This window comes from Coregonus clupeaformis, unplaced genomic scaffold (assembly GCF_020615455.1).
Source record: "Coregonus clupeaformis isolate EN_2021a unplaced genomic scaffold, ASM2061545v1 scaf0135, whole genome shotgun sequence".
NCBI classification, from domain to species: domain Eukaryota; kingdom Metazoa; phylum Chordata; class Actinopteri; order Salmoniformes; family Salmonidae; genus Coregonus; species Coregonus clupeaformis.
This window is the reverse complement of record NW_025533590.1, coordinates 432,886-504,974: the sequence shown is the minus strand read 5'-3', so window position 1 is coordinate 504,974 and position 72,089 is coordinate 432,886. Positions and strand designations below refer to the sequence as shown.

Here is a 72,089-nt window from a genome sequence, read left to right as displayed (position 1 = left end):
CTGGCCTCAGCATGCCTATGACTCAATTGTTGTGACTGTGTGGACAAGCAACTCATTGGTTTCTCTCAAATCCATTCTGTGTGAGTGTGTGGAGGAGCAACCTTTTGTTTACATATGTCATTAATTAGAAGAATATAGTCTTCTGCCAGGCACAACACGACAGTGGAAAAGTCATCCGGTCATTACAGAAAAGGAGGGAGACTGTTGAACAGAAACAATTTATTAATGGAACGGAACAGTGCTCCAGACCGACCAGTACTGGGGGAGCACACTGTCCCTGTGTGTGTCTTGTCTCAGTCTTTGAAGAGGCAGAAAAAGAGAGAAAGCGAGAGAGAGTGTGTGTGTGTGCGTGTGTGCATGTGTGATGTATTATACTGTATCTGTATAGTCTCACATGCAATTGAGCCTTGGGAATCTGCATAAACACAAATACACAACATTACTAACATTGCCTGAATGTGCAACGTATGATGGCAATTTAATGTCAGAGTTAACTACACTACAAATCCTCATGCCATGGCTAATATGGTGTCATACGGAATGAGTGAAGCAGCAACGTTGGAGAAGACAGGTGTGTATTAGAATAATGAGGTAACAGCGGGAACACTATGTTGATTGTGAGGCTAAAGGCAGTGGTGTAAAGTACTTAAGTAAAAATACTTTTAAGTATTATTTAAGTAGCTTTTTGGGGTATCTGTACTTTACTTTACTATTTATATTTTTTGCAACTTTTACTTTTACTTCACTACATTCCTAAAGAAAATAATGTACTTTTTACTCCATGCATTTTCCCTAACAACCAAAAGTACTTGTTACATTTTGAATGCTTAGCAGGACAGGAAAATGGTCCCATTCATGCACTTGTCAAGACAACATGCCCGGTGAGCCCTACTGCCTCTGATCTGGCGGACTCACTAAACACAAATGCTACATTTGAAAATGATGTTTGAATGTTGGAGTGTGCCCCTGGCTGTCCGTAATTATGAATAAAAAACAAGACAATTGTGCCGTCTGTTTTGCTTCATATAAGCATTTTGAAATGATTTATACTTTTACTTTTGATACTTTTGATACTTAAGTATATTTTTGCAATTACATTTACTTTTGATACTTAAGTATATTTAAAACCAAATACTTTTAGACTTTTACTCAAGTAGTATTTTACTGGGTGACTCACTTTTACTTGAGTCATTTTCTATTAAGGCATCTTTACTTTTACTCAAGTATGACAATCAGGTACTTTTTCCACCACTGGCTAAAGGCTTAACACCCGGCTTTACAGCTTCTAACATACAGACAGCGCTTCTAACTAGTGGCATGTTTATGATGCCATTAGAGCAAGAGCTTGACAGTAGGATTGACTGACTGCCAGGGGGCTATACTGTACTGTACTGTACTGGCTCTCCTTGACCATTCTCTATAGTGCAGGGTTTTCTCCAATCCTGGTACTGCTGGGGAGAGGAGACCCACTGCAATCAAAATGGGGGAGAACTTTATTTATCGGTAAACTCTTTCCACTGGTATTTACCTAATAGTTATTTGGAAATAGTTTGCTATTAACAATGTATGAGCCCATATTCAATGAGCCCACCCTCTCCGTTTCTACCTCCACCAGCTGCCACTTGTTAGAGAGATCGCATTGAGCTATAGGGGAGTGTTGTCCATAGAAAGCACTTCTAACGCAGTGTTTATTGTGACTGGGGGACACTTCTAAGGCCTATGCTCTTCTAGTTTGAGAGAAGGAGTGATTGGTTGTGTGAATGTGAATGCAGGCTTTTTCCAGCTCTGGAAAGAGGAAGTACTGCGGTGCACAATGACAGGAAAGGGAAACATTAATGAGAATCAGGGTACAGCTGCTAATGTTGCTGGAAATAGTGACATTATTGAAAGAGCCAGTGATTGAAAGAGCCATTGATTGACCAATGCTATTGCTACTGAATCTCTCCCTGTCTCTATGTAGCTAGAACCTATTGACTTCTCCCCACCTCTAAAGAATCCCTCAGTCCCCGGCAACAGGTAGCAATAGCAATGGGACAGATGTCAAATGAGCAGACGATCTAGCTGCCACACAAACAGTCATTATGCTACCACTGGGTACAAGGGTCATAAACAAATATTGACATTATGATTCATGATTATCGTCATCGCTCATCACAGCTGTCTAGAAGCCATTGTACAGTACATCCAATTACAGGATAAGTGTTTCTCAGAGCCTTGTCTCTTGGCTGACAACAACAACAACAACAACAAAAACAACAACACGAACCTGTGTGAGCACCTCTGTTTTTAACTCCACTCTACCTTACCACCCAAACTAATCAGCCAGGTCACCCGTGATACAAGTCAGTATTTGATGTCCATTCATGTCTGAGGATGCCAGGAGATTATGTAAAAACCGGCCACTAGGGGCAACAGTGAGCGCTGTTTCCTTCAAGTAGGTTTCGATTTTGCAAGGGTGTTGTGGATGGGCGCCAGCATCTGCCTCTAATTCTTAAGGTTGCAAGTTCAAATCCAGCGATAGAAAGTTGTTTTTGAGATATTTGTTTTAAGCCTATCCCAAACCTTAACCTTAACCCTTACCTTAACCATTCGGAGTTAATGCCTAACTTTAAGATTTCGGAGTTAATGCCTAAACTTAACCCTAACCTTTAAAAATCTGAGTTAATGCCTAAACTTCACCTTCGAAATTTGACGTTTGCAAAAACTTCAAAATGCTATGTTTGAGAAACATGGATGAACGTGTCATGGCGGACTGAACACAGCGGTGCAGAATGCCTCAAGATAAAAACGTAGTATCTGTAAGTTTGACTAAATATTAGCACTTCATTCCACATACTCGTGAGAAATAACCTTCAATCTGGATAACAACACAAAACAAATCAATACGATTTAAACAGACGTTGAAGAACTAAAAAAGGAGACCATGTTTCTGAGAGAAGCCTTACTTGAAAAAAAGACTAGATCTATGATAGAAAATCTGGTACTTACTGGTATCAAAGAAAAAGAGGGTGAAGATCCTAAAAGAGTGGTGAAATAATTATTTCTTACAGCACTTCAGATCCCAGGCGATACTGTCGACAAAATCAAACTCGAAAGTGTACACCGTTTCGGACAGAGAACTGAGATATGAGCGCCCAATCGTTGCCAAATGTGCATCCTTTAAAGATAAAATAATGGTTAAAAGCCTGGGTGAAAGACTCGCTGACACTAAAATAGGCATAAATGATCAGTTCCCGAAGGAAATGGCAAGAGTTCTGTAACCACTCTTCAAGGTGAATAGATTAAAAGGGAAACTGTTACAGGAGTGGGTCGCAGTTCCGGAGCGATCCACTAGGTGTCATCCTCCGACAACCATAGGCACCTCCTCACTCACAGTCGGGACTAATTATCTGCCTATTGGTGTCACCTGTGTCTATCTGACTCAGCTGTGTATTTATTCCTTCACTTCCCTGTGTTCCCTTGCTCAGTTTTCTCTGCTAGTTCCTTGATGTCAAGCAGTACGTATCAGCGTCTGATCATGAGACGGTAGTACAGGTACTAAAGAAGTGTTCTCCCTGTGTCTTTGTGGTTTTCAGTCAGAGTTAGTATTTCGTATTGGTTGCTGTCAGCCTGTTTTGGGAGACCTATGTGCTCCTCATTTGTTTTTGTGAATAGTCCGTTGTTTTGTATCCTGGCTTTTGGTAAAGATCCTTGTTTCACCATCCTTGCCTACTGCCTACTGTCTATCCTGCACCGCACCTGGGTCACACCTCATACCAACCCTTACAGGAAACGTGTAGCTATCGTAGTCGACAAACTGTATACTGATAACCAATTGTTCCGAGACACCAGGACTACTCCATGGCTATTCTAAATATTTCTAAGTTCCTATAGAGGAGTCAAATAATGGAACACCTAATACTATCCGTGGTAGGGCTTGTAATCATGTTTTTGGGGAAAACAATAAAATACAACAATTGATAAAGAAATAAACTACAAATACACTATACCATTCAAGATAGGGAATGTTGTAAAATAATTACTATTAGATTTTCTATTTATAGTATTTACAAATAGATAAAATACAGCATTAGAAGAAAGGATAATTATTGAAATAATACATCTATAATAAATCTATAATAATAATACAAGCTTGGCATGGTTGGACCTACAAAGCCAAAGACCCCGGGTGGGTGAGCATAACATATAAGGAATTTCTCAAAGCTGCTAATGAGAACGTTGTAGCTAGCAGATGGGGATTCCGGTGGGGTTCCTCCACCCAGATAGTGGCAGTGCTGGCAACACTAGCTGCAGTAACCCATGGGGAGGGGGTCACACTCAGACATTCAGAGAGGGGGCAAATTATTGTGGCCCTGGTGGCACAAAATAATCAAAGGTCTGACTGCACAGAGATGCTTGGGGAAATGTTCACCACAGGGGACCAGCGTTTGTGTGTTTCAGGGGAAGGGGGTGTATCGGAGCTCCATCAGCTAGGGCTTGACATTGGTTAATAAAATCTCCCCATTCTTGCTCAAATTTGCAAGCCTTCTCACACAGCTACAACAAAAGTCATTTCTTGAGTAGTGCTCGGGGATGGAACAACTGTTGAACTTCTGAGCTTGATGTTAGGGACAATATAGGATAAATCACAATAATTGTTTGCTAAAATAATAATTGCTTGCAAAAAATAATATATAAATGTATAAAGTATATATATTTTAAATAACTGTATATAATATAATCGAGGTGAGGGCGTTGGAAATGCTTTTGGCGGTTGATCTGCTTCTGTTCTGTGGGTGGCACTGTGTGCTCTTTTTGAAGGAAGGGTCCCGGTCTCTTGGGGGCCCTGGGATCCGGGGGGACGGGGGTGGTCTGCCGGTCACTGGGATCACAACCCAACTTGGGATGGGGAGGGGTTTTAGCAGTGAAATAGTGGAGAACAATTGGAGGTTTACTTAGTAGCTACGCAAATATCATAGCACAGCTACAGTGCATTCAGAAAGTATTTAGACCCCTTCCCCTTTGTTATGTTACAGCCTTACTCTAAAATCAATTACATTCATTTTTTCCCTCATCAATCTACACACAATACCCTTTAATGAGAAAGCGAAAACAGGTTTTTAGAAATGTTTTCCCCAAAAAATATAATAATAAAATAAATACCTTCATAATAATAATAATATATGTATTCAGACCCTTTGCTATGAGACTTGAAATTAAGCTCAGGTGCATCCTGTTTCCATTGATCATCCTTGAGATGTTTCTACAACTTGATTGGAGTCCACCTGCGGTAAATTCAATTGATTGGACATGATTTGGAAAGGCACACACCTGTCTATGTAAGGTCCCACAGTTGAAAGTGCATGTCAGAGCAAAAACCAAGCCATGAGGTCGAAGGAATTGTCCTTAGAGCTCAGAGACGGGATTGGGTCGAGGCACAGATCTGGGGAAGGGTACCAAAACATTTCTGCAGCATTGAAGGTCCCCAAGAACACAGTGGCCTCCATCATTCTAAAATGGAATAAGTTTAGAACCACCAAGACTCTTCATAGAGCTGGCCGCCGGCCAAACTGAGCAATTGGGGGAGAAGGGCCTTGGTCAGGGAGGTGACCAAGAACCCAATGGTCACTCTGAGAAAGCTCCAGAGTTCCTCTGTGGAGATGGGAGAACCTTCCAGAAGGACAACCATCTATGCAGCACTCCACCAATCAGGACTTTATGGTAAAAGGTACATGAAAGCCCGCTTGGAGTTTTCCAAAAGGCACCTAAAGTCAGACGATAAGAAACAAGATTTTCTGGTCTGATGAAACAAAGATATAACTCTTTGGCCTGAATGCAAAGCATCACGTCTGGAAGAAACCTGGCACCATCCCTATGGTGAAGCATGGTGGTGGCAGCATCATGCTGTGGGGATGTTTTTCAGCGGCAGGGACTGGGAGACTAGTCAGGATCGAGGGAAAGATTAACAGAGAAAAGTACAGAGAGATCCTTGAAGAGTGCTCAGGACCTCAGACTGGGGTGAAGGTTCATCTTCCAACAGGACAACGACCCTAAGTACACAGCCAAGACAATGCAGGAGTGGCTTCGGGACAAGTCTCTGAATGTCCTTGAGTGGCCCAGCCAGAGCCCGGACTTGAACCCGATCAGACATCTCTGTAGAGACGCGTAAATAGCTGTGCAGCGATGCTCCCATCCATCCTAACAGAGCTTGAGAGGATTTGCAAAGAAGAATGGGAGAAACTCCCCAAATACAGGTCTGCCAAGCTTATAGCGGCATACCCAAGAAGACTCGAGGCTGTAATCGCTGCCAAAGGTGCTTCAACAAAATACTGAGTAAAGGGTCTGAATACTTATGTAAATGTGATATTTCCGTTTTTCATTTGTAATACCTTTGCAAAAATTTCTAAAAACCAGTTTTTGCTTTGTCATTATGGAGTATTGTGTGTAGATTGATAAGGAAAAAAAACAATTGTATCAATTTTAGAATAAGGCTGTAACGTAACAAAATGTTGAAAAGTTCAAGGGGTCTGAATACTTTCTGAAGTAAATATACTTCTCCCATAGACAATGAAACTCAAAAGGGGTGATGATATTAATTAACAATAATTTTGATCAGATTGTGCAAATTTTCCAAACAGATCCACAAGGTAGATGGATTATTTGAAATATGTTATTGGAACATAAACAGATTTGGCTCATTAATCTATACGGTCCAAATAATGATGATCTACGCTTCTTTGTTAATATATATAATAATATATCAAACCTACAAGTATACAAGACTATTATTATGGTGGAAGATTATAGAACGGTTTTAAATACCTCAATGGACCGTAAAGGAAATCACAAATATCATGGGTATATTAGAACTAGTCGATATATTATCATGTTTCGGGAGAAGACCCAGATGCAGACAGTTTTGAAGTAACAAAAGTTTATTACAAAAACAGGGGTGCAGGCAAACGACAGGTCAAGGGCAGCCAGAGGTCAGTAATCCAGATCAGAGTCCAAAAGGTACAGAATGGCAGGCAGTCCTCGGGTCAGGGCAGGCAGAGGTCAATAATCCAGGGTGGTGTGACAAGGTACAGAACGGCAGGCAGGCTCAGGGGCAGGCAGAATGGTCAAAACCGGGAAAACTACAAAACAGGAACTTGAGAAAGACAGGAGCAAGGGAAAAAATGCTGTTAGGCTTGACGAAACAAAACAAACTGGCAACAGACAAACAGAGAACACAGGTATAAATACACTGGGGATATGGGGAAGATGGGCGACACCTGGAGGGGGGTGGAGACAATCACAAAGACAGGTGAAACAGATCAGGGTGTGACATCTATGGAGGGTTAAATATCCTGACCTAGTGAAGTATACATGGCAGAGGCTCAATCAAGCTAGTCGTCTTCACTTTTTATTATGTCATTCTCGCTGGCACCAAAAGTTTAATAAGTCTAGATAGGGGACAGAATGCGGTCGGACAATCAAATAATTGGCATACTGTATACATTACTCTTACAGAATGTCCACGTGGGGAGGATATTGGACATCTAATCAAAGCCTATTGGATGATAACTTGTTTTTAACTAGGACAGAATAATTTATAATTGACTTTTTCCGATATAACATAGGCATAGCAGATCCCCTTATTGTATGGGACACTTTTAAATGTACCTTTAGAGGCCATGCAATTCAATACTCATCTTTAAAACAAAGCAATGTAGGTCAAAAGAGTCCATATTAACAAAGGAAATAGAAGGACTAACAGTACAGATAGATAGCAATAAAATCTGTACCACAGAGGCACAGAATAAGTTAGAGGAAACGCAAAGAAATGAAGGAATTTATTCAAGAAACATCAAGTGTAACATATTATAAAAAATAAAGAGGAAAGAGGAAGTAAAGCACTTTAAACATATGTTTTCATTTCAGTCTCCTCCATCTACACGAACCAAAGTTAATTGTATGGATTTTTTTCTATTAATAATGTATAATTAACAGCTGTACAGAAAGACTCATGTGTAGGCCAAATTACAGAGGAGGAACTTCTTGATGCAATTAAAGCCTTTAAGTCCAGGAAAACTCCAGGGCATACCAGCTGAGGTTTACCAAACCTTTTTTGATGTACTCAGAAGACCGTTATTAGCATGTTTTAACCACTCATATAAAAATGGTAGATTATCAGATACTCAACAAGGTCTGATTTCATTATTACGGAAACAGGATCCAAATGGTAAATATAAATATCCTTACCCCTTACACTTCAGTGTTGTGATGCAAAAATTCTAGCAAAATGCATAGCACATAGATTAAAAAAGGTATTGTCGGATATTATTCATCCTAATCAGACAGGTTTTTTTACATGGACGATACATTGGAGATAATATAAGACAAGTACTGGAAACAATAGAACACTATGAAAAATCTGGGAAACCAGGCCTGGTATTCCTAGCTGACTTTGAAAAGGCTTTTGATGAAGTACAACTGGAATTTGTATATTACATTTTATATTACGTATTAGATCACAAAAAAATACAACTTTTACATGACCGTTTACCAATAAAATGGTCTGACGGTGATATGGACATACTCGGTATTCATATCCGTAATGAAATAAATTATCTCACTACAAATAATTCTTTCTTGAAAGTTAGCAAAAATAGATACGATCTTGATACCATGGAAAGGAATATACCTGTCTATTTGTGGAAAAATCACACTGATTAGCTCTTTTTTTTTTAAATGTTGGAACGTCAAGCCAGACAAAATTAAACGAGCCTATTTATATAATGAATATGAATTCGGAAGGCAGAAATGATTAAATATTAAAGCGTTAGACCTCAGTCATACAACAGTTATACAGTGGGGAAAAAAAGTATTTAGTCAGCCACCAATTGTGCAAGTTCTCCCACTTAAAAAGATGAGAGAGGCATGTAATTTTCATCATAGGTACACGTCAACTATGACAGACAAATTGAGAATTTTTTTCTCCAGAAAATCACATTGTAGGATTTTTAATGAATTTATTTGCAAATCATTGTGGAAAAAAAGTATTTGGTCACCTACAAACAAGCAAGATTTCTGGCTCTCACAGACCTGTAACTTATTCTTTAAGAGGCTCCTCTGTCCTCCACTCGTTACCTGTATTAATGGCACCTGTTTGAACTTGTTATCAGTATAAAAGACACCTGTCCACAACCTCAAACAGTCACACTCCAAACTCCACTATGGCCAAGACCAAAGAGCTGTCAAAGGACACCAGAAACAAAATTGTAGACCTGCACCAGGCTGGGAAGACTGAATCTGCAATAGGTAAGCAGCTTGGTTTGAAGAAATCAACTGTGGGAGCAATTATTAGGAGATGGAAGACATACAAGACCACTGATAATCTCCCTCGATCTGGGGCTCCACTCAAGATCTCACCCTGTGGGGTCAAAATGATCACAAGAATGGTGAGCAAAAATCCCAGAACCACATGGGGGGACCTAGTGAATGACCTGCAGAGAGCTGGGACCAAAGTAACAAAGCCTACCATCAGTAACACACTACGCCGCCAGGGACTCAAATCCTGCAGTGCCAGACGTGTCCCCTGCTTAAGCCAGTACATGTCCAGGCCCGTCTGAAGTTTGCAAGAGTGCATTTGGATGATCCAGAAGAGGATTGGGAGAATGTCATATGGTCAGATGAAACCAAAATAGAACTTTTTGGTAAAAACTCAACTCGTCGTGTTTGGAGGACAAAGAATGCTGAGTTGCATCCAAAGAACACCATACCTACTGTGAAGCATGGGGGTGGAAACATCATGCTTTGGGGCTGTTTTGCTGCAAAGGGACCAGGACGACTGATCCGTGTAAAGGAAAGAAAGAATGGGGCCATGTATCGTGAGATTTTGAGTGAAAACCTCCTTCCATCAGCAAGGGCATTGAAGATGAAACGTGGCTGGGTCTTTCAGCATGACAATGATCCCAAACACACCGCCCGGGCAATGAAGGAGTGGCTTCGTAAGAAGCATTTCAAGGTCCTGGAGTGGCCTAGCCAGTCTCCAGATCTCAACCCCATAGAACATCTTTGGAGGGAGTTGAATGTCTGTGTTGCCCAGCGACAGCCCTAAAACATCACTGCTCTAGAGGAGATCTGCATGGAGGAATAACCCAAATACCAGCAACAGTGTGTGAAAATCTTGTGAAGACTTACAGAAAACGTTTGACCTGTGTCATTGCCAACAAAGGGTATATAACAAAGTATTGAGAAACTTTTGTTATTGACCAAATACTTATTTTCCACCATAATTTGCAAATAAATTCATAAAAAATCCTACAATGTGATTTTCTGGAAAAAAAATTCTCATTTTGTCTGTCATAGTTGACGTGTACCTATGATGAAAATTACAGGCCTCTCTCATCTTTTTAAGTGGGAGAACTTGCACAATTGGTGGCTGACTAAATACTTTTTTTCCCCACTGTACTTAAATCCGAACAGGTTCTCTAGCAGATTAATAAGAATGTCTCACCCCATGTTCAAGAATGGCCTTTTTCCCTTAATTCAGATTACAACCTCTCACTTTCGGTTATTTCTTAAAACAAGCCATAGAAAGTTGGTTGCAATTTCAGTTGAATCCACCAGAAAAGACATAACAAATACTACAACAAATATTGTGGTTAAACTCAAATATACCAATTGATTAAGAAAAACATAATCTAAAAAAATACAACGTTTAAAAATGTATAATCTTTGTAAATGACAGTGTCACCAGCAAAGCACCCCCACACCATAACACCTCCTCCTCCATGCTTCACGGTGGGAAATACACATGCGGAGATCATCCGTTCACCTACACCGCGTCTCAAAAAGACACGGTGGATGGAACCAAAAATCTCCAATTTGGACTCCAGACCAAAGGACACATTTCCACCGGTCTAATATCCATTGCTCGTGTTTCTTGGCCCAAGCAAGTCTCTTCTTATTATTGGTGTCCTTTAGTAGTGGTTTCTTTGCAGAAATTCGACCATGAAGACCTGATTCACGCGGTCTCCTCTGAACAGTTGACGTTGAGATGTGTCTGTTACTTGAACAGGGCTGCAATTTCTTTTTTTGGGGGGCTGCAATTTCTGAGGCTAGTAACTCTAATGAACGTATCCTCTGCAGCAGAGGTAACTCTGGGTCTTCCATTTCTATGGCGGTCCTCATGAGAGCCAGTTTCATCATAGCGCTTGATGGTGTTTGTGACTGCACTTGAAGAAACTTTAAAAGTTCTTGAAATGTTCCGTATTGACTGACCTTCATGTCTTAAAGTAATGATGGACTGTAATTTCTCTTTGCTTATTTAAGCTGTTCTTGCCATAATATGGACTTGGTCTTTTACCAAATAGGGCTATCTTCTGTATACCCCACCTACTTGTCACAACACAACTGATTGGCTCAAACGCATTAAGAAGGAAAGAAATTCCACAATGAACTTTTAAGAAGGCACACCTGTTAATTGAAATGGATTCCAGGTGACTACCTCATGAAGCTGGCTGAGAGAATGCCAATAGTGTGCAAAGCTGACATCAAGGCAAAGGGTAGCTATTTGAAGAATCTCAAATATAAAATATATTTAGATTTGTTTAACACTTTTTTGGTTACTACATGATTCCCTATTTGTTATTTCGTAGTTTTGATGACTTCACTATTATTCTACAATATACAAAATAGTAAAAATTAAGAAAAACTCTTGAATGAGTTGGTGTGTCCAAACTTTTGACTGGTACTGTAAGTCAGTGTCACCCAAAACAATACTGTTATGAGGAAGGTCAGAGATCAGAGGTAGCCCTGGGGTGGAGTGGGGTAGGCTGGCGTGATGATGGTTCCATCAGTCAAGAGACGGAAAGGCTGCCTACCTGCCGGACGGAGGGTGGAGGCAGGTACAGTGAGTTTACTCTGTGTTAGGAATGAATGAGGCTTCTCTCCATGTTTTGGAGAATTACCTTTTTAACTCATGCTAAGAGTAGAGGTATCTCACTCTCCTGGTTGGGAGATAAAGGAAATGCAATTTGTGACTAGTTTCAGGAAACTAGGCGTATGTCACGGGTTATTACTTCACAGGAGAACCATAAATCAAAATGCGTTATTTGGCAGAAATGCCTTCTGGAACATGTGTTCTTTCATATACCTTAATAACGAACTTGTATGCCATCTGTAAATACGAATAAAATTGTTAAATTACGAGCCTAGTTGATTAAGCCACTTTCCCACTAGCCATGATTGGCTGAGATAATGAGTGGGCTGGACTTGCCGAGAGAGGAGTTCGGATTGGTCTGCCATATAGCACGCTTCTGTCTATTTGAGCTGGCCAGTATGTGTAGGTAACCCTGTCTAACGCGGCTTTAAAAAATATATATAATGTAGTGGAGCTGCATAAGTGTTGCTCTCCACTTTCTGGAGGATCGAGTTTTGAAATGAGTGGAATTAGAGTATGATAACTAACGAAATGGAGAAAGCACCTGTCTCTGGGTTACATCTTCAAACTAAGGGCAACCATGGCATCTGTGACAGGGAGATGCGTCCATCATGCGTGATGTATACGGATAAGATAGTCTAGCTAGCTACATTTTCAGATATTACACATTTCTAATTTGGAGAGAAAGTGGTTTCATTTCAAGTTAAAGTGTACTGCTCTTATTATTCGTATCTCAGAGCCATTTGCTTGCTAGCATTGAACCTGGTTGGTTAGCTACTTGCAGATTAATGCAGGGTAGTAGTCATGAGTTGGGATTATGGTTAATTGTTTAGCTAGCTAGATAACATTAGCTGGCTGGCTCACTAGCTAAAGTTATGTGTATGCTCTTATTATTTGTATCTCAGATCCATTTGCTTGCTAACATTTAAACTGGTTGGTTAGCTACCTGTAGATTCATGCAGGGTAGTAATGTCATGAGTTGGGATTATTGTTAATTGTTTAGCTAGCTAGCTAACGTTAGCTGGCTGGCTCGCTAGCTAATGTTATGTGTATGATTTGACACGTTGTTTACCTAGATAGGTTAATTGTTTACCTAGCTAGCTAGTTACATGTCTTAACGAAAGACTCCACTATGCACGTAACCATTTCGGGTGTGTTCGTAAATTCAGTCTGAGTATGCCAGAGCGCAGAATAACTGATGAATTTACGAACGCACAACACTCGTTGAATATGGCCTGTGTCAGTAAACGTTGGCAAAAAAGCGTAATTCAATTGTTGCCAGCAGCACAGTTAACATGAGGACAGCCTAACCAGCTCTGCTAGGGTGAGTAAAATGGTCAGTGGGGTGCTGGTTAGGCTATTTTCATGTTATCCAGAGATAAACAATGAACCATAATCCCAATTTTGTGTCTGGAAGTAGCTAGCAAGCTAGCCAATGTTAACCAGTTAGCTTGGGTGCTTGACTGCCGTTGTGAGGTCAGAACGCTCGGATCAACCCTACTCATAGGCCAGAGCGTCAAGTGTGCGCTCTGAACGCTCCGAGAGTGAAACGAGATGGGTGGGGCTAAAGCTTAAGAGGGTGTAAACGATGCTGAATGGGTGTAGACAAAGAGGAGCTCTTCAGTAGGTACCAAAACATTCAATGGCCATTTTCTCAAAAGCAGAATTACTTTCCCATTGTTCCCTTAAATGCAGTGTATGATATACCATTTTGTAGCTCTGTGTCTCTGCTTTTATCCAATGTAAAGAACACAATTTCAAATTTTGCTACATAAGACCGAATCAAGGCAGTCGGTCACATTTTTCTGGACTTTGTCCAATCCTAAAACACTTTTTGAGAGCTAAGTACCTGAATTACTGTTCAGTTATTCCTGGGCACATAAAGGATAAAAGTATGTTCCTTTTTACCAGATATGGGCATATAGTTACTACCAGGAAACTTTTTGATGACATAATTCATAAATACATGAATAGATGTCCTTAGTAGCCTATTATGAGGTAATCTCGGACACCCAGAACTAAAATCTTGCGTAATTGCATCAGACATTGATTAGGTTCTGGGGGGGAGACGTGTTAGAAAATGTACTAATAAGACTAGTGAAGTCTCCACCCCTCTAAACGGAAACTCTCAGCCAGTTTCGGGCAAGTCTATGGGGCAAATGTCCCCTCCGAAATTCGATAGATTCTAGCACCTGCAATCGTGATTTGTCCAAATAAATGTGACAAAAGAGCAAAGTTCCTCGTTAGTCGTCACATCCCACATTCAGATGCTACTACCATTTATGTTATGTGCGTCTGTCCAAAAGAGATGAATTATGAGGTAATAAGGCTAATTCCCTGGTAGTTACTCTGGTATATATCATACATTGGAGGCTCCTTGGAGGAGGAAGGGGAGGACCATTTAAAAAGTTAACCTTTTTAGATAAAACTATACTAAATATATTCACGTCACCAAATAACTGATTAAAACACACTGTTTTGCAATGAATGTCTACATTAGCCTCAACAGCACTCTGTAGGGTAGCACCATTGTATAGCCGGAGGACAGCTATTTTCCGTACTCCTCTGGGTACATTGACTTCAAAACAAAACCTAGGAGGCTCATGGTTGACACCCCCTTCCTGACACAGTAATTATGACAACTTCCGGAGGACGTCCTCCAACCTATCAAAGCATGAACTGACTTTTTGTCCATCCAATCAAAGGATCAGAAAATGAATCTAGTACTGAAAACATAAGCTACAGCTAGCTAGCTAGTACTGCAGTGCATAAATGTGGTAGTCGACTCAAAGAGAGAGAAGGACAATAGTTTAAGTTCTGAACAAATGTATTTCTTACAAAATTAAGGAGAAGCAGCGGAGAGAGAGAGAGAAGTAAATATATTTCGTAATATATTTTCTTTTTCACTTTCACTTATATAGGTAGCTAATTCAGCTAATTTAGCCTACTCAACAACCTGACTCAAACATAGAGGAATGCTAGTTGTGTTAGCTAGTTGGCTAAGGCTATCCAACACTCCAACTCGTCCAAGTCAAGGTAAGCTTTCGTTTTTTATTAATTTATTGCCACGTAACTGCTAAACTGCTTGCTGTTCACTGTACCGCGTGATTGTACAAATGGATTGGATTTGAACCTTTATGTGTGCGTTAGAGACCTCTCTAATGCCGAGAAAGCTCAGATTCAAACTCCCATTCACCAGCTCTGCAAGCCTTATAATGTAAAAATAAATTTGTTGATCACCAAATATTTGTAGGCTAGGTTGTTGCAACCGCATGATGGGTTGCTACAGCCTAAACCTATCGATGTTACATTGAGCTGGGTGAATGGAATATGAATGACAGTCATCCAATATGCTGTAATAGAAGAACGGTCATGCTCATTAAAGAAATTGTCCTCCCTAATCTTAAACGGCACCGACCACCACTGATATCATAAACCATAGAGATAAAACTGTGGGTTCTATATCTCTATGATATAAACTGACCCTCCACTGTACCTCATTAGACAGTATAGCATAAGCAGAACATGTTGTGTGGAATTCACTGAGTTGATGTGATGTATGGCAGACAGGCAGCTATTTTCCACTTTTCCACTGAGTCCTCACCAACAGGTGCTGCTGGCAGCAGTGGTAGGATTAGTTAGGGAAGGGATGTTTTCAACGGAGACGCCCCACAGACACAGAGACATGAAGTGCATGTTTTGTTACAACGCCAGCCAGGACTCAGTCTCAACAACACAGTCCTTTGGGAATTGGTATAATTGGACCCCCTACTGGCCTACGAGAGAGAGAGCGAGAGAGAGCGAGTGAGAGAGAAAGAAAAAGAGAGAGACTCCTAGATGCAATGGTTAGGTGTGGTCAGTATATCCTAGCCTAGGACTCCTAGGTTATCTATCTTCTCTATCCTGGATTCTATATAAATCATGTGAGGAATCTGGATGCCATATGATGTGAGAGCCTGAGTCACACACTGAAATGAACAGGTATCTCTGCCTGGCTGCCTCTGGACATCGGCCAGAGCCAAACCCTGGAACCAAACTTCCAAAGATAGGGTGCGAGAAAGGAAAGAGGGAGGGTAGAAAAAGAGAGGGAGAGAAAATATAAAAAAATGAGAAAGTAATTGGAGAAAAATATAGAAAGGAAGTTACTAACGGCTTCAAGTCATAATACTGATGTACACAAACCATCTTGTTATTGTGATGTAAAGTGGGGTGAAATGGGTATTCTTTGGGTGAGGGATCTACTTAAAAACAGGTTACTGTAGCTATCATGAATATCTTTAATGACAACCTATTCAACTGTCTGTCACTATTTGATCTATTGCTCTCTAAGGGGCTGCCTCACTCCCATACCCCACCTAAGCCCCCCATCCTTGGGTGTACAGGTTGCATGATGGTCTGTCACACTATTCCCTATGATTTGGTTTTGTTTTTCTTACCCTGATGTTTTTTACTACTACTATTTTAGGGGAAAATGTTCCCCACATCATGATGACTTGCATTTGAGCACAAAGCCAAAGAGGTCAAAGGCTAGCTTTAAACAGAGTACAGTACAGTAACATTACAGTAAATCATACAGTGACAGAGAGGTCACACAAGACATCCCGACTTCAGCATATCTGACAACCATTGAAGATAGCTTCAAATATTCACTTACTGTAGATAATCATTCCAGGCCTCTTCCTTCCATAAGAACATTCCTAAAAGGTGTCTCCTCTATCCTTTCTTTTCCTCTCCCCTCCCATCCACTCACCATCTCTCTCTTTCTCCATCTCTCTTTCGTTCCAGGGTGAAGGAATGCGTGTGGTGAGTGTTATCTGGGTTCCAGACAGCTGATATTTAGCCAGAGATGGCTGCTGCTGCTTCTCCTCAGGTAGTATCGGAGGTGTTTAGACCTTCACATACCTCTGGCTTTGACTTGGCACAGCTGGACCAGACCCCCATCTACCCTGCAGAGTTACGTTAAAGTGCCTACATTTCATCCCTCTCACACAACTGAAGCTGACAAGACAACAAGTACGGTATAACATCACAGGCCTTGTGTCCATTGGAATTTAGTGTCATAGCCAAAGCTAGCTAAATATACTTAAAAAGTGAGTGTACTGTGACCATACTGGTTAGTTAGAGCTAATGGACCAACACCATAGAATGTGAACGTGTGCCCTCTGCAGGAACTGAGCCAAACTGTCCTAAAGAACTTCACATGGGTTTCACTGGTTTGTTTTCATACTGATAACATGGATATGCCACCAACTGCCAACTTTCCCTCAAGAAGTCCTTTTCATATCCAAAAAGTTAATTTTGACAGTAGTGTATGGACGTAAAGTCACAGCAATGGTTTACCAAAGAATGTGCCTCACTTTCCTATTACAGAGCACATTGAGGTGTAGTCCATGGTATTTCCAGTTGGTCCTAGACTGTGGTTGATGGATCCCATGGGCGTATGCTGGTGAATAACATAGTGAATAATGTCAAAGCTAGTAGAATCTAGATACAATCTTAATATATACTATTATTTGGTTCTGAGCCTCTCTGATTGTTTCAATGCAAGACTTGTTCTTCATGTGAGGTTGACTCATAGCTAGTTTACGCAAGTCATATAGTTAATCCAGGGTGCATGGCTGGCTGTCACATACACTCATGTGCGAGATGATGATCTATGGTAGAGACTGGGTGACGAGCCAGCATTCTCAGCACAATCCAGAGATGTTGAAATGGAAATGTAAAGTAAATCCAATTCATGATTACATACATGTGAAGGCGGGATCATCCATCTCTCACAAGAGAGCACTGCAGGCATTGTGCCGTGCATCTGGCTCTCATTGTAGAGAGAACCCCCCCAGCTATGCACACACACAACCATCATTCTTCAGTGTTCCCCTGCTATTGGAAACACATAGACAGGGCTTGATGTGAGTGTAAAGGTCATGAGAGGGATGTGGGATACACCCTACCTACAGGTACTATAAGCCTGGTAGAGGTGAGCCTACAGTATGGGGATGGAAGCCGCTGCGTTGCTTTGGGCCGGCTGCCACTAAAGACAATGGGGCCGGAGAGAAATGGGGGCTTCCTTGAATTGTGCACCGCTTCCCCCGAGTGGGTTAAACACAACAAGGCTACTCTCTGAGCTCTTTTTTTTTCCAGGAGAGGGGGGTCCGTGTGAAATATAGTAGCGGCCACATTAGCCTGCTAGCGACACTGGGTGCGCTAGCTATGTTGGCAACTGAATCATACACAGATGCACACACACATGCGCTCACAAGCAGTGGCGGCTCCTGAAAAAATTCTCAGGAGGGGCAATTTTTCTGATGATTTAGGTGACCTACACACATTTTAAAAAAGATATGTCCAGCAACAACATGAAGACAGGGGCAGCATATAAGTCAATACCAGAAGCATTTATTGACTGATCTGGGGAGATGGATTCCAGTTTCTGTGACAGATTATAAATAATCTCTGATGCCTTTGTTATATTAGCTTTTGGTTGAATGTACTGTCGTAGTAAATATATAATGTTATAGCTTGGTCTGACTAAAATCTTGTGCATGACCCATTTTGTGTTGGGCGTTTGTTTTCAATCAATGCTGTTCCTATCCTATAACAATGGACAAAAGAGTCCTATCTTGTCAGCAGGTGGCCAAGGACAACACCCACGCCATAGGTCTCTCAGTTCTTCCAACTCACGAGTTCTTGCTCTGACACACACACACACACACACACACACACACACACATCATCACTGATAACACACACACACACACACATCATCACTGTTAAACACACACACACACACACCCAAAAATCCCCCTCTCTTTAGGCTGAACATTTGAAGACAGAGAACCCGACTCAGAGCCAATGCAACAGTGGAGGGGACCTCGCCCAACTCATCAGGACCAATCAGAAGATCAGAACTACTAGATTCAACCTACATCATTTATTGTATAAAATGTCTGCACACAATGTTTTCGGGGCTCTCTTCAGATAGCTCCCTAAGAGTTTGACGCAACGAGTCCGTGCACGCGATTCCAGATATCTTTACCTCTGAATAAACTGCCTTTATTATACCATATCCACCCTGTCCAAAGTCTCTACTTGGTCTCAGTTCTCCAGTAAACTTGTGATTATCAACAGTACACAACGGTAACAAACAATTGGGGGAACTCACGGGGCAGATAGTAAGGTCGCAGTGACACAGAAAGCAGTTCAATGTCGGGGGTACAGAGTCGCTCTCTTACCAGGATCGATTTTCCCTGTGACTGTCTCTGTCATCCAGCCAAGTCTCCCAGCTGTATTGGATTCCGCTGCCAGCAGCGTTTTCATTATTTAGTCCGTTCGTAGCGGGTATGTACACGATCAACAAGATCAGTCCAAAACCCACCACTGGAAATCCATGGTTGGCAGAATGTTTGTAAACTAAGTGTACAAATTAAAAACATAAAATAACGCCACTAAGTGTACAAATTAAAAACATAAGATAACGCCACACTGCAGGTCGCAACAGAGACGCTGCTAGCCGCTATTTTCTTAGTTACGTTCATGGTTACGTCACGTATGACGAAAGCGCGTAAGTGCAAGCCCTCAGAAACACATAGAGATTGTATTGAAAGCTTTGAAATTTGAAAAAAATAGATTTTACATCAGAGTCTATGACAGACTTCTGGGCGATTTTCAACTTGACTGAAATCGCCCCAAAAACGGGCGGGGCCATTTGAAGCACGACTTTAGCCTGATTTGACATTTAGTGGCAGTCAGATCAGATTAGAACACTGATAACTACTGTTGCCGTGATATAATTGATTAGAAAAAAAATCCCTTCCTTTTCCCGTTTGGCAGTGCGTCGCCCATATCGCCCTATTGAACACACCGCCCCTGCTCACAAGTACACACACACACACACATACACATGCACACAGGTTACGTTCTAAATGGTCTGTCGTTAACACCTGTGGGAGTGTTGACTGTTAAATGTCCTGTATGGCAGTATGAACCAAACGGGACTAATCATGGCAAAAACCTTTATTAGGTTGTAAGAGTGTGAGGAAAAAATATCATAAAGTGCTTTTCATTGAGCAAGAAACAAAGGAAAGCAAATGGCACTTATTGTGAAGACCGCTAGGGAAAAATATTATAATATAAAAAAGACTGAAGGAAAGAGAGGAGGCGGTAGATAATTAGACACCACAGTAGAGAGAACAGTACTTTCTCATTTCTTCTTATCATTTCATTGGTCCTCGAGAGTCGTCATCATTTTAAGATGTTCTGTAGATCACATAGATATGACATCACCTGCCTTCACATTTCAGTGATGTTTTCGATAATAGTGTCACTTGTGAAAACCTGCATTCCCATGGGTTCTCCAGGACTGTGTTGGAGAGAATCAGTCAGCCACTTGGCATAGTCAGATACTTATCCGCCTGTAACAACATTGAAGGGCTGCTTCTAGCGGAACAAAAACACTGCACATAAAGTATCATTTCTTGTAAGGTTATTGCTATTATACTGCTGTATAGAGTTGGATATCAGTATTCAGTAGTACATTCTAGAGAGAAAGCAGCAGGAAGAATGGTATGAGCACAACCCAAGGAAGGTATTTTGGTAGTAGACAGACTATAGAATCCAAAGCTGATTTACACTCAGATGAAGAGTGACTGTAAAAATAAAAGTGTGCAGAAACAAGACTTGTATCTCAATAAAACAAAGAAGAAGTAGAACAAAACAGTGCATGTAAAGCGAGAAACCGACAGATATCTTTTGTTACACCTCCTATCTGGTAAAAGAAGAATCAACCAATCAATCAACCAGAGAAAGTACTGTTCTCTCTACTGTGGTCCTCTGTAGCTCAGCTGGTAGAGCATGGCGCTTGTAACGCCAAGGTAGTGGGTTCGATCCCCGGGACCACCCATACACAAAAATGTATGCACGCGTGACTGTAAGTCGCTTTGGATAAAAGCGTCTGCTAAATGGCATATTATTATTTATTTATTATTATTTAAGGCAGTATTTGGTTCCCAAGGGCCTGACTTTGGAAACTGAAATCTTGGTTAGGCATTATTGAGGAAAGCACAAGTCCCAACTGTTATTCAGATGATTGGTTGCAGTCTTGAGCGGAAATAAGCATAGTGAAAACTAAAATTAGCAGAGGACTGGGGTTGGTTGTCATCAGGAGCAGAGTTGATTGTGATCTGAGCAAGAATCAGTTGTAGACTGAAACACGTTGTTTGTGGTCAAGGGAAATGACCATTGTTTGAATAGACTTTAATAATTTTGTTGTCAGGTTTAGCTGTGGTGCGCTGCTCTGGGTCATAGTCTTCTTCTTAGGTAATGGTCTTCTTCTTGCACTCGACAGAGCAGAAGAGCATGCCCTGTATGGCCATAAAGCGCTCTCCAATGAGACACTTAGCACAGCAGGAGCACTGGAAGCACTGGGGCTCAGCGTGCCAGTGGAACTCCCCGTAAGATACACGCTGGGCCTCGGGCTCCATTGGGTTCTGACAGGCCGTACATACCTGGAGAGTGAGGAGAGAGGGGGGATGTGTGTTTAATCACACAAACATATTCAATGTAGACAAAAGTATGTAGCAGAGAGTTGTATCTCATCTATACAATATACATTGTACACATTTACTACAGGGTATCATATCACACACACACACAGACACACACACACACACACGAGCAGGTACACACAGAATAGCCACTGCACTGCACAATGCCCTATCCCACCTGGACTAGAGGAATACCTATGTGAGAATGCTGTTCATAGACTACAGCTCGGCTTATAACACTATAGTGCCCCCCAAGCTCATCACTAAGTTCAAGGCCCTGGGTCTGAACCCCTCCCTGTGCAACTGGGTCCTAGACTTCCTGACGGGTTGCCCCCAGGTGGTGAGGGTAGGCAACAACACCTCTGCCACGCTGATCCTCAACACTGGGGCCCCCAGGGGTGTGTGCTTAGCCCCCTCCTTTACTCCCTGTTCGCCCATGACCGTGTGGCTTCGCACCAACTCTATCATCAAGTTTGCCTGATCACCAACAACAACGAGACAGCCTACAGAGAGGAGTGGTGCTGGGGAAATAACCTCTCCCTCAATGTCAACAAAATGAAGGAGCTGATTGGGACTACAGGAGACAGCATAGAGAACACAAGCCCATCCATATCGATGCAGCCGCAGTGGAGGGGGTCAAACACTTCAATTTCCTTGGTGTTCACATCCCCAAGGACCTGAAATGGTCCCACCAGACCGACACCGTGGTGAAGAAGGCACAACAGCGCCTCTTGGCCCCCAAGACCCTCACAAACTTCTACAGATGCACCATCGAGAGCATTCTGCCGGGCTGCATCACCGCCTGGTAAGGCAACTGCACCGACAGCAACCGGTCAGCCCAAAGCATCACCGGGGCCAGTACATGTGTACCAAAAAGAGACTGAAAAACAGCTTCTATTTCCAGGCTATCAGACTGTTGAACAGCCATCACTAGACGGCCACCTGCCGGTACTCTGCCCAGCACCTTAGACACTGTCACTAGCCGGCTACCGCCAGGCAGCTTCGAGACTGCTGTCCCATGTATATAGAGACAAGTGACATCAATAAGGGATCATAGCTTTCACCTGGATTCACCTGGTCAGTCTATGTCATGGAAAGAGAATGTTTTGTATACTCCATGTATACATTTATATTCCGGACTCTGACATTGCTCGTTCTGATATTTCTGATATATTTTTTTACTTTTTGGATTATGTGTGTATTGTTATTGTATTGCTAAATATTACTGCACTGTTGGAGCTAGAAACATAAGCTCTTCGCTGCACCTGCGATAACATCTTCAAATCTGTGTGCACAACCAATAAACTTTGATTTGATTTGACACACACACATACACTCTCCCTCTTTGTCCTTACCACTGCGTGGCTCTTCATGTAGCAGGGCTTGCAGACAGGCTTGTTGTTCTCCATAACGTAGGTCTCTCCAGCCAGAACACAGTCACAGTTGAAGCAGCAGAAGTGTTTCAGGTGCCAGTTCTGGTCCTCGGCCTGTGTGTACTCATTACTGAAGATCAGCTGTAGAGACACACAAAACATGATACAGTAGACAGTTAATTCAACACATTGAAGAGCAATAAAGAAACCCAGAGTAATAGAGTAGGGGAGAGTGGGGCAGGTTGAGTTTTTTTTTTTAAACATTCCGCATCACTCTGTCAAGGGAAAAATATTATTATTTCAAACAAAGATATCTACATATATTTCAGGATGCTGTGTATCCCTGGAAATAATCAGAATTCATGTAAACATTACAGTTTTGAAAACATAGCTTGTCCAAAAAAAGTGGTCTCTTGGCACAACTTACCCCGGGTATGGGGTAGGTTGAGACCCGGGACAGGGTAAGTTAAGCCGCCTACACATTTCTGTATTGAATGAAATATTACCACTACCTTTTTAAAACCATGTCTATCTTTATTTCTCAAACAAAATTGAACACAATCAAAATCGCTTTTCGTCTTTTAATCACTTTAAGTATATTTTATCACAGGCTTAACCCCTAACAAACAGTTTGTACTTTTTAAAACACTTTTAACATAGACCAGGCCCAGTCTTTACATCATCTCCCAGCGATAATGCCTTGCACTACACTTGGGAAGAAAACACTTCAATTTGCTCAACTTGCCATTGGCTCAACCATTTGCTCAGCATACCCCATGGCCATTGGCCCAACTTATCCAAAGGTAAACATTTTGACTATATTAGCCCACACAGCTACAAGGATGCACTTTCATGCTAGGTTTAGGACCTCATATTGAAGCTTATAGAGACCCCAACTGATGTATAGAACAATCTTAAAACAATCTATTTTGGTTTAGATACAAGAATCATGAAACCTCTAACACAATACATTAATTTGACTTGGTGAAAATATAACTATATATATATAATATAACAAAAATACTTGCTTACCACTTTTTCCAAGTGGTTTCTTCCTTCACAGACTCCATAATTTAGTCAAATTAAGAATTGTGTGTATGGTTTCCTAGAAACAAGGGTGGCTCAACTCCTTTGGCTCAACTTACCCCACTCTCCCATACAGTACATCTATTTTTTTTTAAATTGCAGTTTTTTCCTCTCTATGCACCTGAATTTACATAAAGTGTGTGAATAACAGTCTTCCTCTCCTGTTGACCTCTCTTCCTTTAATACCCCTGTCTTCCCCATTCCCTGTCCCTCCTCACCTTGTCACACGGTCCCCCTTCTCGCTGTCTCCGTAGTGACATCCTTTCTTCCCCCACCCCTCTTCTCCCTGCCTCCCCCTCCCCTCAAATCCCTCACCTCGTCACAGCCTCCACAGCGGGGCTTCTCACTGTCTCCGTAGTGGCGTCCGCAGTAGAGCTGTCCCTTCTTCCAGAAGTAGATCATGTCCACCAGGAGCTCTGAGCAGGTACAGCACACAAAGCAGGCCGGATGCCACAGCTTGTCGTAGCCAGCACGCTCTGCGTACACCGCAGGCTCACCCTGACGCATGGGCAGCTGGCACTGGTGGCACGACTGGAGGAGGGGCAGGGGGGTAAGAGGAAGAGAGGGGAGGAAGGAGAGAGTGGGAAGGAAGGAGGAGGAGAGGGAAGGAGAGGAGATGAAAAGAAGGATGGAGGGGAGGCGAGAGAGGGGAGAAGGAATACATAAAAAAAGACCTTCATTAGCAATGCCCTCACAAAAACAATGGCTCTGTAGCATAGCCCCATCCTGTTATTTTATGCCATTGCCATTATACACTGCCTAACAACGCCCATAAATCAAAATGTTCATTCAGTTGAAATAACTAACTGCATATGGGGAGAGATGGGTAGAGAGGCAGACATACAGGAGTTTGCATGTGCCAAACCTCTGTTAGATGGAAAAAATTAAAACCATGATAAACAAATCACTATGCAAAAGTGAACAGAACTTTCTGGCAAAATGTGATTGACTCATAGTTTTACTCCTGGCTCCATCTTGTGGCCAGTTGAATTTACGTTTTAGATCTAAACTACCAGACAGTGTTCTCTACTGGAAATGAATCCTGTGGCATGCTTCCCAGTAGAAACAGTTTGCGCATATATTATGACGATATTTCAAAAGTTATATCCTAGTAGGAGTGGGAACTATGGACGGGATTATTCAATTGAAGTGTTTGCTGTCATTCAACGACAGATTACTAGTTTTCATGCATAGGGCTGGGCGATGTGGCCAAAATATAATATCACCATATTTTGCACATTTTGACGATATGACAGTATTTTTTGTTTTTGAATAATACAAGTTCTAAATATGCTTTATGAGTAGTTCATGGCCCTAGGGTGGCTACACATGCATTAATAATGATTTAATAACAACATGCTGATTTTGGCCTACCCGTATGGAAAAGTCATACATTGCAAATACACTACATGGCCAAAAGTATGTGAACACGTGCTCGTTGAACATTTACATTTTAGTCATTTAGCAGACGCTCTTATCCAGAGCGACTTATAGGAGCAATTAGGGTTAAGTGCCTTGCTCAAGGGCACATCGACAGATTTTTCACTTAGTCGGCTTGGGGATTAGAACCAGCGACCTTTCGGCGGCACTACGCTCTTAACCACTAAGCTCCCTGCCGCCCATCTCATTCCAAAATCATGGACAATAATATGGAGTTGGTCCCCCCTTTGCTGCTATAACAGCCTCCACTCATCTGGGAAGGCTTTCACTAGATGTTGGAACATTGCTGCGGGGACTTGCTTCCAATCAGACACAAGAGCATTAGTGAGGTTGGGCACTGATGTTGGGCGATTAGGCCTGGCTCGCAGTCTGCGTTCCAATTCATCCCAAAGGTGTTCAATGGGGTTGAGGTCAGGGCTCTGTGCAGGCCAGTCAAGTTCTTCCACACCGATCTCGACAAACAATTTCTGTATGGACCTCGCTTTCTGCATGGGGGCATTGTCATGCTGAAACAGGAAAGGGCCTTCTCCAAACTGTTGCCACAAAGTTGGAAGCAAAAAGTCGTCTAGAACGTCATTGTATTGTATGCTGTAGTGTTAAGATTTCCCTTCACTGAAACTAAGGAGCCTAGGCCAAATCATGAAAAACAGCCCCAGACAATTATTCCTCCTCCACCACACTTTACAGTTGGCACTATGCATTCGGGAAGGTAGCATTCTTCTGGCATCCGTCAAACCCAGATTTGTCTGTCTGACTGCCAGATAGTGAAGCGTGATTCATCACTCCAGAGAATGTGTTTCCACTGCTCCAGAGTCCAATGGAGGCGAGCTTTACACCACTCCAGCCGACGCTTGGCAATCGCGCATTGGTGATCTTAGACTTGTGTGCGGCTGCTCGGCCATGGAAACCCATTTCACGAAGCTCCCAACTAACAGTTATTGTGCTGACATTGCTTCCAGAAGCAGTTTGGAACTCTGTAGTGAGTGTTGCAACCGAGGACAGACGATTTTTACACGCTACGCGCTTCAGCACTCGGCGGTCCCCTTCTGTGAGCATGTGTGGCCTACCACTTCGCGACTGAGCCGTTGTTGCTCCTAGACGTTTCCACTTCACAATAACAGCACTTACAGTTGACCAGGGCAGAAATATGACGACCTGACTTGTTGGAAAGGTGGCATCCTATGAAGGTGCCACATTGAAAGTCACTGAGCTCTTCAGCACGGGCCATTCTACTGCCAATGTTTGTCTATGGAGATTGCATGGCGGTGTGTTCAACTTTATACAACTGTCAGCAACGGGTGTTGCTGAAATAGCCGAATCCACTAATTTGAAGGGGTGTCCACATACTTTTGGTCATGTAGTGTATGTCGCAATACAAGTTAACAATACATCTTAACATACAGTGCATTCGGAAAGTATTCAGACCCCTTGATTTTTTCTACATTTTGTTACGTTACAGCCTTATTCTAAAATTGATTACATCGTTTTTTCCCCCCTCATCCATCTACACACAATACCCCATAATGACAAAGCAAAAACAGGTTTTCCGAATTTTTTGCAAATGTTTTTTTTTTTTTTACTGAAATATGACATTTACATACAGTACCAGTCAAATGTTTGGACACACCTACTCATTCAAGGGTTTTTCTTTATTTGTACTATTTTCTACATTGTAGAATAATAGTGAAGACATCAAAACTATGAAATAACACATATGGAATCATGTAGTAACCAAAAAAGTGTTAAATACTTTATATTTTATATTCTTCAAAGTAGCAACCATTTGCCTTAATGACAGCTTTGCACACTCTTGGCATTCTCTCAACCAGCTTCACCTGGAATGCTTTTCCAACAGTCTTGAAGGAGTTCCCACATATGCTGAGCACTTGGCTGCTTTTCCTTCACTCAGCAGTCCAACTCATCCCAAACCATCTCAATTGGGTTGAGGTCGGGTGATTGTGGAGGCCAGGTCATCTGATGAAGCACTCCATCACTCTCCTTCTTGGTCAAATAGCCCGTACACAGCCTGTAGGTGTGTTTTGGGTCATTGTCCTGTTGAAAAACAAATGATAGTCCCACTAACCGCAAATCAGATGGGATGGCGTATTGCTGCAGAATGCTGTGGTAGCCATGCTGGTTACGTGTGCCTTGAATTCTAAATAAATCACAGACAGTGTCACCAGAAAAGCACCCCTACACCTCACACCTCCTCCTCCATGCTTCACAGTGGGAACCACACATGCGGAGATCATCCGTTCACCTACTCTGCATCTCAAAAAGACATGGCAGTTGGAACCAAAATTCTCACATTTGGACTCATTAGACCAAAGGACAGATTTCCAATGTCTAATGTCCATTGCTCGTGTTTCTTGGAACAAGCAAGTCTCTTCTTCTTATTGGTGTCCTTTAGTAGTGGTTTCTTTGCAGCAATTCGACCATGAATGCCTGATTCACACAGTCTCCTCTGAACAGTTGATGTTGAGATGTGTCTGTTACTTGAACTCTGTGAATTATTTATTTGGGCTGCAATCTGAGGTGCAGTTAACTGTAATGAACTTATATTCTGCAGCAGAGGTAACTCTGGGTCTTCTTTTCCTGTGACGGTCCTCATGAGAGACAGTTTCATCATAGCGCTTGATGGTTTTTGCGACTGCACTTGAAGAAACTTTAAAAGTTCTTGAAATTTTCTGGATTGACTGACCTTCATGTCTTAAAGCAATGATGGACTGTCGTTTCTCTTTGCTTATTTGAGCTATTCATGTCATATTATGGACTTGGTCTTTTACCAAATCGGGCTATCTTATGTATACAACCCCTACATTGTCACAACACAACTGAATGGCTCAAACGCATTCCACAAATTAACTTTAAACTAGGCACACCTGTTAATTGAAATGCATTCCAGGTGACTACCTCATGAAGCTGGTTGAGAGAATGCCACGAGTGTGCAAAGCTGTCATCAAGGCAAAGGGTGGCTACTTTGAAGAATATCAAATATATACTTTTATGGTTACTACATGATTCCATATGTGTTATTTCATAGTGTTGATGTCTTCACTATTATTCTACAATGTAAAAAATAGTAAAAATAAAGAAAAACCCTGGAATGAGTAGGTGTGTCCAAACTTTTGACTGGTACTGTAAGAATTCAGACCCTTTACTCAGTACTTTCTTGAAACATCTTTGGCAGCTATTACAGCCTCGAGTCTTCTTAGATATGATGCTACAAGCTTGGCACACCTGTATTTGGGGAGTTTCTCCCATTCTTCCCTGCTTATCCTCTCAATCTCTGTCAGGTTGGATGGGGAGCGTCGCTGCACAGCTATTTTTAGGTCTCTCCAGAGATGTTCGATCGGGTTCAAGTCCGGGCTCTGGCAGGGCCACTCATGGACATTCAGAGACTTGTCCCGAAGCCACTCCTGCGTTATCTTGGCTGTGTGCTTAGGGTCGTTGTCCTGTTGGAAGGTGAACCTTTGCCCCAGTCTGAGGTCCTGAGCACTCTGGAGCAGGTTTTCATCAAGGATCTCTCTGTACTTTGCTCTGTTCATTTTTCCCTCGATTCTGACTAGTCTCCCAGTCCCTGCTGCTGGAAAACATCCCCACAGCATGATGCTGCCACCACCATGCTTCACCATAGGGGTGTTGCCAGGTTTCCTCCAGACGTGACGCTTGGCATTCAGGCCAAAGAGTTCAATCTTGGTTTCATCAGACCAGAGAATCTTGTTTCTCATGGTCTGAGAGTCCTTTAGGGGCCTTTTGGCAAACTCCAAGCGGGCTGTCATGTGCTTTTTACTGAGAAGTGGCTTCTGTCTGGCCACTCTACCATATAGGCCTGATTGGTGGAGTGCTGCACAGATGGTTATCCTTCTGGAAGGTTCTCCCATTTCCACGGAGGAACTCTGGAGCTCTGTCAGAGTGACCATCGGGTTCTTGGTCACCTCCCTAACCAAGGCCCTTCTCCCCCGATTGCTCAGTTTGGCTGGACGGCCAGCTCTAGGAAGAGTCTTGGTGGTTCTAAACTTCTTCCATTTAAGAATGATAGAGGCCACCGTAGACATTTTTTGGTAGCCTTCCACAGATCTGTGCCTCGACACAATCCTGTCTCGGACCTCTACGGACAATTCCTTTGACCTCAAGGCTTGGTTTTTGCTCTGACATGCACTGTCAACTGTGGGACCTTATATACAGTGGGGAAAAAAAGTATTTAGTCAGCCACCAATTGTGAAAGTTCTCCCACTTAAAAAGATGAGAGAGGCCTGTAATTTTCATCATAGGTACACGTCAACTATGACAGACAAATTGAGATTTTTTTTCTCCAGAAAATCACATTGTAGGATTTTTTTATGAATTTATTTGCAAATTATGGTGGAAAATAAGTATTTGGTCACCTACAAACAAGCAAGATGTCTGGCTCTCACAGACCTGTAACTTATTCTTTAAGAGGCTCCTCTGTCGTCCACTCATTACCTGTATTAATGGCACCTGTTTGAACTTGTTATCAGTATAAAAGACACCTGTCCACAACCTCAAACAGTCACACTCCAAACCTCACTATGGCCAAGACCAAAGAGCTGTCAAAGGACACCAGAAACAAAATTGTAGACCTGCACCAGGCTGGGAAGACTGAATCTGCAATAGGTAAGCAGCTTGGTTTGAAGAAATCAACTGTGGGAGCAATTATTAGGAGATGGAAGACATACAAGACCACTGATAATCTCCCTCGATCTGGGGCTCCACGCAAGATCTCACCCCGTGGGGTCAAAATGATCACAAGAACGGTGAGCAAAAATCCCAGAACCACACGGGGGGACCTAGTGAATGACCTGCAGAGAGCTGGGACCAAAGTAACAAAGCCTACCATCAGTAACACACTACGCCGCCAGGGACTCAAATCCTGCAGTGCCAGACGTGTCCCCCTGCTTAAGCCAGTACATGTCCAGGCCCGTCTGAAGTTTGCTAGAGTGCATTTGTATGATCCAGAAGAGGATTGGGAGAATGTCATATGGTCAGATGAAACCAAAATATAACTTTTTGGTAAAAACTCAACACGTCGTGTTTGGAGGACAAAGAATGCTGAGTTGCATCCAAATAACACCATACCTACTGTGAAGCATGGGGGTGGAAACATCATGCTTTGGGGCTGTTTTTCTGCAAAGGGACCAGGACGACTGATCCGTGTAAAGGAAAGAATGAATGGGGCCATGTATCGTGAGATTTTGAGTGAAAACCTCCTTCCATCAGCAAGGGCATTGAAGATGAAACGTGGCTGGGTCTTTCAGCATGACAATGATCCCAAACACACTGCCCGGGCAACGAAGGAGTGGCTTCGTAAGAAGCATTTCAAGGTCCTGGAGTGGCCTAGCCAGTCTCTAGATCTCAACCCCATAGAAAATCTTTGGAGGGAGTTGAATGTCCGTGTTGCCCAGCGACAGCCCCAAAACATCACTGCTTTAGAGGAGATCTGCATGGAGGAATGGGCCAAAATACCAGAAACAGTGTGTGAAAACCTTGTGAAGACTTACAGAAAACGTTTGACCTGTGTCATTGCCAACAAAGGGTATATAACAAAGTATTGAGAAACTTCTGTTATTGACCAAATACTTATTTTCCACCATAATTTGCAAATAAATTCATTAAAAATCCTACAATGTGATTTTCTGGATTATTTTTTCTCATTTTGTCTGTCATAGTTGACGTGTACCTATGATGAAAATTACAGGCCTCTCTCATCTTTTTAAGTGGGAGAACTTGCACAATTGGTGGCTGACTAAATACTTTTTTCCCCCACTGTATACAGGTGTGTGCCTTTCCAAATCATGTCCAATCAATTTAATTTACCACAGGTGGACTCCAATGAGGTTGTAGAAACATCAAGGGTGATCAATGGAAACAGGGTGCACCTGAGCTCAATTTCGAGTCTCATAGCAAAGGGTCTGAATACCTAGTATTGAACAAATTTGCAAACATTTGTCATTATAGGGTATTGTGTGTAGATTGATGAGGGAAAAAAACAATTTAATCAATTTTAGAATAAAGCTGTAACGTTACAAAATGTGGAAAACGTGAAGGGGTTTGAATACTTTCCGAATGCACTGTATATGCCATGTAAAAAAACAAATGTTTCTGGAAGACATTTCAAAGCAATAAATGCATTGAACCAAAAAAATAATAATCGGAGTACATTTTGCAAGTAACAAATGGAGTAAACTATAAAAACTGACATTACACGCGCCAGAGTTGCGCATCTTATTTAACAAACCAAACATTGAAAGGTAACGTAAAAACCCAAACCGGTCCAGCCCTAGGTGGGTGTCACATTGATTAAACCTATCCAGTGCTATTACAATACTCACTCACTCACTCACTCACTCTCACTTACGTACTGTCCATAGGGCTCAGCCAGGTAAGCTCCAGGGGCTCCCGGAGTGCCCATTTCCCCAGCGGTAGCAGTTGCAGCAGTACCCATGTCTTCTGGTGCACCCTTTCCTGCCCCAGGGTAACCCTTAGCCCCCATCCTAGGCTGAACTGGTCCTGCTGGCCCGAGTGCACCCCCAGCCCCGGGTCTAGACCGACGACCAGGCCCAAAGGCTCCCCCAGCCCCAGGCCTAACTCCAGCCCTAGGGCCATCAGCCAGGGCAGACCCATAGCCAATACTTGACCCACGACCTGGGGCTCTTGCCATCCCTTGGTGTTCTGCCATCCCTGGTGCTCCCATCTCTGGTTCTCCCATCACTGTTTCTCCCATCCCTGGTGCTCTCTGTCCTGGACCTCTCTCTTGACCCAGACACTGTCCCATCATCATCTCCCCAGGCAGCTTGATGTCTCCCACTCCCAGGGCCTCGTCCTTGTACTTGCGGACGAACTGCTGCATCTCTTTGACCTCTGCGGGGGTCAGCTCGTGGCACTTGGCCGGGTCCTGGTCATGCTCCGGTAGCTGCACTGCCATCTGTTGCCGGCGGTAGGCTGCACCCTCTGTGCCCGCTATGGGACGCCTCTCTGGGGGCAGGAGCTCAATGTAGCGGACCGCCTGATGAGGGCCAAGTGGAGAGGAGAGCGAGAGGATATCAGGACATTATTAAGGTGAAGGGAGGAGAAAAGAAAGGGATGGGAAGACAGGAGAAGAGAGGGAGAGAGACAGGAGAAGAGAGAAAACAATGAGAGGAGGGGCAGAGAGGACATAAAAAGGAAAGAGGAAGGAATAGTCATTGGCACAAACAGAGTGAGAGAGTGAATACAAAAAGGATGGAGATACAGAGATAAAGAGGCAGAAAGGAACAGACTAGCTGGCAACCAGCTGTGAGAGGACATCTTACAACCTCTCCCTAACACTTATTTGCTTGTTGAGGGATACAAAGAGATCATGAGCACTGGTGGCACAGAACTTCAAGTCGGCGACCTCTAGAGGACAATATCTTCCATTACGATTCACCAATGCCTTGATTAGTGAACTAAACCAGACCAACTACAGACCCATAAGCCTACTATATGGCGACCTCAAGATTTTAATTCAATCATATTTCATTGTACAGAACATTATGATGACTTGGCATGATGCCATTCCTTCCAGAAGCAAAGGGAACAGCACCAGATTCAGACCTGTTTTTACTACTCTTGGGATTACTAGGTATTTTAATTATATGATACAGTAGTTATACCCTTACCATATACTGTTTGACCCCTGGTGGTGCCCACTCGTAGGTGACAGATTTCATGGGCACGGCATCCTTCCTTACTGGCACGACATTGGCTGACACAGCATTGGGTCTGATTGCCCCTGGTTTGGGCATGGTAGCGGGCCCAGCACTGGCCCAAGCACTGGCCCCATAACCGGCCCCAGCCCCAGCCCCAGCACCATTCCTAGCACCAGACCCAGCTCCGGCCCCAGCCCTGGCCCCAGCACCATAGCCAGCATTGGCTGGCACAGTGTGGGGACTGTTTGGTACAGTGGTGGCTGACATGGGGCTGGCGGAGATGGAGAAGGTGACCTGGTTGTCCTTGCATGTGGGGACGCTGTCTGTCTTGAGCTTGGCGACGAGACCCGTGTACTTGGTGTCCTCAAACAGCTTGCCAACCTTCCTGTTATCCTCAGAGTTCATCTGAACATCGTGGTCCGCCAGGCCACACTTACAGTTCCGGCAGATTTTTCTGTGGAGGGGAAAGTCAATAAGGAAAGGGAATGGGTTAGGTTAGAATAGATTTTTGGTTGTGTCTAAGAACTCTCAAATGTCTAGGTTTCCTTTATGATCATCTGACCAGGAAAAACAGTAGGCTCTATGCAGCGTTTCCCAAACTCGGTCCTCGGGACCCCAAAGGGTGCAGGTTTTGGTTTTTGCCCTAACACTACACAGCTTGATGAGTAGTTGATTATTTGAATGAGCTGTGTAGTGCTAGGGTAAATACCAAAACGTGCACCCCTTGAGGTCCCGAGGACCGATTTTGGGAAACCCTGCCCTATAGTGTAAAGCAAGTAAAAGGCCCAGGCTTTTTACTGGCCCTACTGATAGATACGTTTCTATCATATTGTTTTCACTCTAATTTACACAAGTCTTTTCAGATCAGTGGTTATGGAAGAGAAGGAATGGGAATTATATATGACTTTTGGGACAGTCACAAGTCCGTGTGTGTGGTTTGAAAAGGGGGACATTTGCAGAAGGGTTGGTCTCTGATAACCAGTTGCCGTGATACGCTTTTTGTTGTTGTGCACTCTCCTCAAACAATAGCATGGTATTTTTTCACTGTAATAGCTACTGTAAATTGGACAGTGCAGTTAGATTAACAAGAATGTAAGCTTTCTGCCCATATAAGACATGTCTATGTCCTGGAAAGTTTGCTGTTACTTACAACAGTCATGCTAATCACATTAGCGCACTTTAGCTCAACAGTCCCGTATACGGGACACCGATCTCTTAAAGGTTAAAACTGGATGAAATAGATTTTTTCTCTTTCACCCATCTACACACAATACCCCATAATGTTAAAGTGAACACATGTTTTTAGAATTTCTTGCACATTTATTGAAAATGAAACACATAAATATCTCATTTACATAAATATTCACACCCCTGAGTCAATACATGTTAGAATCAACTTTGGCAGCGATTACAGCTGTGGGTCTTTCTGGGTAAGTCTCTAAGAGATTTGCACAACTGGATTGTACAATATTTTCACATTATTATTTAAAAAATTCTTCAAGCTCTGTCAAGTTGATTGTTGATCATTGCTAGACAGCTATTTTCAAGTCTAGCCAAAGATTTTCCAGACGGTTTAAGTCAAAACTGTAACTAGGCCACACAGGAACATTCAATGTCGTCTTGGTAAGCAACTCCAGTGTATATTTGGCCTTGTGTTTTAGGTTATTGTCCTGCTGAAAGGTGAATTTGTTTCCCAGTATCTGTTGGAAAGCAGACTGAACAAGGTTTTCCTCTAGGATATTGCCTGTATTCCGTTTATTTTTAGCCAAAAAAAATCCTTAGTCCTTGCCGATGACAAGCATACCCATAAGATGATGCATACAGTGGTACTCAGTGATGTGTTGTGTTGGATTTTCCCCAAACGTAACACATTGTATTCAGGACATAAAGTACATTTCTTTGCCATATTATTTTTACGTTAGTGCTTTATTGCAAACAGGATGCATGTTTTGTAATATTTTTATTCTGTACAGTCTTCCTTCTTTTCACTCTGTCATTTAGGTTAGTATTGTGGAGTAACTACAATGTCGTTGATCCATCCTCAGTTTTCTCCTATCACATCCATTCAACTCTGTAACTGTTTTAAAGTCACGATTGCCCTCATGGTGAAATCCCTGAGTGATTTCCTTCTTTATTTTTAAATTTTTTTTTTGTCATTTAGCAGACGCTCTTATCCAGAGCGACTTACAGGAGCAATTAGGGTTAAGTGCCTTGCTCAAGGGCACATCGACAGATACACCATCCCATCTGGTTTGGGCTTAGTGGGACTATCATTTGTTTTTCAACAGGACAATGACCCAACACACCTCCAGGCTGTGTAAGGGCTATTTTACTAAGAAGGAGCGTGATGGAGTGCTGCATCAGATGACCTGGCCTCAATAATCCCCCGACCTCAACCCAATTGAGATGCTTTGGGATGAGTCGGACGGCAGAGTGAAGGAAAATCAGCCAACAAGTGCTCAGCATATGTGGGAACTCCTGCAGTTGGAAAAGCATTCCAGGTTAAGCTGGTTGAGAGAATGCCATAGTATAGTGTCGAGAATCATTGTACCTATTAAACAGCTGTGGAATATATTTTCCATAATCAAAAATATTGCAGCTTTAAACTCTGTATGTATTTCTTACAGTTTATTTTTTTGGTTTGTTTTTTAAATGTATAATTTGAAATGGATAGTGTACCTGTAACCCCCCCAAACAAAAATGTACTAAACAAATAAATGACACCCCATAACACAGAATAGCTTTCCAGTTCCGTTTTTATTGCCACAGACATGTCTGACCATGACCAAGACCGAAGACCCATGGACACATCACGTCATTTTAACGTGGAAATCTAGGTAATATTTGGTTGAGACGTTGATCAATGAGAATTGAACCCTTATTCACACACTCAAAAAGACAGAAGTTTGTTGAATTCCCAATGTGTTATCACCATGCTTTCAACAATCTAAAAGCACAATCAAATTCCAATGGAAAAACAATGTCTATCTACAGTATATCTAAATATGACTGTGTACACTGATTGTATAAAGGAAAACTATTGCTGATGGTGAACTTGAATAATCCAAATAAAATCTATTGTAAGCCCTGTTCAGCAGGTAGCCTATAGCCAGTTGAGAGTTGTGTCTCCGGTAGCTTACTTTTATTCCGGTAAAACACCATTTTCAACAGTGCATACAGTAGACAACAATAACCTAGCAAATGACATAGGTTGCCACTCAACTAATAAAGCCTAATATCGTTCAAGCCATTTTAGCGTTTGAATGCTGAAGGTGCTGTGCAGTTTGACTAGGCTACTGATATCCCCTGGGGTTGTTCGGCATGCAAAATGCTTTGTAGATCAATGACTGTCAACACAGTTACATGCTTAGTTTGACACTGAAGGAGAGGAGGCATCAGTTGTCACAAAATATTTGGTATTTTTGGAAGATAGAAAGAAAGTAATATGAGAAGAAGAAAAAAATTGAACCGCCGATTCGTAACGTTTGAATCAATTTTCTGACCAATGCTACATTTGGATCGGTTTGGGGTCCGCAGACTGATGCTGTCTATTTTAAAAGATTTGAATCAGGGACCAATGTAAACTCAAAATGTGGCCATGGATGTGTTACTCATTTTATGGTTGAATAAATACTGTTACATTAGTTTGTATTATTATTTTACAGTTATTAATTTGTAGACAAACTGGAATTTAAGCCAGACTAAATCAGTGGCACAGATGGAACTATCCAAGTAGAAGTAACCTCTCCTTCAAATGTTGATATTTGGTTGCGTTGACAACAAAACACAATTCAATATCACTAACTATCATTACATTTTAAATCAACCAGAGCTTGAACCATAGGCCTATTATTGTATAGTGCATTTTGATTTTGATTTGATATAGGCCTAGTCCTATTCTGTCACGATCATCGACAGATGAAGCGGACCAAGGCGCAGCGTGATAAGCGTACATTCTTTAATGCGTACACAACACGAACCAAAACAATAAACCAAACGATACGTGAAGTCCTAGGTTATACACAGGAACCACCCTGGCCAACATAGATCAACACGATCTAGAAACAAAAACATAGAAAATAAAACATAGAAAATCCACACCCTGGCTCAACATATAAGAGTCCGCAGAGCCAGGGCGTGACAGTACCCCCCCCCAAATGCGCGGACTGCGACCGCGCCACACAAACACAAGAGGGTAGGGGCCGGGTGGGTATTCCGCCTTGGAGGCGGATCCGGCTCCGGGCGTGACCACCACTCTCTCTCTACCCCCCCGTTGCGCCCCTGGTCTGGTCTGGCCCCGCTGGCCGGAGCTGGACTGATCACCGGTGGAGCGGATTGCTCTGGCTCCGGAGTGGAGCAGCTGACCGGTGCCGGACCAGGCACCGGTGGAACAGGCACGGACCGTGCCAGACTGACGACGCGCACCACTGGCTTGGTGCGGGGAGCAGGAACGGGCCGGACCGGGCTGACGACGCGCACCACTGGCTTGGTGCGGGGAGCAGGAACGGGCCGGACCGGGCTGATGACGCGCACCACTGGCTTGGTGCGGGGAGCAGGAACAGGCCGGACCGGGCTGGCGACGCACACCACTGGCTTGGTGCGGGGAGCAGGAACGGGCCGGAACGGGCTGGCGACGCGCACCACTGGTTTGGTGCGAGGGACAGGAACAGGCCGGACAGGGCTGGCGACGCGCACCACTGGTTTGGTGCGAGGGACAGGAACAGGCCGGGCTGGACTGTGGAGACGGACTGGAGGTCTGGAGCGGAGAGCTGACACAACCTGTCCTGGCTGAATGCCTATTTCCACACAATCTGTGTGAGGCATCAGCACAGGACGTACAGGGCTGTGCACTCGTACTGGCACTACAGCACGTGGCACTGGCGCAGGATATCCGGGACCGAGGAGGGGTACTGGAGGCCACGAGCGCTGAGCCGGCACACTCCGTCCTGGCTGCATGCCCACCTCAGCACGACACATGCGTGGTGCTAGCACAGGACGTACAGGACTGTACCGGAACAGTACGTGGCTCCGCATAACACGGAACCTGCCCAGTCTCACGCTGCCTAGCCTGAGTACGGGGAGTTGGCTCTGCTCTACCTCTAGGCTCCGCCAACCACCCTTCCAGCCCCCCAAACCTGGTGGCCTCCTCTCCTAGTCCGCTGATTCGTCCTTTAGCTGCCTCCAGTAGCCCCGTCGTCCATGCCGTGTGCCCCCCCCCAAAACATTTATTGGGGTTGCCTCTCGCGTGTCCGTCGTCGGCACGGTTGGCGCCGTTTCTCCTCTCCTGCCTGGGCATTTACTTTTGCCCATGGCCCTCTGCCCGCGAATATGTCCTCCCATGACCACCATTCGCCCACCTGGGACATCGCCAACTTCTCCTCCTGGGCACGCTGCTTGGTCCTCTGGTGGTGGGATCTTCTGTCACGATCGTCGACAGATGAAGCGGACCAAGGCGCAGCGTGATAAGCGTACATTCTTTAATGTGTACACAACACGAACCAAAACAATAAACCAAATGATACGTGAAGTCCTAGGTTATTCACAAAACCTTACGGAACAAGATCCCACAATAAACTAGTGAAAACAGGCTGCGTAAGTATGGTCCCCAATCAGAGACAACAAGCTACAGCTGTCTCTGATTGGGAACCACCCTGGTCAACATAGATCAACACGATCTAGAAACAAAAACATAGAAAACAAAACATAGAAAATCCACACCCTGGCTCAACATATAAGAGTCCCCAGAGCCAGGGCGTGACATATGCTTTATCATTGATTTTTGGTTTAGATGGAGACGTGAATCCAACATACTAATTATTAACTTGAAGATTACATTTGAAATCAACTAAACTAAAAAAATATTTAACAAGCCGTATTAACAAAGATATTGGTAACTAAGCTCCTTTCTATCTGTGATATTTACAGTTGAACCACGGTCAAATCTTTCTGTGGGGGGGCTAAAAGGGTGGTTGGCGGAGCCTAGTGTTAGAGCAGAGCCAACTCCCCATACTCATGCAAGGAAGCGTGTGACTGGGCAGGCTCCGTGTTATGCGGAGCTACGTACTGTGCCGCGAGTGTTCCGGCACAGTCCTGTACGTCCTGTGCTGGCACCACGCACGTGTCGTGCGAAGATGGGCATTCAGCCAGGACGGGGTGTTCCGGCTCAACGCTCATGGCCTCCAGTACGCCTCCTCGGTCCCGTATATCCTGCGCCGGTGCTACGTACTGTATCGCCAGTACGCGTGCACAGCCCCGTACGTCCTGTGCTAATGCCTCACACATATTGTGTGGAAGTAGGCATCCAGCCAGGACGGGTTGTGTCAGCTCTCCGCTCCAGACCTCCAGTCCGCCTCCACAGTCCGGTACGGCCCGTTCCTGCTCCCCGCACCAAGCCAGTGGTGCGTGTTCCCAGTCCGGCCCGGCCCGTTCCTGCTCCCCGCACCAAACATCGTGCGCGGCCCGTTCCTGCTCCCCGCACCAAGCCAGTGGTGCGCGTCTCCAGCCCGGTCCGGCCTGTTCCTGTCCCTCGCACCAAGCCAGTGGTGCGCGTCGCCAGCCCGGTCCGGCCTGTTCCTGCCCCTCGCACCAAGCCAGTGGTGCGCGTCGCCAGCCCGGCCCGGCCTGTTCCTGCCCCTCGCACCAAGCCAGTGGTGCGCATCGCCAGCCCGGTCCGGCCTGTTCCTGCTCCTCGCACCAAACCAGTGGTGCGTGTGTCCAGTCCGGCACGGCCTGTGCCTGTCCCACCGGTGCCTGGTCCAGCACCGGTCAGCTGCTCCACTCCGGAGCCAGAGCAGTCCGCTCCACCGGTGCCTGATCCAGCTCCAGTTAGCTGCTCCACTCCGGAGCCAGAGCAATCCGCTCCACCGGTGCCCAGTCCAGCTCCGGTCAGCAGCTCCAGTCCGGAGCCTGTGCAGTTCGATCCACCGTCGTCGGGTCCAGCTCCAGTCAGCGGTTCCAGTCCAGACCCAGACGTCAGCCCCTCTCCAGGTTCGGGGTCTCCCACACCAGGGTCCAGACAGGGCTTGGTACTTCGTGGGAGGAAGGAGAGGGGAAGCAGCACGCCGAGGTCCAGACCAAACCAGGGGCGCAACAGGGAGGTGGAGAGAAAGTGGTGGTCACGCCCGGAGCCGGATCCGCCTCCGAGGCGGAATGCCCACCCGGCCCCTACCCTGTTATGTTTATGTGGCGCGGTCGGAGTCCGCACCTTTGGGGGGTACTGTCACGCCCTGACTCAGGGGACGTTTATTTGTTGAGTCAGGGTGTGTATGTTCCGTATAGGTTTGTTGTGTGTACCTTAAGACTTCACGTATCGTTTGTTTGTTGTTTTGTCGTGTGTTTATTCGTTTAATAAACATGTACGCTTATCACGCTGCGCCTTGGTTCGACCAGTCTTTAAACGATCGTGACATACGTTTGCCCACTGACAAAGAAATGATCAGTCTATAATTTTAATGGTAGGTTTATTTAAACAGTGAGAGACAGAATAACAACAAAAAAATCCAGAAAAACGCATGTCAATAATGTTATAATTTGATTTGCATTTTAATGAGGGTAATAAGTATTTGACCCCTCTGCAAAACATGACTTAGTACTTGGTGGCAAAACCCTTGTTGGCAATCACAGAGGTCAGACGTTTCTTGTCGTTGGCCACCAGGTTTGCACTCATCTCAGGAGGCATTTTGTCCCACTCCTCTTTGCAGATCTTCTCCAAGTCATTAAGGTTTCGAGGCTGACGTTTGGCAACTCGAACCTTCGGCTCCCTCCACAGATTTTCTATGGGATTAAGGTCTGGAGACTGGCTAGGCCACTCCAGGACCTTCATGTGCTTCTTCTTGAGCCACTCCTTTGTTGCCCTGGCCGTGTGTTTTGGGTAAATGCCATGCTGGAATACCCATCCACGACCCATTTTCAATGCCCTGGCTGAGGGAAGGACGTTCTCACCCAAGATTTGACGGTACATGGCCCCGTCCATCGTCCCTTTGATGCGGTGAGGTTGTCCTGTCCCCTTAGCATAAAAAGATCCCCAAAGCATAATGTTTCCACCTCCATGTTTGACGGTGGGGATGGTGTTCTTGGGGTCATAGTCAGCATTCCTCCTCCTCCAAACACGGCGAGTTGAGTTGATGCCAAAGAGCTCGATTTTGGTCTCATCTGACCACAACACTTTCACCCAGTTCTCCTCTGAATCATTCAGATGTTCATTGGCAAACTTCAGACGGGCCTGTATATGTGCTTTCTTGAGCAGGGGGATCTTGTGGGCGCTGCAGGATTTCAGTCCTTCACGGCATAGTGTGTTACCAATTGTTTTCTTGGTGACTATGGTCCCAGCTGCCTTGAGATCATTGACAAGATCCTCCCGTGTAGTTCTGGGCTGATTCCTCACCGTTCTCATGATCATTGCAACTCCACGAGGTGAGATCTTGCATGGAGCCCCAGGCAGAGGGAGATTGACAGTTATTTTGTGTTTCTTCCATTTGCGAATAATCAGACCAACTGTTGTCACCTTCTCACCAAGCTGCTTGGCGATGGTCTTGTAGCCCATTCCAGCCTTGTGTAGGTCTACAATCTTGTCCCTGACATCTTTGTAGAGCTCTTTGGTCTTGGCCATGGTGGAGAGTTTGGAACCTGATTGATTGATTGCTTCTGTGGACAGGTGTCTTTTATACAGGTAACAAACTGAGATTAGGAGCACTCCCTTTAAGAGTGTGCTCCTAATCTCAGCTCGTTACCTGTATAAAAGACACCTGGGAGCCCAAAATCTTTCTGATTGAGAGGTGGTTACATACTTATTTCCCTCATTAAAATGTAAATCAATTTATAACATTTTTGACATGCGTTTTTCTGAAATTTGTTGTTGTTATTCTGTCTCTCACTGTTCAAATAAACCTACCATTAAAATTATAGACTGATCATTTCTTTGTCAGTGGGCAAACGTACAAAATCAGCAGGGGATCAAATACTTGTATATAGGCCTAAATATCATAATTGATGATATATGATTTATAAAGCTTTACATTACAAAATGTTACATTTAATTTGCTCTGTTAAACCTATCATTTGGAATGACTTTAATAGCAACAGTGAATCTATTTATTTATTAAGATAACTCTCAATCACTCTCACGATAGCACATTCGGAAGTAGTCAGTGATAAATATCAAAACTAAGCAGGGCTGGGCTTTTTAAAACCCTGGATGGGAGACCAAATGGATAACTGTAGAAGATGCTAGCCAGCCTATGCTTTTTTTCTGATAGTGGATATAACGTTGAAGATCTGATGTTGTTTCAAAGGTACAAATACAACATATTTTACAGTGGGAGAAAAAAGTATTTAGTCAGCCACCAATTGTGCAAGTTCTCCCACTTAAAAAGATGAGAGAGGCCTGAAATTTTCATCATAGGTGCACGTCAACTATGACAGACAAAATTAGATAAAAAAATCCAGAAAATCACATTGTAGGATTTTTTATGAATTGATTTGCAAATTATGGTGGAAAATAAGTATTTGGTCAATAACAAAAGTTTCTCAATACTTTGTTATATACCCTTTGTTGGCAATGACACAGGTCAAACGTTTTCTTTAAGTCTTCACAAGGTTTTCACACACTGTTGCTGGTATTTTGGCCCATTCCTCCATGCAGATCTCCTCTAGAGCAGGGATGTTTTGGGGCTGTCGCTGGGTAACACGGACTTTCAACTCCCTCCAAAGATTTTCTATGGGGTTGAGATCTGGAGACTGGCTAGGCCACTCCAGGACCTTGAAATGCTTCTTACGAAGCCACTCCTTCGTTGCCCGGGTGGTTTGTTTGGGATCATTGTCATGCTGAAAGACCCAGCCACGTTTCATCTTCAATGCCCTTGCTGATGGAAGGAGGTTTTCACTCAAAATCTCACGATACATGGCCCCATTCATTCTTTCCTTTACACGGATCAGTCGTCCTGGTCCCTTTGCAGAAAAACAGCCCCAAAGCATGATGTTTCCACCCCCATGCTTCACAGTAGGTATGGTGTTATTTGGATGCAACTCAGCATTCTTTGTCCTCCAAACACGACGTGTTGAGTTTTTACCAAAAAGTTCTATTTTGGTTTCATCTGACCATATGACATTCTCCCAATCCTCTTCTGGATCATACAAATGCACTCTAGCAAACTTCAGACGGGCCTGGACATGTACTGGCTTAAGCAGGGGGACACGTCTGGCACTGCAGGATTTGAGTCCCTGGCGGCGTAGTGTGTTACTGATGGTAGGCTTTGTTACTTTGGTCCCAGCTCTCTGCAGGTCATTCACTAGGTCCCCCCGTGTGGTTCTGGGATTTTTGCTCACCGTTCTTGTGATCATTTTGACCCCACGGGGTGAGATCTTGCGTGGAGCCCCAGATCGAGGGAGATTATCAGTGGTCTTGTATGTCTTCCATTTCCTAATAATTGCTCCCACAGTTGATTTCTTCAAACCAAGCTGCTTACCTATTGCAGATTCAGTCTTCCCAGCCTGGTGCAGGTCTCCAATTTTGTTTCTGGTGTCCTTTGACAGCTCTTTGGTCTTGGCCATAGTGGAGTTTGGAGTGTGACTGTTTGAGGTTGTGGACAGGTGTCTTTTATACTGATAACAAGTTCAAACAGGTGCCATTAATACAGGTAACGAGTGGAGGACAGAGGAGCCTCTTAAAGAAGAAGTTACAGGTCTGTGAGAGCCAGAAATCTTGCTTGTTTGTAGGTGACCAAATACTTATTTTCCACCATAATTTGCAAATATATTCATTAAAAATCCTACAATGTGATTTTCTGGGGAAAAAAATCTCATTTTGTCTGTCATAGTTGACGTGTACCTATGATGAAAATTACAGGCCTCTCTCATCTTTTTAAGTGGGAGAACTTGCACAATTTGTGGCTGACTAAATACTTTTTTCCCCCACTGTATACAAGGTTTGTCTATGTTGAAAATGGGTTACAATAATGACATAATCCTGTGGTTGAAATTTCACCCTCAAAACTACTGTTTTTGCAAATCCAATGTATTTTCCACGTAGATTTCACATCACAATGTGTGACAAATTACGTTGAAACAACGTTGTTTCAACCAGTTTGTACCCAGTGGGCTGTGTGTCATTGTGGCGGTTAGGTGTTGCCATATTGACCGGCCACTGCAGTAGGCACCAGGGCACCTGTTGTGATGTCTTCCAGAAAGCTAGCCGGGTGTGGATAATTGTCTGGGTACGCGGGAAAAAGGAATGCTGGCTTAATTGGCGTGAGGGAACAGTGGGACACACATCTATTTTCATGAGTCATTGGTCCAGATAATGACTGCATTGTAAGTCAGGGAATCAGACAGGAAGTCTAAGGAATGTAGGCCCCTTTAGTTCTACAGAGGACTGGAAACTGTACTAAACACAACAAGAATCAGGTGCTACATGCTTTGGGGGGCTGTGGCTTTCCCTGTTGTGAAGCAAAGAGAAAACAAGCACTGTTGTTGGCCACACTGGGTCTGGTTCATATTGAATTCAATAAATAAAAGTAAGAAAATATATGTTTTTGCATGTGCACCGGATAGAAAAAACATGTTTTTGCATGTAAACTGATCCGGTGCACATGTAAAAACTAGTTTTTTCAAACTTACTTTCCTCCTTTTCTGACCATGCTGGGTCAACAGAGCAGAGAGCAGTACAAACCTCCAGAAGTGCAGCTCGAACCCCTCGCATTTGTCCTTGCATTTCAGGCATGCGGCTCCAGCACCAATCTCGTGGCCCAGGCTCATCTGCCAACAGACATAGCACATGAATGAGATTAACATACTTTACCTGTCTCGAGAAATGATTTCATACAGTAGGGAGTTTCAGGCCAGGACTTGATAAACTATATATACAAAAGTATCCTTCAAATTAGTGGATTCGGCTATTTCAGCCACACCCATTGCTGACAGGTGTATAAATCGAGCACACAGCCAAGCAATCTCCATAGACAAACATTGGCAGTAGAATGGCCCGTACTGAAGAGCTAAATGACTTTCAACGTGGCACCGTCATAGGATGCCACCTTTCCAACAAGTCAGTTCGTCAAATTTCTGCCCTGCTAGAGCTGCCCCGGTCAACTGTAAGTGCTGTTATTGTGAAGTGGAAACGTCTAGGAGCAACAACGGCTCAGCCACGAAGTGGTAGGCCACTCAAGCTCACGGCAGAGTGCTAAAGCGCGTAGCGCGTAAAAACCGTATGTCATCGGTTGCAACACTCACTACCGAGTTCCAAACTGCCTCTGGAAGCAACGTCAGCACAAGAACTGTTCGTCAGGAGCTTCATGAAATGGGTTAATATGGCCGAGCAGCCGCACACAAACCTATGTTCACCATCCGCAATGCCTGGCCTGCACAGAGCCCTGACCTCAACCCCATCGAACACCTTTGGGATGAATTGGAATGCCAACTGCGAGCCAGGCCTTATCGCCCAACATCAGTGCCCAACCTCAATAATGCCCTTGTGGCTAAATGGAAGCAAGTCCCCAAAGCAATGTTCCAACATCTAGTGGAAAGCCTTCCCAGAAGAGTGGAGACTATTATAGCAGCAAAGCGGGGACCAACTCCATATTAATGCCCATGATTTTGGAATGAGATGTTCAACAAGCATGTGTCTGCATACTTTTGGACCTGTAGTGTATTTACTGTAGTTCATATGGTGGAGTCAATACTTACTTAGGCCTAGTTGTTTTGGAGTGGCCTCTTCAAATTCCCTAGTTAGCAGAATCTACAATGTTCTGTTTTTTGCCGGGTGTACACTACACAATTTTGGCCCCCATTTAGCTGTCCCAAACAAGTTTTTGAGATTGGAGACAAAATCCCCATGCAATTGCTTCAGGGCGTGTGGCCGTCACCGACACTTATTTAATCTGAGCGGGTCAGCGATGCAATCTACAGATCCCGTCTTTGAGCAGACCCAGACATCCCAATATTTTCAAACATGTTTGATTTTATCGACACAAAATCTGCAATGATCTTGTAGTGTGAGATGTGCAATGATACGTTTTGAGAAAGGTGATCAGCAATAGCCAATGAGAGCTCGTCAGAGAAGAAGCCAGTGAGATGATGACGTCGTTTCGCATCACCCAGAATGTGTAGACACTCGAGCTACTACCAGTATGCGTTTGTACTTGCCTTTAACCAAAGCCAAAGTGTCAAAGCATTACAGCTCTGAATTTCACAAGCAATGTTATTCGATAAAAAATGTTGGCTAGATATTTCAACTCTGTATGGCAGGTGTGAATGATTGACTGAAAACGTCTCTGAGGCTTCTTTGTTCTAGCTACGTTAAGAATCTAATCACATCATTGTTTTGGCGAGACAGCATGGTGGTATGGAGAATCCTCACAACCAAGTGAAGAATCCTGTAGTGTGTGACACCCCGTCTGTGCCACATCGTTTAGTGTGCGTACCACTACATTGGCAAGATAAAATACTACAGGAAAGACGGTTGTTTAATGTGAGAGGCTCAGAAATGTTAGGATTTTGAAAGTCGTGTAGTGTACACCTGGCATTACTGTATAGCTTGACATTTGGGTATAAACATGCCTAACAGAGATGTGCTAGGAAAACATAATCTTACTAAACTCAAATACAGAATTGGATGTCCCATTAATCCCTAATCCACTAATCTCCCCCTCAGATATATTCCACATTTGACGCTTAAGCCTACTTTTCTCAACCATTTGCATGCATTCTCTTCTTCTGATTCCTTTACTTCAGTGCCTATTTTGGTCAAATATAAAAGCAGCTCTAAAGTTCTGTGTTGCCACCTTTTCGAATCAAACCAGACTCACTAGACTAGGCCTGCGTCTCAAATGGCACCATACTCCCTATATATTGTAATACTTTTGACCAGGGCCCATAGGGAACAGAGTGCCATTTGGGATGCATACTAAGGCTAATTCCAGAGTTTGTAGTCACAGCCCATATTGTAGCACTCTTTCCTCCCTCACATTCGCATCATTCAGTCCGACGTCACTTCTCAGACGGACTTCAAACACCAGTGTTGTCCGTCTTGCCCCGTCAAGGCTGTCTGCACCCTTATATGGTCAAGTATTCCACGATGCTGAAAGCCCCTTAGGACTCCAGCACACACTGCTGTTTGGAGAAGCCCAATGTGTAGCCTGGCCTGTGTACGGAGGAATGCTAAGCTAAAGCCAGACTGGAGCTTTTAAGAGCATGACTCCGTTAATAATATTTACGTTACATATCAACCCCCTTTTCTCCACTTATCAACAATAGACATGTCTCAAACTATATCTGTCTAGGTTTATAACGAAAGCGGAGAATAGCCAGAGATGGTCTACAATGTAGCGGCTTTGGTCTAGATATTGGTCTGAGCCAGCCATGAGTCTCTCCAAAGTGTCCAACTCATTGTTTCTGTGTTCAACAGAATATCCAGCTGAGAGTTCATCACTTCTGAAAATATAAATATTTATGAATTGTTTCCTTAAACCACTTGGGAACACCATAGAATCCTTGCCATTTTTGGGTGGGTTGAGTCAGTGTTGGAGACTTCCCAGAAGCCTATTAGTGAGATATTGATCACTGTATCAAAGTGTGGACCTACTGTTCAGTCTTCACTAAAGCACTTAGGCTATGAGTATAACGTTTAAAACTAGCAATGACAATGACACATTGCCATGAGTCACTTGCCGTGATGAGTCACATGCTCAAGCCACACCAATGACAAACAGCAGCCAGTACGTACTGCAACCATGATACTGTGTCACAGTAGCCTATAGCTTTGTCCGTCCATGTAATGTATAAGTAGAGGTTTGTCAATGAAGGCCTACTTTAGTACATTGACAAATAGTGTATAATAGTAGCCTATAATAATATTATAACAGTAGTCTATACATAAGGGAAACACAAGTGAATAGTTCAAGGACAAAGTAGCCTCACTGTCCAGAAAAACAGTGAATTTCAAGCTAAATATGATCTAATGAGCAATGGCTCTAAATCTTGAGCACTTGTTCATGCTTTCAGAATGTATTAACTCGATTGTTATATTGAAGGAATCTTATATTTAATGTAATCGAGCATAGACAATCAAAACACAACCGTTTCCTTTGGTCCAAGATCATTTGCAGCTTGACACAACTATCGGGGCCTCATTGATGATTAGTGATCTAGTAATTTCAGCAGCTTCATGCGGGTAATCTACTGAAAGTGAAAGCCATTACTGCGGGTCTTTCACTTGACGAACACGTGAGGGGCGCAATGGAAAAGTGTCAATGAGATTCACCTGTCACCAGTGGTGTAGTGGAGGGTATACACAGGTATACGCCATATACCCACTTTTTTTTGTGGGCAACATACTCACTTCTTAATCCCTACGATGCGTATCAAAGTAGTGTAGTGGAGCTATACACTGCATTTGTTCTCTGCTGCAGCAGGCAGCTCATGGAGATTGTGGTATTGCTGCTGAGTGCTGGAAGATAGTGATGGGCATTCCGAGTCTTTTTGTTGAGCCGGCACATTTGGCTCCGTTCACTTAAAAGAGCCGGCTCATTTGGCTCCCAAACGGCTCTTCCTTCAAAATGCTTAAAAATGTACCTAGAACCATGATTTTTAGAACCACCTTGAACCAATCTCCAATGTAAAGCCCAAAAAATAGGCTCAATTGTGTCAGATCGTGAAATGCGTGTTTAAATAAATGTTTACCTGGCCAAATTATTAGATCACCTGCAAAAAGTATGTTTATTTTTAAGCACTGCAAAAATGAGCGTGGAACAGAATGTAGGTGCTCTCCCCACTAATTATTATTTCTGCAGTGAAGATTCACACTCTTAAAGAATTAGTTTTTAAATTATCTGCAGATAATCGTTGTTTTAAACTCAAAAAGCAGTAGTAGCAGTATGCAAATCAGGGAGCCAAATGAACGGCTCTTTCACCGATACGATTCGGTTCCCAACGTTCACCAAAAAGATCCGTTCAAAAAGAGCCGTTCGTTCGCGAACGACCCATTACTAGTGTGAGACAGGACGGAACGTCCGTCCTCCCACCTTCAAACATGAAAATATTGTGAAAAATATATTGTACCAACGAAGCGAATAATGTCAATGCATATTAAGACAACCCCGGGTTTGTTATTTTTGTATTTCATAACTAACGCAAAGAAAGACGTGCAAGGTTCTATAGCTACATTGCTCATACTAATCTAATTTTTTAAGTAACAAAATCATTCTGTAGCTAGTAATGAAGCTGGCTACACATTGACATGACTAGCCAGGCACCTTCCTTGCTGACTTTGCTACCTGGTAGGATACACCTTTTAGGGTGTTGCCATGTCTTATCTGGAAGCATGAAGACTTACCTTCTTTATTTCCTTTTCTACCTCCATTTTCAGTTCCCCTCCTATGTTGTTTGAGTCCCACCGTAACTTGCAAATAAACACCAAAAACTTGGACTGACTTTACGCTGACACCAATCTTTAGAAACAAAACCGAGAGCTGATCGATTTTACTCTGCCACCACTTCTTCGAGCACGGCCGTCCCGTTCATTGCATTGAGGGGATTCGATTAATCTGTCCCGGGTAGGCGTGTTTGGCACCGAGTGAAAGTTGATCGCGTTCCTTTTGGAACAGGCTGCCGATGCAACCTGGTCTCAGAGAACTTCGTATTATTCTGTAAGAAAATCCGATTATCTCCTTTTAGTATGATATGTTACGTTTGGTATAGTTACATACATTGCATTCCCAAAGTATTCAGACCCCTTCTCTTTTTCCACATTGTGTTACGTTACAGCCTTATTCGAAAATGAATTCAATATTTATTTTCCCTCATCAATCTACACACAATACCCCATAATGACAAAGCAAAAACAGGTTTTTAGATTTTTTTGCAAATGTATTAAAAATATAAAACAGAAATACTCTATTTACATAAGTATCAGACCCTTTGCTATGAGACTCTCTGCAGCACTCCACCAATCAGGCCTTTATGGTAGAGTGACCAGACGGAAGTCACTCCTCAGTAAAAGGCACATGACAGCCCGCTTGGAGTTTGCCAAAAGGCACCTAAAGGAGTCTGAGACCATGAGAAACAAGATTATCTGGTCTGATGAAACCAAGATTGAACTCTTTGGCCTGAATGCCAAGCGTCACGTCTCGAGGAAACCTGGCACCATCCCTACGGTGAAGCATGGTGGTGGCAGCGTCATGCTGTGGGGATGTTTTTCAGCGTCAGGGACTGGGAGACTAGTCAGGATCGATGGAAAGATGAACAGAGCAAAGTTCAGAGAGATCCTTGATGAAAACCTGCTCCAGAGCGCTCAGGACCTCAAACTGGGGCGAAGGTTCACCTTCCCACAGGACACCGACCCTAAGCACACAGCCAAGACAACGCAAGAGTTGAATGTCCTTGAGTGGCCCAGCCAGAGCCCGTACTTGAACCCTATCGAACATCCCTGGAGAGACCTGAAAATAGCTGTGCAGCGATGCTCCCCATCCAACCTGACAGAGCTTGAGAGGATCTGCAGAGAAGAATGGGAGAAACTCCCCAAAAACAGGTGTGCCAAGCTTGTAGCGTCATACCCAAGAAGACTTGAGGCTGTAATCACTGCCAAACATGCTTTAAGAAAGTACTGAGTAAAGGGTCTGAATACTTATGTAAATGTGATATCTTATGTAAATGTGATATAAATGTCTAAAAATCTGTTTTTGCTTTGTCATTATGGGGTATTGTATGTAGATTGATGAGGGGGGATTTCTTTTTTGTCCATTTTAGAATAAGGCTTTAACGTAACAAAATGTGATAAAAGTAAATGGGTCTGAATACTTTCCGAATGCACTGGAAGACAGATGGTTACTTGGCAAAAAAACGAAAGGATGGTGGATGGTCGGGGTGGGTAGATGGATGGGTGTATAAAGCAAACATCTAGCAACCCAAAGGTTGTGAGTTTGAATCTCATCACGGACAACTTTAGCATTTTAGCTTATTAGCAACTTTTCAACAACTTACTACTTTTTAGCTACATTGCAACTACTTAGCATGTTAGCTAACCCTTCCCCTAACCTTAACCCTTTTAGCTAACCCTTCACCTAACCCTAACCTTAACCCTATAACCTAACTCCTAAACTTAAACCTAACCTTAACCCCTAACCCTAACCCTAACCCTTAGCCTAGCTAACTTTAGAGAGCTAGATAACATTAGACACCTAGCTAGAATTTGTAACATATCATATACAGTACCAGTCAAACATTTGGAAACACCTACTCATTCAAGGGTTTTTCTTTATTTTTACAATTTTCTAAATTGTAGAATAATAGTGAAGACATCAACACTATGAAATAACACATATGGAATCATGTAGTAACCAAAAAAGTGTTAAACAAATCAAAATATATTTTATATTTGAGATTATTCAAATAGCCACCGTTTTCCTTGATGACAGCTTTACACACTCTTGGCATTCTCTCAACCAGCTTCACCTGGAATTCTTTTCCAACAGTCTTGAAGGAGTTCCCACATATGCTTAGCACTTGTCGGCTGCTTTTCCTTCACTCTGCCGTCCGACTCATCCCAAATCATCTCAATTGGGTTGAGGTCGGGGGATTGTGGAAGCCAGGTCATCTGATGCAGCACTCCATCACTCGCCTTCTTGGTAAAATAGCCTTTAAACAGCCTAGAGGTGTGTTGGGTCATTGTCCTGTTGAAAAACAAATGATAGTTCCACTAAGCCCAAACCAGATGGGATGGCGTATCGCTGTAGAATGCTGTGGTAGCCATGCTAGTTAAGTGTGCCTTGAATTCTAAATAAATCACAGACAGTGTCACCAGCAAAGCACCCCCACACCATAACACCTCCTCCTCCATGCTTTACGGTGGGAACTACACATGCAGAGATCATCCGTTCACTCACACCGCATTTCACAAAGACACGCCAGTTTGAACCAAAAATCTCCAATTCGGACACCATACCAAAGGACACATTTCCACCGGTCTATTATCCATTGCTCCTATTTCTTGACCCAAGCTGGTCTCTTTTTCTTATTGATGTCCTTTAGTAGTGGTTTCTTTGCATTAATTCGACCATGAAGACCTGATTCACGCGGTCTCCTCTGAACAGCTGATGTTGAGATGTGTCTGTGACTTGAACTCCGTGAAGCATTTATTTGGGCTGCAGTTTCTGAGGCTGGTAACTCTGATGAACTTATCCTCTGCAGCAGAGGTAACTCTGGGTCTTCCATTCCTGTGGTGGTCCTCATGAGAGCCAGTTTCATCATAGCGCTTGATGGTTTTTGCGACTGCACTTGAAGAAACTTTCAAAGTTCTCTACATTTTACATATTGACTTTCATGTCTTAAAGTAATGATGGAATGTCATTTCACCTGTTGCTTATTTGAGCTGTTTTTGCTATAATATGGACTTGGTCTTTTACCAAATAGGGCTATCTTATGTATGAGTAGGTGTGTCCAAACTTTTGACTGGTAGTGTACATTTGCAAATTCTTAACATATTGTTCGTTTTGCAAATTCGTAACATATAATAAGAATTTTATTTTGTAATATATCATAGGAAATGGGTGATGGACATCCACAAATGAATACATACCATACGAAATGTAACATATCATAGTAATTGGAGTGTCTCGGATTTCCGTACAAAATAATGTGAAATGCTCTGAGATCAGGTTGGCCTCCCAGGTTTGAGCCAGGTGCCCAGTTCAAAGCCCACTGCATAGTCGGCTTAAAACAAAAGTAACATAATTAAGCATGTGGAGTAATGAGTAGGATTCTGTGTTTTCACATGCAAAAGTGATTGCTTTTGGTAAAAATGCTTTATCTGCCTTCCCAATGAAAACTAAACAAAATATATTTGATGGAAACAACATTTTGTATGTTTCTGGACGATGGACCATGCTGCCTTGTTGACGATATGACTGAGCAGCGCAGATTAGCCTACTGTTCGATTTGAGAATGGCGCTCCTCCCTCACCGCTCATAGACCGGTGGCATGCAGTTCAGCATTATCAAGTCCGCCCACTGTTACTATGAAAGACATCAGCTATTACATTTTAGTCATTTTGCAGACGCTCTTATCCAGAGCGACTTACAGTTTTAGTGAGTGCATAAAGTTTTTCTCACCGGCCCCCCGTGGGAATCGAACCCACAACGCTGCCATTGCAAGCGCCATGCTCTACCAACTGAGCTACAGGAGGCTCAGCTATCTACAGTTCCCCAACTCTGGACCAATAGGAATTGAGTGAGCAACCAATAAAGTACAGGACAGCCAATCACCATTTAGTGAAGGGGGCCTCCTCAACAATGAAAAGAAAATGAATGAACATGTAAATTACAGTAGACCGTTTAAAACTGAGAACATTTCAATACTTTTTGTTGGATGTGGCTGCATTATCTATGAGGTTCTGGTGTGGTGAAGCAAATATTATAGGCCGTTTTTGTGTGTGTTTACAGTCAATTTACATATTATGTAGAATCATATGTCCTTTTATAGGCTGATATAAAAGGACAAAAAAGATTAGACAATAAATATTTACAATTGTATTCATATTTTGTATGGGATATCATCATATACCAGACAGAGGAGCAGCAACTTCTTGGCATATCAAATTGATGAAATGTATCTGTCATGTGCAACACATTTCACATTTCTTATGGAGATGAACAGTATGTTTGCCACACAGCTGATTCACAGACCCTCTTGGGCTGATTGGGTGAGTCTTGATACAGTCATGTACAGCTGTATTTACTATATGTCCTCCATTCCCTATCTAAAGCCCACACATAATGCAACTTGTTTTCATTATCATGCAGATGCAGGAATTGTGCAGTAATGATGTGGTTAGAGACTTCCTGCCTGTGCATTGCTGTCATTTTCAAAGGAAGTATTGGGTGTTTCACACAGCTTGTGACCTTGTGTGACTGTGTTACAGACAAACTGTAAGTGGGTACCAGTTAACAATAATCATCATTTGAGGATTTTGAAGTTGATGACTTTGGTGACCTGAGTGAATTCAGTGAAACATTTTGAGTCTTGCAAATAGAGCAAACACAACATTTTTATTTTTATTTTATTTCACCTTTATTTAACCATAGAGTTGCAAATGCAGTTCCCTATTCTACAAGACAGACTTATATATATATATATATATATATATATATATATATATATATATATATATATATATATATATATATATATATATATTATTTGAAGTCAGAAGTTTACATACACTTAGATTGGAGTCATTAAAACTTGTTTTTCAACCACTCCACACATTTCTTGTTAACAAACTATAGTTTTGGCAAGTCGGTTAGGTTACTTTGTGCATGACACAAGTAATTTTTCCAACAATTGTTTACAGACAGATTATTTCACTTATAATTCACTGTATCACAATTCCAGTGGGTCAGAAGTTTACATACACTAAGTTGACTGTGTCTTTAAACAGCTTGGAAAATTCCAGAAAATGATGTCATGGCTTTATAAGCTTCTGATAGGCTAATTGCATCATTTGAGTCAATAGTAGGTGTACCTGTGGATATATTTCAAGGCCTACCTTCAAACTCAGTGCCTCTTTGCTTGACATCATGGAAAAATCTAAAGTTCATCCTTGGGAGCAATTTCCAAACGCCTGAAGGTACCACATTCATCTGTACAAACAATAGCACACAAGTATAAACACCATGGGACCACGCAGCTGTCATACTGCTCAGGAAGGAGACGCGTTCTGTCTCCTTGAGATGAAATTACTTTGGTGCAAAAAGTGCAAATCAATCCCAGAACAACAGCAAAGGACCTTGTGAAGATGCTGGAGGAAACAGGTACAAAAGTATCTATATCCACAGTAAAACGAGTCCTATATCGACACAACCTGAAAGGCAAGGAAGAAGCCCCACTCCAAAACTGCCATAGAAAAGCCAGACTACGGTTTGCAACTGCACATGGGGACAAAGATCATACTTCTTTGAGAAATGTCCTCTGGTCTGATGAAACAAAAATAGAACTGTTTGGCCATAATGACCATTGTTATGTTTGGAGGAAAAAGGGGGTTACTTGCAAGCCGAAGAACACCATCCCAACCGTGAAGCACGGGGGTGGCAGCATCATGCTGTGGGGGTGCTTTGCTGCAGGAGGGACTGGTGCACTTCACAAAATAGATGGCATCATGAGGAAGGAAAATTATGTGGATATATTGAAGCAACATCTCAACACATCAGAAAAGGGATGAAAAGGGTCCTACGGGTGGGAGAGTACTCCCGTAGACATGCAACTAAGGGAGTTAGAACTAAAGGCAAAGTTGGAGAAACAAAAATTAGAGCTTGAACAACAGAAATTAGAAAAGGAAAGAGAACGGTCTTGAGATATGTGGAGGGTCAACACTTTCAGTTGGCTCCCTCTGTTTGATTTCTAGAAAAACATTCCTTTGTCTGATCTTCCCTGTTTTCGTTTTTCTAAACGTTTTGGTTTGCTTCCTGCCTTTAAATTTGGTGTGGGTTTTTCTTTTGTTTGCCTCTTAGTGCTCTTAGTGGGCACATTTTGTGGGCACTCATGGTGGATGTCTTTTAGGTCCCAGTTGTTATTGCTAGTCAACTTTCAGTGGACACTTCCATGAGTGTCTTTCAAAACCCCTCCTAAAACCCGACCTGTTTCGTTTTGGTTGTTGTCAGTGACTCTTTGTTAGTTCTCCCTTCTGTTTGAGCGACATCTTTGGTTTTCTTGCTGGGGAACGTAACAAAATGGGCATGGTCTAGTGGAAGATAAACACATTACATTGTTCCTGTATTAGACCTTGTGGCTGTTATTGGCTGTAATGGGCCTAAAGAAGTAGCCTTTCATGTATTTTCAGTGCCTGAATGAAAGTGAGTGGCCGTGGAGTGACTGCGTTAGTTATCTGCAGAGTTACAGATACATTTAAAAAAAGAAATAGTGACACTAGAAATAGATACACAGTGAATAACGAATAAAAATAACAATTAAAAATAACATGGCTATATACAGGGAGTACCAGTACCGAGTCGAAGTGCAGGGGAACAAGGTAATTGAGATAGCTATGTACAGTACATATAGGTAGGGGCAAAGTGACTTGCCAACAGGCTAGATAATAGTTGCAGTAGCATACGGTGTGTGTGTGTGTGTGTGTGTGTGTGTGTGTGTGTGTGTGTGTGTGTGTGTGTGTGTGTGTGTGTGGCATCAGTATGCATGTGGGTGCATGTTATGTGTGTGTGGGTGTACTCTATCGGTGAAAAGTTTTAGAACACTTACTCATTCAAGGGTTTTTCTTTATTTTTGCTACTTTCTACATTGTAGAATAATAGTGAAGACATCAAAAATATGACATAACACATACGGAATCAAAGTGTTAAACAAATCAAAATATATTTTATATTTGAGATTCTTCAAATAGCCACCCTTTGCCTTGATGACAGCTTTGCACACTCTTGGCACTCTCTCAACCAGCCTAATGAGGTATGCACCTGGAATGCATTTCAATTAACAGATAATCTCACAAAACAACACAAGGGAAAATAGAAAATGGAGTGAACATGCATTATAAAAAGACGAGGAATAAGTGAACTCAATGACCTACATTAAACAGCATTTTGTTTTCTATTATTTAAGGTTGATTGTGTTGATATACTGAACCAAAATATATATGCAACATGCAACAATTTCTAAGACGGTACTGAGTTACAGTTCATATAAGAAATCTGTCAATTTAAATAAATGTATTAGGCCCTAATCTATGGATTTCACTTGACTGGGAAGGGGCCCAGCCATGGGTAGGCCTGTGACGGTATACGCCCACCCACTTGGGAGCCAGGCCCACCCACTAGGGAGCCAGGCCCAGCCAATCAGAATGAGTTTTTCCCCACCAAAGAGCTTTATTACAGACAGAAATTCTCCTGTTTTATCAGCTGTCCGGGTGGCTGTTCTCAGACGATCCCGCAGGTGAAGAAGCTGGAATAGGAGGTCCTGGGCTGGCGGGTTACATGTGGTCTGTGGTTGTGAGGCCAGTTGGACGTACTGCAAAATTCTTTAAAACTACGTTGGAGGTGGCTTATGGTAGAGAAATGAACATTAAATTCTCCGACAACAGCTCTGATGGACATTCCTGCAGTCAGCATGCCAATTTTATACTCCCTCAATACTTGAGACATCTGTGGCATTGTGTTGTGTGACAGAACTGCGCATTTTAGTGTCCCCAGCACAAGGTGCACCTGTGTAATGATCGTGATGTTTAATCAGCTTTTTGATATGCACACCTGTCAGGTGGATGGATTATCTTGGCAAAAGAGAAATGCTCGCTAACAGGGATGTAAACTAATTTGTGCTGAAAAATTGAGAGAAAAAAGCTTTTTGTGTGTATAGACCATTTCTGGGATCTTTAATGTCAGCTCATTAAACACCGGATCAACACTTTACATGTTGCGTTTATATTTATGTTCAGTACATGCCCCACATGTCCTGCATGTCTGCTTTAAATACATTAATCTGTCAGAGATTATGTGTAGTTTATCTAACAATCTAACTAATTCAAACCGCCATACCTGTACATTAAACCAGGTGAAATGATCCAATTGGTTTATCACACCCATTACCCTTCTAAACCACATGACGTGGCTAACCTAATCTTTAGACCTGTGTTAGGCCACAAGCCTTGAAGACAGAGAAACACCAAAACTGCTTTAGTAGCCACATCAGTCCCTATAAATATTCCCCACACCCACATGGCACCTCTTTTCATTTAGAAGCCATTTTAAACAACAACATGTTTTTCCATTTTCTTATTTTCTTATGTTACTAAAGTCCTTTAGTTTTGATATATCATTTCATATATGTTTTTTCATATACAGTTTGTACCTCTGGGACTTTATGTTGTTGTTATATATGGAGTGTGCTGATTTTGTTTTGTTTTTGTCCACATTAAGTAACAAGCAACAAACCACCAAGAAGGAGTGCTTTTTCTACTGCCTGGAAATACGTTTTATTGCTAGCGGAAATATGAATTAAATTGTTATCCTTATTTTAACAAATGTAAAACGTTGAAAATGAACGATGTACTTTCTGTGGAGTTATGTTTTTATTGCAATATTTTATGAATATTGATTATGTTATGAGACCTTCAACCATAATCTTGGCAACCCAGAACCAAAAATCTCATGAAAACTACTTTATGTTTTGTAGTCTGTCCAAAAACAGATTACTTCAACCATAACAACCTTTTTTTCTGCTTCATTTTGACATCACCTCAAGAGCTTGGCAGCGTATAAAAATGAGGTCAAACAGTTGACATTTATTGGTCTCTTTGTGGCCTGGAAAGAGACATGGTAGACATAATGTTACCGATAGGCTTTTCCTATATATACCTATGTACAACAGTACAATGACAGAGAGTCCAGTAGGTTGTCGTGGTGACCCCTCTAGTTTGTGTTGTCCTTGGTATGCTCCATGATGGCCATCAGAGCCAGCCAAGTCTCCTTGGCAGTAGGGAGGATCTGATTGGCAGGCAGGATGAAACCATAGCGACCAGTGTCTCTCAGCTCAAAGGTGTAGGAGTACTTGATGCCCTGGTTGTAGGTCCAGTCAATGGTACCACCGCTAGCCTGATCTGGAATTGACAAGAAAAAAGGGAATTGACAATAGTGTCTGTATTGTCACAGAGTATATAAGAGTATATAACCCTAAACTAAAAATATTGTAATTACTTTGGTTATGTAATACAGGTGGAGTGTGCTCATGTTGATAGATCGTGGTAGACTAGATTGGATTGGAATGGCATGGGATGGGAGCCATTTAAAGCAACAAATAGGTTAAGCCGGTGTTTGACACTTACAGATGGTGTTGATTATGCTTCCGTATCTGTAGGAAGTTCCATACAGGGAAGCCAGATCAGTGATAGCCTTCCTGGCCAGGTTGTGCTGTGGGCATATAATAAAAGTAACCGAATGTTAAAGTCCCCTATTGGATTCACCCTTCCCCCTGGTGAGGCCACATGTGGTGGAGAATGCAGGCAGGGCGCTCCCTATAGGCACGGATACCACAAGTTGTTACCAGACATGTCAAAGACAACTAGTTGATGGATGCTGGACTCACCAGTTCGCTCTGGTCCTTGCAGGGGGTCGTGGTGTAACCGTAGGGGTAGAGGAGCATCTGGGAGTAGGAATGGATGGACACGAAGGCCTTCAGGTTGCCGTGAGACTTGACAAAGTCCACGATGGACTTGACCTCAGACTCAGAGTGAGCCTTGGGTCCGCGGTAAGTCTCAGAGCAGGGGCTGTTACTGGCACCAGGACCTACCAAAGACAACAGAGGAGATAGACAAAAGGATATAAAACATTAGTGGCAGACAAAAAAATAACAATGCAAAATACTATCTCACCAGGTGCAAGAAGATTCCATTTTATTTGACCAAAAAATTCAGATTTGGTTTCTTATTGAGTTTGTGACATCGGAATCTACTGTATTTGAATACAAAGTGATTTGCATCAAGGAAAATATACCTCCAAAACCAGCATCCCAGTTTCTGTTGGGGTCAGTTCCCATGCAGGAGAGCCAGGGTTGGTCTTCCTGGTCTTACGCCACATATGGTTCTATGGAACATGAAAGGTCTTTGTCGTGACAAATGGTTTGTTTGGTTTGGTCTAGTGCATAGCTGTAAGCAGCAGTTGATGATGTCAGAGCGAAGTCAAATGACATTAGATAGTTGATATTCGATCTAGATGTAGGATCTTAATTTGATCACCCTGTTGCAGCAGAACTTTCCTGCAATGCAGGAAATTTAAAATGTGTAGTGTATTTGAGGTTTGAAAAGGCTTCTGAAGTTTCTAATTTCTACTTTGAAATTTCAGACTTGATTTTAGTTTGGGAAAAATGCCCCCCCCCCCCTACAAAAATGACCATTAATTATAATCCACATAATAATTCACATTTCCTGTTGCTGCAGGATTCATTTCCTGCTGTAGCAAACTGGCTCAAATTAAGATCCTACAGATGAATAAGAGATTCAGATCACGCACACGTGTAACATGTTAACAATCAAAGAGGTGGAGCGATATAACATGACGTAAACAAAATGTAACATTTAGTAATCATAGGGGTCAGGGAATGTACATTAAACTAAAATGTACCGTTAATGGCATATGTTCTGTTTTGAGCGACTCACGTTAGTGTGGGTGCAGTAGTAGCCATCAGAGTTGGTCACAATCTCCAGGAAGATATCCATCTTGTCCAGGATGACGGTAAGGGCAGCGTCACGTCCATAGTCGGTCACAATCTGGATATTGAAACAGAAAAATAATATCAGAAATCTTAAATCATGACTACCATACATAGTGAGTAACAGTGAGTGTGAGACAGTGGTTTGGTGAACAGATGCATAGATGAAGAGATGGGAAAGGTTTAAAGACTGTCAGGGAGATAGCACTGATGCACCTTCTTGGCGAACCAGGTACCGCTAGCCTGAGTGACCCATTCCCTGGAGTGGATTCCAGTGTCAAACCAGATACCAGGTTTGTTGGTTCCACCAGTGCTGAACTAGAAAAGAGAGAAGGAGGGGGGTGTAAAGAACATCTACTATAATCCTCAAATACTGTAAATTTTAAAGACATTTAACATATAACCAAGCAGTGACACGGGCAGCACTCAGCATCTGCTCCTTCTCCTCGTCCAGCATAACCTGTGGGCAAAAGGGAGGTCAAAGGTCACTACAAGGCTTATTCAACCATCCAACTGGGATAGAGGGTAGGAATGATACGTCAGGCCAACAAACCAACACAATGGGCAGGTCTCCCAGACAGATTAAGCCTAGTCCTGGACTAAAATGTATGCTTTTTAAGACTTAATCTGTGTACGGGAAATCGCCCATATAAGTCTTTTGAGCAGCTATAGTGAAAGGGAAATGGACTGGTCAAGGCTCTACAGTGGTGATTATCATGTCACACACCTGGAGATGTTCCATCTCAGACAGGTCCTTCAGAAGAGTGAGCTGGACCTCATCCCTCGCAGTGATACGAAGGACCTGGTCCCTTCAAAATACAGGAGAACCATTCAGCTTTCAACAACTATGCTTGGAGTTGAGAAAGGGAGAGAGAAAAGTTACCCTACAAAGACGGTGGCTAAATGTCTGCTTACACCATCACTTACAGTTGGAGTCAACCTTAACCACAAGCTTTGCTTCCACTTTACAGTTATCATTGAAATATTCTGAAACCTCCATGAGTAGTCATTTCTAATGATTAAGGGAACTTTCTTGAGATATGTGGAGGGTCAACATCTTTTGTTGTGTCACGATTTCGGCCGAGGCTGCCTCCCCTCCTTGTTCGGGCACGCTTTGGCGTTCGTCGTCACCGGCTTACTAACCACTGCTGCCCCAATCATCATCACAATTGTCTTGTCTTGTCAATCACACACACCTGGTTCCTATCCCCTAATTATTCTGTGTATAAGTGTTCCCTCTGCCTTCTTGTCCTTGTGGGTGATTGTTATTTGTGAGAGTAGTGTAGCTCGGTGGAGATACTCGTAACATTGTGTTGCCAGGGTAGAGTTTCCCCTGTGCCTATGTATTATTGGATATCCGTTACAGTGTATTTGCCAGGGATGATAGTTTCCCCTGTGCCTGTTTTGTTGATCGCTATTTGAGCGCATGTGTGTGTGTACGAAGGAATAAACTCTGTATTCTGTGATTACCCTCCTGCGCCTGACTCCTTTCCATCACACTCATCACAAGTTGGCTCCCCCTGTCTGATCTTCACTGTTTTCGTTTTGCTAAACTTTTTGGTTTGTTTCTGCCTTTAAGTTTGGTGTGGGTTTTTCTTTTGTTTGCCTCTTAGTGGTCAAATTTTGTGGGCACTCATGGTGAATGTCTTTTAGGTCCCAATTGTTATTGCTGGTCAACTTTCAGTGGACACTTCTATGAGTGTCTTTCAGAACCCCTCCTAAAACCGACCTGTTTAGTTTTGGTTGTTGTCAGTGAATCTTTGTTAGTTCTCCCTTCTGTTTGAGCAACATTTTTGGTGGGGAACGTAACAAAATGGGCATGGTCTAGTGGAAGAACACCACTGGCTTGGTTTAGTGGATGATAAACACATTACATTGTTCCTGTATTAGACCTTGTGGCTGTTATTGGCTGTTATGGGCCTAAAGAAGTAGCCTTTCATGTATTTTCAGTGCCTAAATGAAAGTGAGTGGCCGTGGAGTGACTGCGTTAGACACTTACATATGGTGGTCATGACACAGCCGTATATATAGAAGGTTCCATACATGGTAGCCAGGTCAGTGATGGCCTTGCCAGCCAGGTCATGCTGTGGGTGAAATATAAAATAAGGTCAACAGATCTGTACAGCCTTTGACAATTTAAGGTCATGTTCAACAGACAAAACACTTCGTCTTTGTGTATACTAAACTTTAGCTGTTCAACAGTTATACCCTGTTTGATGCTATAAAATTGCATTATTGCCTCACATACAATTATTAGGTAAATGACTGAGACATGGCTAAGGGTCAAGGGAAGGTGGGAAGCCCATCTCTATCAGACTTGCAGGGGGTTGCAGTGTAGCCGTAGGGGAGTAGCTGTGGATGTCGATGAAGGCCTTCGGGTTGCCATGACACTTTTTTAGGTTTGGTTAGTTCATGCAATAGAAACAATGTGTTGAGCCCAGGTTTGGTTAGTTCATGCAATTTAAACAATTTGTTGAGCCCTGAAGCCCAAGGCAAAAAAAAAAGAATAAAAAAAGGAGTCTTTTAATTATCTCATTAGAACGACTTAGTATCTTGTTCGAACGACTTAGTAAAAATAAAAATAAACTGTGTGAAAAATGTCTATAAGACTGAAGTACTCAGGCAACTGAATGATCAGATGTTCTATAAGAGACTCATTACATTAAATTAAAATTAAAATTAAATTAAATTTAAAAATTACAAACCCCACAAAACAGCTTTTGGCTGTAATTGAACAAACTATGACCGAGGGCATGCACAATGGCGATATCACCAAAAGAGAACACAGATTATTGGTGTGTAAAAACAGCTCCACACAGGTAATCTGCAGTTCCTAAAATACTGTTTAATTATCTAAATCCCCAAAAGGGCAGGACAAATCTTATTTGCGCTATCAGACCAGGTTTGGCACAAGGCATTAAGAGCTCTGCTCGACTTCAAATGCCCTGACTGTTAAAAATGCCCTATGTATTGTGACACTTCTGACATTAGTTAAACTTCTTCCTGCTAATAAAAATGATTCCACACAATCTTTTTGTCCAAATAATCTATGCTGACCTCAGCCAATTTTTGCCCAGATGGCTTTTATTCTTGGTAGCTTGAAGTGTTTGAAATAGCTTAATCGGTCTGCGTCAGCCTTGGCAGAATATTAAGGTCGTTTATTATTATTATTATTATTACTATTATTTATACTGCTACTACCACTGCATGAGGCTAGAAAACTGCCACAGCAGGTTGATCCCTGCAATGCAGTGATTTATTTTGCAACCCGTCTGTCACACCCTGGCTCTGGGACTCATTATGTTGAGCCAGGGTGTGTTCATTTCTATGTGTGTATTTCTATGTTGGTGTTCATTCTAGTTTGTTGTATTCTATGTTTGCCTGAGTGACTCCCAATCAGAGGCAACGAGTGTCAGCTGTTGGCTGGTTGTCTCTGATTGGGAGCCATATTTAAACTGTATGTTTTCCCTTTGTGGTTGTGGGTTTTTGTTCCGTGTTCGGTCTTTGATACCGTGGACGTCACGAGTCGTGTTTTGTTTTGTATTTTGACGCTTTAACTAATTAAAGTCATGTTTGTTCATCACGCTGCGCCTTGGTCTACTCCTTACCTCGACCTTGACAGAAAAACCCACCATGCAACGACCAAGCAGCGTGTCCAGGGGCAGCTCTTGGGCTGGACATGGGAGGAAGCGCCGGGAGAAGAGACGGTGGAGGCGCGCCGTAGAGAGGAGCTACGGCGTGATCAGGGTCGTCGTCGGACGGTCGTGAGGCAACCCCAGAAAATTTTTAGGGGGGGGCACACGGCATGGACGACGGGGCTGACGGAGGAGAAAAGAGGGCGGATCCAGAAGGCCACCAGGCCAGGGGTACACCGCCCTGTACGTCCTGTGCGGATGCCTCACAGAGTGTGTGAGGGTAGGCATTCAGCCAGGACGGGTGGTGGCCGCTCTTCACTCCAGGTCTCCTATCCGTCTCCACAGCCCGGTTCGGCCTGTCCCTGCTCCACGCACCAAGCCTACGGTGTGCGTCGCCAGCCCAGTCCGGCCTGTCCCTGCTCCACGCACCAAGCCTACGGTGTGCGTCGACAGCCCAGCCCGGCCTGTCCCTGCTCCCCGCACCAAGCCTACGGTGTGCGTCGACAGCCCAGCCCGGCCTGTCCCTGCTCCACGCACCAAGCCTACGGTGTGCGTCGACAGCCCAGCCCGGCCTGTCCCTGCTCCACGCACCAAGCCTACGGTGTGCGTCGACAGCCCAGCCCGGCCTGTCCCTGCTCCACGCACCAAGCCTACGGTGTGCGTCGACTGCCCAGCCCGGCCTGTCCCTGCTCCACGCACCAAGCCTACGGTGTGCGTCGACAGCCCAGCCCGGCCTGTCCCTGCTCCACGCACTAAACCTACGGTGCGCGTCGCCAGCCCGGTCCGGCCTGTTCCTGCCACCCGCACCAAGTCTTCGGTGCGCGTCGCCAGCCCAACCCGGCCTGTTCCTGCCACTCGCACCAAACCTACGGTGCGCGTCGCCAGCCCGACCCGGCCTGTTCCTGCCACCCGCACCAAGTCTACGGTGCGCGTCGCCAGCCCGACCCGGCCTGTTCCTGCCACTCGCACCAAACCTACGGTGCGCGTCGCCAGCCCGGTCCGGCCTGTTCCTGCCACTCGCACTAAGCCAGGGGTGCGAGTCGTCAGCCTGGCAAGGCCTGTTCCTCCTCCACGCACAATTCCAGGGGTGCGCGTCGTCAGCCTGGTAAGGCCCGTCCCTCCTCCACGCACCAAGCCAGGGGTGCGAGTCGTCAGCCTGGTAAGGCTCGTTCCTCCTCCATGCACCAAGCCAGGGGTGCGAGTCGACAGCCTGGTAAGGATCGCTCCTGTTAAGTCCAGTCCTGCTCCAGCCGGCGGGGCCAGACTGGACCAGGGGCACTATGGGGGGTGTATTGGAGGGTGGTGGTCAAGGCCGGAGCCAGAACCGCCGCCGAGGAGGTATGCCCGCCCAGCCCTCCCCTGGTTTGTTTAGTTGAGGCGCGGTCGCAGTCCGCGCCTTTAGGGGGGGGTACTGTCACACCCTGGCTCTGGGACTCATTATGTTGAGCCAGGGTGTGTTCATTTCTATGTGTGTATTTCTATGTTGGTGTTCATTCTAGTTTGTTGTATTCTATGTTTGCCTGAGTGACTCCCAATCAGAGGCAACGAGTGTCAGCTTTTGGCTGGTTGTCTCTGATTGGGAGCCATATTTAAACTGTATGTTTTCCCGTTGTGGGTTTTTGTTCCGTGTTCGGTCATTGATACCGTGGACGTCACGAGTCGTGTTTTGTTTTGTATTTTGACGCTTTAACTAATTAAAGTCATGTTTGTTCATCACGCTGCGCCTTGGTCTACTCCTTACCTCGATCGTGACACCGTCTGCTGAATCCATCCATTACGCATGGTTCTCCCTCTCAAGTGCTCCTTCTCGAGGATGCTTTCAAATCATTTTTTTGTTGCTTTGCCTTATCGTAAAAAAAATGATTGTTGTCATCTGTGCCATTGAAAATCGGATAGCTTCCTTATATTTCAATAAACCATTAGTCAACACTTCAAAGATCAAACGAAGTGTCAACAAGAAAATGTACTATCTCTTAATTTTATTTCAGTGATTAAATTTATTTTTTCCTGTTATTGTGAACTGTAGGCTATAACAAGTTAAACCTTTCAATTGAAGGCCTATCACAAACTTATTTCTGTAGGCGATTCTGGTAGGCTAATAGAAACATGTTTTCGCAGCATAAACCAGCCTATTATCTCTGAAGTTCATTGATTTATTGGTGATGGAAAATCTCTTTTTTTTGTTATACGTTCAAACGAGATACGAAGTCGTTCAAACGAGATACGAAGTCGTTCAAACGAGATACGAAGTCGTTCAACCAAGAGTCTACCTTTCTTTTGTTTTGTTTTTTAGCCTTGGGCTTCAGGGCTTCCATACTTTCAAGAAGCAAATAGGAAACATAGCCTACTTCTAATACCAGCATCCCAGTTCCTGTTGGGGTCAGTTCCAACGCAGGAAGAGCCAGGGTTGGTCTTCCTGGTCTTACGCCATATATGGTTCTGTGGAACATGAAAGGATAACATAATCAATGGTTTGGATTAATTCTGAGTGAATTAATTAATTAATCATCAGAGCTGCCATTACAGAGTATTAGTGGATGAATTATGAATAATAAATAAACTGTTTTGCTGTTAGGGACTCACAGTATTATGGGTGTAGTAGTAACCATCAGGGTTGACCATGATCTCCAGAAAGATGTCCATCTTGTCCAAAATGGCCGTGAGGATGGGGTCAGTCATAATCTGGTGGTCATTGAAAGAGAAAGTTTTAAGCACGTTATCATACTGAAAAGAGAATACCTGGCCTCATGGGGGCGCCATCCCACTTTTGACATCAATGCAGCAACCTGTGGGAGTAGGAACGTCCCTGTGGGTATTCAGAACCGGAATTGCCTGATCCCCTAGAGAGGTAAACTTACTACAAAAATACTTAACTCCCTTAATAATAATAATAATCATGATAATAATATGTTTTGCATAGCAAATAGACTGTAATGACCCTATTGCCTTCATAACACTATATTTGCTATTCTTAGCAGCAAACTGGAGTTTGCATTGTGACTAATGAGCATGTGGGGAAATCCAACCTGACTGGAAGGAAAGAGACTAGAAGTTGATTACCTTCTTGGCGAACCATGATGCCAGGACGGTTGGTGCCACCAGTGCTAAACTATGAGAGCGAGAATGGGTGTATTAACATTAGGACAGGTACCAAGAAAATCCATGATAACACCAAAAAAGTATTGAAAACTGACACGACTTACATTGAGCACATTCAGAGGGCGGCCCTCAAAGTTCTGGCCAGTCACGATCTTGCTGACCAGGTTGGGGTTCTCAGCCACCAGCATGTCCTGGAAACTGTAGATCTAGTCCGATAAAGCTAGTAAGATAATATCACATTAGAACCAAAGAGCTCTGAGGACTGTAGTTTTAAAACAGGCTTGATAACATTGTTATGACAGTGTTATTATGCAATCTTATGACCATGTTATTATCCAGTCTTATGACAGTGTTATTATGAAGTCTTATGATAGTGTTATTATGCACTCTTATGGCAGTGTTTTTATGCAGTCTTATGACAGTATTATTTACATTTTACATTTTAGTCATTTAGCAGACGCTCTTATCCAGAGCAAATTACAGTTAGTGAGTGCATACATCATTTATTTGTATTTTTATACTGGCCCCCCATGGGAATCGAACCCACAGTGTGTTATCAAATCAAATGTTATTTGTCACATGCTTCGTAGCCCACAGGTGTAGACTAACAGTGAAATGCTTACGGGTCCTTTCCATTATGCAGAGTTACAGATAAGATTTTAAAAAAGAAATAGTGACAATAGGAATAAATACACAGTGAATAACAAATAAAAATAACAATTAAAAATAACATGGCTATATACAGGGCGTACCAGTACCGAGTCGATGTGCAGGGGAACGAGGTAATTGAGGTAGCTATGTACAGCACATATAGGTAGGGGTAAAGTGACCAGGCAACAGGCTAGATAATAGTTGCAGCAGCGTACGTGGTGAGTGTGAAAGTGTGTGTGTGTGTGTGTGTGTGTGTGTGGCATCAGCACTATCGGTCAAACGTTTTAGAACACCCACTCATTCAATGGTTTTTCTTTATTTTTTACTATTTTCTACATTGAAGAATAATAGTGAAGACATTAAAACTATCAAATAACACACATGGAATCATGTAGTAACCCAAAAAGTGTTAAACAAATCAAAATATATTTTATATTTGAGAATCATCAAATAGCCACCCTTTGCCTTGATGACAGCTTTATACACTCTTGGCACACTCTCAACCAGCTTCATGAGGTAGGCACCTGGAATGCATTTCCATTAACAGGTGTGCCTTCTTAAAATATATTTTTTGAATTTATTTCCTTTCATAATGCATTTCAGCCAATCAGTTATGTTGTGACAAGGTGGGGGGGTATACAGAAGATAGCCCTATTTGGGAAATGACCAAGTCCATATTATGGCAAGAACAGCTCAAATAAGCAAAGAGAAACAACAGTCCAACATTACTTTAAGACATGTAGGTCAGTCAATGCAGAACATTTCAAGAACTTTGAAAGTTTATTCAAGTGCAGCAAAAATCATCAAACGCTATGATGAAACTGGCTCGCATGAGGACCGTCACAGGAATGGAAGACCCAGAGTTACCTCTGCTGCAGAGTATAAGTTCAGTAGAGTTACCAGCCTCATAAATTGCAGCCCAAATAAATGCTTCACAGAGTTCAAGTAAGACACATCTCAAGATCAACTGTTCAGAGGAGACTGTGTGAATCAGGTCGAATTGGTCGAATTGCTGCAAAGAAACCATTACTAAAGGACACCAATAATAAGAAGAGACTTGCTTGGACCAAAGAAACATTTTTGGGGTCCAAACGCTGTGTGTTTGTGAGACGCGGTGTAGGTGAACGGATGATCTCTGCATGTGTAGTTCTCACCGTAAAGCATGGAAGAGGAGGTGATATGGTGTGGGGGTGCTTTGCTGGTGACACTGTCTGTGATTTATTTAGAATTCAAGGCACACTTAACCAGCATGGCTACCACAGCATTCTGCAGCGATATGCCATCCCATCTGGTTTGGGCTTTGTGGGACTATCATTTGTTTTTCAACAGGACAATGACACAACATACCTCCAGGCTGTGTAAGGGCTATTTTACCAAGAAGGAGAGTGATGGAGTGCTGCATCAGATGACCTGGCCTCCACAACACCCCGACTTCAACCAAATTGACATGGTTTGGGATGAGTCGGTCTGCAGAGTGAAGGAAAAGCAGCCAACAAGTGCTCATTATATGTGGGAACTCCTTCAAGAATGTTGGAAAAGCATTCCAGGTGAAGCTGGTTGAGAGAATGCCAAGAGTGTGCAAAGCTGTCATCAAGGCAAACGCTGGCTATTTGAAGAATCTCAAATATAAAATATATTTGGATTTGTTTAACACTTTTTTTGGTTACAACATGATTCCATATGTGTTATTTCAAAGTTTGTATGTCTTCACTATTATTCTACAATGTAAAAAATTGTAAAAATATTGAAAAACCCTTGAATGAGTAGATGTTCTAAAACGTTTCACCGGTAGCATATGTAATGTATAAGTGAACTCAATGACTTACATCGAACAGTATTTTGTTTTCTATTGTTTAAGGTTGATTGTGTTTACAGTGCCTTGCAAAAGCATTCATCCCCTTTGGCGTTTTTCCTATTTTGTTGCATTACAACCTGTAATTTAAATAGATTTTTATTTGGATTTCATGTAATGGACATACACAAAATAGTCCAAATTGGTGAAGTGAAAAAAAAAATAACTTGTTTAAAACAATTCAAAAAAATAAATTACTGAAAAGTGGTGCGTGCATATGTATTCACCCACTTTGCTATGAAGCCCCTAAATAAATATGGTACAACCAATTACCTTCAGAAGTCACATAATTAGTTAAGTAAAGTCCACCTGTGTGCAATCTAACTTTAACATGATCTGTCACATGATCTCAGTATATATACACCTGTTCTGTAAGGCTCCAGAGTCTGCAACACCACTAAGCAAGGGGCACCACCAAGCAAGCGGCACCATGAAGACCAAGGAGCTCTCCAAACAGCTTTCCGGGCGGCTGGTCTCAGATGATCCCGCAGGTGAAGAAACCGGAAGAGGAAGTCATGGGCTGGCGTGGTTACATGTGGTCTGCGGTTGTGAGGCCAGTTGGACGTACTGCCAAAATTCTCTAAGACAACGTTGAGGTTGGCTTATGGTGGAGAAATGAACATTTAATTATCTGACAACAGCTCTAGTGTACATTCCTGCAGTCAGCATGCCAATTTTAAGCTTCCTCCAAACTTAAGACATCTGTGGCATTGTGTTGTGTGACAAAAAAGCACATTTTAGAGTGTCCCCAGCACAAGGTGCACCTGTGTAATTATGTTTAATCAGCTTGTTGACATGCCACACCTGTCAGGTGGATGGATTATCTTGGAAAAATATAAACGCTCGCTAACAGTGATGTAAACTAATTTGTGCATAGAATTTGAGAGAAATAAGCTTTTTGTGCGTATTGTACATTTCTGGGATATTTTATTTCAGCTCATGAAACATCGGACCAACACTTTAATGTTGCGTTTATATTTTTGTTCAGTACATGCCCCACATGTCCTGCATGTCTGCTTTAAAGACATTAATCTGTCAGAGATTATGTGTAGTTTATCTAACAATCTAACTAATTCAAACCACCATACCTGTACATTAAACCAGGTGAAATGATCCAATTGGTTTATCACATCCATTACCCTTCTAAACCACATGAAGTGGCTAACCTAATCTTTAGACCTGTGTTAGGCCACAAGCCTTGAAGACAGAGAAACACCAAAACTGCTTTAGAAGACACATCAGTCCCTATAAATATTCCCCACACCCACATGGCACTTCTTTTCTTTTAGAAGCCTTTTTAGAAAACAACATGTTTTTCCATTTTCTTATGTTACTAAAGTCTTTTAGTTTTGACATATAATTTCATATATGTTTTTTCATATACAGTTTGTACCTCTGGGACTTGATGTTGTTGTTATAAATGGAGTGTGCTGATTTTGTTTTGTTTTGTCCACATTAAGTAACAAGCAGCAAACCACCAAGAAGGAGTGCTCTTTCTACTACATGGGTGAATTATATAACAATACAATTGTTATCCTTATTTTCACAATTGTAAAAAGTTGTTAAAATGTACTTTCTGTGCAGTAATTTTTTTTATAGCAATATTTTATGATTATTGATTATGTTATGAGACCTTCAACCATAATCTTGGCAACCAGAACCAAAAATCTCATGCAAACTACTTTATGTTTTGTAGTCTGTCCACAACAGATTACTTTCTCTCTGCTTCATTTTGACATCACCTCAAAAGCTTGGCAGTGTATAAAAATGAAATAGACAAAGTCAGGTATAACAGTTGACATTTATTGGTCTCTTTGGGGCCTGGAAAGAGACATGGTAGACATAATGTTACCGATAGGCTTTTCCTATATATACCTATGTACAACAGTACAATGACAGAGAGTCCAGTAGGTTGTCGTGGTGACCCCTCTAGTTTGTGTTGTCCTTGGTATGCTCCATGATGGCCATCAGAGCCAGCCAAGTCTCCTTGGCAGTAGGGAGGATCTGATTGGCAGGCAGGATGAAACCATAGCGACCAGTGTCTCTCAGCTCAAAGGTGTAGGAGTACTTGATGCCCTGGTTGTAGGTCCAGTCAATGGTACCACCGCTAGCCTGATCTGGAATTGACAAGAAAAAAGGGAATTGACAATAGTTTCTGTATTGTCACAGAGTATATAAGAGTATATAACCATAAACTAAAAATATTGTAATTACTTTGGTTATATAATGCAGGTGGAGTGTGCTCATGTTGATAGATCGTGGTAGACTAGATTGGATTGGAATGGCATGGGATGGGAGCCATTTAAAGCAACGAATAGGTTAAGCCAGTGTTTGACACTTACAGATGGTGTTGATTATGCTTCCGTATCTGTAGGAAGTTCCATACAGGGAAGCCAGATCAGTGATAGCCTTCCTGGCCAGGTTGTGCTGTGGGCATATAATAAAAGTAACCGAATGTTAAAGTCCCCTATTGGATTCACCCTTCCCCCTGGTGAGGCCACATGTGGTGGAGAATGCAGGCAGGGCGCTCCCTATAGGCACGGATACCACAAGTTGTTACCAGACATGTCAAAGACAACTAGTTGATGGATGCTGGACTCACCAGTTCGCTCTGGTCCTT

The 72,089-nt window shown here is 43.1% G+C and overlaps 2 protein-coding genes, 1 long non-coding RNA gene and 1 pseudogene across 3 annotated transcripts in view; all 4 read right to left on the bottom strand.

The window, feature by feature from the left end:
• Positions 1–20,864: 20,864 nt before the first annotated feature.
• On the bottom strand, positions 20,865–49,578 carry LOC121531533 (testin). The gene is made up of 7 exons (XM_041836783.2): positions 49,365–49,578; positions 44,706–44,791; positions 33,011–33,494; positions 31,729–32,376; positions 24,225–24,440; positions 22,806–22,964; positions 20,865–21,411 (listed from the first exon to the last, which is right to left on the bottom strand). The coding sequence occupies exons 1-7, from the start codon at positions 49,389–49,391 to the stop codon at positions 21,220–21,222; spliced, it is 1,812 nt and encodes a 603-aa protein (XP_041692717.2). The 5' UTR covers positions 49,392–49,578; the 3' UTR covers positions 20,865–21,219.
• Positions 49,579–58,298: 8,720 nt separating this feature from the next.
• Positions 58,299–66,250, bottom strand: LOC121531461 (annotated as a pseudogene).
• A 207-nt stretch (positions 66,251–66,457) lies between these two features.
• LOC121531254 lies at positions 66,458–67,111 on the bottom strand. The gene is made up of 3 exons (XR_005994104.1): positions 67,071–67,111; positions 66,928–66,976; positions 66,458–66,549 (listed from the first exon to the last, which is right to left on the bottom strand). It is a non-coding gene; the product is annotated as an uncharacterized LOC121531254 (long non-coding RNA).
• A 4,140-nt stretch (positions 67,112–71,251) lies between these two features.
• The window catches only part of LOC121531532 (carboxypeptidase A1), an 11,038-nt gene continuing 10,200 nt past the window's right edge, over positions 71,252–72,089 (bottom strand). Inside the window, exons 4-6 of the mRNA XM_041836782.1 lie at positions 72,072–72,089; positions 71,812–71,896; positions 71,252–71,586 (exon numbers count right to left, since the gene is read on the bottom strand). The exon at positions 72,072–72,089 is cut by the window's right edge and continues 182 nt beyond it. Coding sequence (XP_041692716.1) covers positions 71,399–71,586; positions 71,812–71,896; positions 72,072–72,089 — 291 coding nt within the window. The 3' untranslated portion in view covers positions 71,252–71,398. The remainder of the gene's footprint in view (positions 71,587–71,811; positions 71,897–72,071) is intronic.

Bases quoted from the DNA above. Each gene is read 5' to 3' on its own strand.
- LOC121531533 (XM_041836783.2), bottom strand. From the start codon at position 49,391: ATGGAGGTAGAAAAGGAAATAAAGAAG. The intron at 22,965-24,224 runs GTGAGGGATTTG...GTGTCTCTACAG, and splicing joins GCTGTGGAGGCTGTGACGAG to CTGATCTTCAGTAATGAGTA. The intron at 21,412-22,805 runs GTAAGGACAAAG...CTCACTCTCCAG, and splicing joins ACATGAAGAGCCACGCAGTG to GTATGTACGGCCTGTCAGAA.